Source organism: Anomaloglossus baeobatrachus, chromosome 8 (assembly GCF_048569485.1).
Source record: "Anomaloglossus baeobatrachus isolate aAnoBae1 chromosome 8, aAnoBae1.hap1, whole genome shotgun sequence".
NCBI classification, from domain to species: Eukaryota; Metazoa; Chordata; class Amphibia; order Anura; family Aromobatidae; genus Anomaloglossus; species Anomaloglossus baeobatrachus.
This window is the reverse complement of record NC_134360.1, coordinates 181625855-181697943: the sequence shown is the minus strand read 5'-3', so window position 1 is coordinate 181697943 and position 72089 is coordinate 181625855.

Here is a 72089-nt window from a genome sequence, read left to right as displayed (position 1 = left end):
GATCAGGCGAAGGAAGCACCGGCGATCTTGGCGATTCGCCAGAGCATGGTGTCGCATCCGGTGGTTGTTGTTGGCAGCCCACAGCCGTCCCATCCAGCTACCCCATCACCCCCGCCGGGGGCTGAGGGGGCCAAAACCGGAGGCCGGAGAAACAGAGCTGCAGCCAAATTATGAACCGTTTCAAAGGCTGCGCCGCTTATCAGGCCAATCCCTCTCCGAGTATGTGAGGGCCCAGCGGGCTGAATGGCTGCACGCCTACCACCCCGCGTGAGATAACAGTAACCAGAGGTGACGGACATGGATGTTTTCAAGAACCGGTACTGTTGAAAGCCGGTGAATGTTTTCAGTTGCAGCAATGTTTAAGGTACTGAGCCCGGGAGGAGCCTGACGCCGGACTGTGCAGGGACTCCCTCTGTGACTGTTAAGAAAATTATTGCTTGTTGTTTCCTGCCCACGTAAGACCGGGAGCGCTGGGATAGCCTCCGGGCAGAAGGTCAGCTAAGACCGGGAGCGCCTGCGGAGGGGCTCCGGGCAAAGATGCTACTAAGACCGGGAGCTCCCTTGGAGGGGACTCCGGGCACTGAACTTGGGTGCCTTTTGATGTGTTGTGAAGATTGAGCTCTATAGTTTGGTTTTAAAGTTTTATGCGATAAAGTGAGAAGATTGCTTTACACCCGTGTGTATGTGTTTTTGCCAGATGTTGTCTTACAGGTCCGAACCTTGCCGGGAGGCTGAGGTAAAAGAGGGGAGGAATGTAAGGGGTGGACGGACCCCTGGTAACAAAGAAGCAGTTTCCCCCCTGAAGATGCCCCACGCTGGGGTAGCCAGAGATGCTGATGTGATGTTATCTGTGTTTATAGCAGTAACTGGTGTCCCCACTAGGTGTCAGGGTGAACAGTGGTCCCTATGGGAACAGTGACAGGAAAAGGAGGGGCAGGGCAGCCTAGGGGGAGGGATAGAGGGCTCTGTAGCAGAGTGAGAGTTGTAGTTAGAACAGAAGTGTGTGTTGAGACTGAGAGAAGCAACGGGGCAGAGTGTGGGAGCGACACGTGGCAGATAGCCAAAGGAAGAGAAAGTGCCTCAATACGCAGACAGAGATACTCGGGTAAGACCCGTACGAGCCTAGACAAGAGAAACAGGAGTGTGTGGGTAAAGCCCATAGGAGTGGAATACGTGTATAGCTAAAGAGACAGAAGTAGATGGGTAATGCCCCGCTGAAGAGAAAAGGAAAGTAGTCCCCCGGCAAGAATTGTACTTTGAACCTGAAAGGTTTGTGTGCCGAAACTGTACAGCAAGATGTTCAATAAAGTGTCTTTTGGTTTATCAACTGAATGTCTGCAGCGAGTTACTGAGCCTGAAGAAGAGTCCCTGCCATCCACACTCTGCCCCACAAACGGAACCCATCCTTTAATAGTGACGGCCGGGCCGGGGGTCAGCCTGATGCATAAAGTGGCCATCACAGCAACCCTCAAGGCACCCCCTGCCCCCGTTACAGCCCCTGAGCTCCTCATCCTTTCAGTCAGCTTCATTTTACACAGCAGAATCAAAAAGTCCTTCTGGTCACCCCCTCGTCCCACCCACAGGGATTTAACTGGAAGCTGTTGATGGGGCCTTCTGTGACAGCACTACTCTGTTTTGTCAGGACCTACTGCTTGCTTCAAAGCTCACTGACCTTATGCTGACTGAGGGGGTTCTTTGGGTATCCGCCAGGGAACGGCCACCTCCCGGGCTGCACGGACTCGACTCACACCTTGGGAAACAGTTCGGACAGTGCTCTCCTCATTAGGACCCTGCCTGTCCATGACCTGGATTCGACTCGAAGGTCACACCAAATTAAAGTTAACAGGGTTCTCCTCTCACCATGTCTCCCACACACACAGTCTGTTACTCTCCCTTAGGGACTCTCTGGCTATTTCTTGTCTACCTAACCTTTTTACTACCTAAACTCCTCCTTGCTATTAACTCTCCCTAGCCTAAGAGTGCCAGGGAAGCAGTTAATACATTGTGGCCATCTATTGGCCTTTGAACACATTAAACCATAACAACAAATTCAAACATTACACTTTACACAGTGGATTTGCAGGTCTTGGCCGCCGAGCCTTACACCCCTTACACTCACACTCTTGGTATTTTACCCCGGACTTATTGACTGCCCTGCCTCACAGCTTATCCTAGAGAAGTGATGATAGCCAGTCTTAGTTTCTATACGTCTATATTATTACTTTATTATTTTATTACTAATATTAGTAGTATTATTGTGAAATAGATGTATGCTTGTTTCGATCTATAGCATCAGCATATTATGGAATGATGTACAATGGACTAATTACTATTACTCCTGCACTCAAGTTATGCTAATTACTCTGCCAATAATGCACAATAATAATGACAAGGTCAATCATCAGAGAACCACACCACAAATTTGAACCAATTGTGACCAGTACACAGTGGGCATTAGGTATGCCTATAACTTTATATAACCACAAAAGACCATATGGGATGGTGTATAACCTTATAATCTCAATTTTATTCTATCAAATATAAAAAAGTCATTTAACAACCATATGTGTCAACGATGGAGTCATCAGAAATATCACACTGGACATATCATTATGCCAAAATTAACACAGTAATAACTAGCTGCCTGATCACATAACTAATATCTAGCCCAATAACAATTATAGTCATTCTATGTAATTTATACACTTATATAGGTATTGTGGTGTTGGCAAAATTTTCCCCCACTGGGTGCTCCCGCTAGAGCAATATTTAAGTCCCCCAGCAATGTCTATTGCACTTCTATATTTAGTGTTATGGGCCCAGAGTTTAACAAAAGGGTGCTCCCCCTGTACCGATCGCTGAATCACCTATTATTAACAATCTAAATGCAGCGTTTTACTGACCTGAATGCTGTAATGGTTGGCCTGAGTGTCCTTTATCCCGACGCGCATTTCCCACTTCTTCAGGGGACGTGTGTAGGCATCTTTGAAAAGTACAACTTTTTATAGCGATACATGTGACTCAGGATTGATATCACGTGTGTAATGACGTGTATATGGTCATTCCCTGTTGTTGACGCGAGAACGCCTAGACTTCCGGGTGCAACCAGGCCTCCTCCAAGTTCCGGTGGTTGGAACGCACGCCGTGTATCAGCCGCCTCGGTACTGTTACCATGGCGACTGAACTCACTTGTGCGCTACAAGGTTACCATAATAATGGAGTTGGTGCCCGGTTAGCCAGGTGAACCCGCGTACAAGGGGGTCATTTGTTTGTATATATTAAAGTCAAAAAACCGTCGGAAAATCGGGTAATAATCCCCTAATTTGAGTTATGACAAGATTGCTTGGGGACTTAAAGATAATGCCACTGAATAGTTTATAATCATAAAGTTATAAAATTATAATTATTATATAATTTTTGTATCATATAATAAATTGGAATTACTGTACAAGGGCTATTGAGGATGGAATGGAGAAGGGAAGAAGGGGAGAAGGGGAGAAGGGGAGAAGGGGAGAAATTGAATAGGAAAAGGGGAGAGGGAGGGAAGGGGGAGGGGGAAGGGGAAGATGGGAGGGAGAGGAAGGAAAGGAATTTTATGGGAGGGGTGGGGATGGGGGTGGGACACTAACTTCTATACTATGTGTTAATCCAGTAAGAATTTTACCCTATTTATCCTTCAGGCTTTTACTGTCCCCCTATTATTATACCTCATAACCTATATTCATTCATAATTGTACCCCTATCTAAACTTTTTATAACAGCATCATATTTAAGATCCACAATAACAACATCATATGTGTAGATCGACCCAGTGTTGATGTCCTTATTTTTTCTTTTTTTCTTTTTGGTGATTGTAGTCTCCCCTTCTTCCCTTCTCCATTCCATCCTCAATAGCCCTTGTACAGTAATTCCAATTTATTATATGATACAAAAATTATATAATAATTATAATTTTGCAACTTTATGATTATAAACTATTCAGTGGAATTATCTTTGAGTCCCCAAGCAATCTTGTCATAACTCCAATTAGGGGATTATTACCCGATTTTCCGACGTTTTTTTTTACTTTAATATATACAAACAAATGACTCCCTTGTACGCGGGTTCACCTGGCTAACCGGGCGCCAACTCCATTATTACGGTAACCTTGTAGCGCGTGAGTGGGTTCAGTCGCCACAGTAACAGTACCGAGGCGGCTGATACACGGCGTGCGTTCCAACCACCGGAACTTGGGGGAGGCCAGGTTGCACCCGGAAGTCTAGGCGTTCTCGCGTCAACAACAGGGAATGACCATATACACGTCATTACACACGTGATATCAATCCTGAGTCACATGTATCGCTATAAAAAGTTGTATTTTTCAAAGATGCCTACACACGTCCCCTGAAGAAGTGGGAAATGCGCGTCGGGATAAAGGACACTCAGGCCAACCATTACAACATTCAGGTCAGTAAAACGCTGCATTTAGATTGTTAATAATAGGTGATTCAGCGATTGGTACAGGGGGGAGCACCCTTTTGTTAAACTATGGGCCAATAACACTAAATATAGAAGTGCAATAGACATTGCTGGGGGACTTAAATATTGCTCTAGCGGGAGCACCTAGTGGGGGAAAATTTTGCCAACACCACATATCCTATATAAGTGTATAAATTACATAGAATGACTATAATTGTTATTGGGCTACATATTAGTTATGTGATCAGGCAGCTAGATATTACTGTGTTAATTTTGGCATAATGATATGTCCAGTTTGATATTTCTGATGACTCCATCGTTGACACATATGGTTGTTAAATGACTTTTTTATATTTGATAGAATAAAATTGAGATTTTAAGGTTATACACCGTCCCATATGGTCTTTTGTGGTTATATAGAATTATTGGTGTGACCCCTTGATACAGGGGCTATGGTCTAAGGACAAATGATGCAAATGCCTATAACTTTGTTTCCACTTCAACTAATATTTTTTCCACAAATTTGCAGACAAAACCTGAAATAAAAACAATCAGCAAAGACCCTGCAGTAAAGAAATAGTAATAGTACATATAAATAACATAGGGTACTTAGTTGACACTATCTTTCTTGATCAGAAAAGCCTAAAAACAATCCCACCATGACAAAGTGTACCCAAACAGAATGGTTCTATCTTTAAATTATTCACTTCTCCAAGTACTAATAGGCCTCAATAGATAGAGCAGAGCAGGACCCATGCCTGACCGTTGGTCAACTGTCGATAAAAGGCTATGTAAACACAATGCAGACACCGAAAAGGGGAGCCGGACCCCCATATATGCAGAGTGCAAAAAACTAAAGCAAATGTGAAAAAATGGACCTGCACACTTGTTGCTATTAGTGCGAGGTACATTCACATTGTGGCTATTAACACACAAAATCTAGTATAAAAACAATGAGCAAATTCCCTGCAGTAAGTAAGCAAATAAATGGTAATAGTACATATAAATAACATAGAGTATGTTATGCGGGAGGACACTTAGAGCCGAAAAGAAGGGAAGCTCTAACGTCTCCCAAGGTCCACTGGGCAGGTGGTAAAGCCACAGACGGAGAAGTGGCCGGTAGGCCCAGCTTCAGAAGAACAAGAAAACAAAAAACACAATTGGCAGTGTTGACTACACACACGCCGAGAGCTGGACCTCTCCTGTTGGCAGCACAGAGAGTCCAGAGGAGAACTGTCCGTGCACGTATGGACAAACCAGGACAGCAGGTGAAGCTCTGTTAACACCACTGAGCTGCTACAGAAGGACTGGAGTGGTATAGCAGAAGCGTGAATACTGGTCCTGTGTGTACCTCACCACAAATCTTGGCGTGACGGGTACCGGACGCCTAACCCTGCCTACCGCTTCCAGTATAACAGTCAGCACAGTCACACACTCTACAGTTCTGTATTAATGCTGAGGCCGCAATATGGCTGCACTGCTCTGCTTTAGCCAAAGAACCAAATGACGCACGAGCAGCCATGTGCGTCTTCCAGGGTCTTTTAAAGACTAAGCCCTGCCCCAAGCCAAGCACCAGATGGCAATGGCGCCAACATCGGCCGCTCAGGGACCGTCACATCACCAATCAGCGGCTGCCGCATCACCACTGATATCATCAACTGCTAATCAGTGGCTGCCGCGTTACTGGTGAAATCATGCACATTTTCAGTAGTGCGAATCCTGCACTTAGAGCCAGGAAAGGCAGCAGGAACCCGCACTTATCCGGTAGGGCAAAACAGGGACTTAGCCTCAGAACGTACAAAGACCCTGGACACCTGACGCCTAGCAGCCAAGCGCCTGGAGCGGAGGACTGGTGGCGCAGGAGTCAGCTGATACCACCACAGCGGATGAGGGGCAGGAGCGTCTTGAGGCTCAGGTGAACCCCGAACCGTAACAGGGTGCTTAGTTGACACTATTTTGATCAGAAAACTGTAAAAACCACCTCACCATTACAAGGCACGTGTACGATGTACCTACTCATGATGGTGCCTCAGTAGATGGTGGCAGAGCAAGACCTAAGCCTGACCATTTTGAACCTGTGAGTTGCAATATATATATATATATATATATATGCACTGTATATATGTATACATATATATATACAGACCCCAAAAGGGGGAAAGCACTTTTATATATATATATACAGAGTACACCTAAGTTCACCCTATGCTATTTACGTGTACTTTTACTATTCATTTACTTATTTATTGCAGGGTATTTGCTCACTGTTTTTTTTAACCTAGGATGTGCCTGGTAATGGCCACATTGTGATCATGTACCTACACATAGCACTAATACCAACAATTGTGCTGGCCAATTTTTTTAGATTTGCTTTAATTTGCAATCTGAATTTATATATACTGTGTGTGTGTGTGTGTATATATATATATATCTATATATATAATTGCCTTATTCTGTCTGTCTGTCTGTCTGTCTGTCTATCTGTCTGTCTATCTGTCTGTCTATCTGTCTGTCTGTCATGCTCCGAAATTGTGTCCTTACGGTGACACAAAGCTGATTGGCCGCTGGGCTCGCCATGGCCCCGCCCCCCCACACGGATTGGCCTCTCGCCCCGGCTCTCTGCAGGCCCCGCCCCCCTCACGCAATGCACGCTCGCTCTGGCCCAACTGACACGGAGCCGCGACTCCCAGGTGAGTACACACACACACACATCACACTCACTCTCACACTCACTCTCACACATCACATCCACACACTCACAAGATCCTGGGATATCGCTTGCTTCTACACCGGCTCCGTCAGGATCCCAGCAGCGCCACACATAACCTTGCGATGCTGGGATCTTCACGGAGGCCGTGAAAGCTGGTAACCATTATACACATCGGGTAACTAAGGTCCCTTAGTTACCCGATGTGTATCATAGTTACCAGTGTACACCGGCTCACACTCACTCTCATACACACCTCACACACACATCACATCGCATCCACACATCAAGGTCCTGCAGCGGCGGAAAATACAGACATATAACAGCACACACATAACAGCACACACATAACAGCACACACATAACAGCACACACATAACAGCACACACATAACAGCACACACATACACACACACAAATCAGATCACACTCACTCACACACACATCACATCGCATCCACATACTCACAACATCCTGGGATATCGCTTGCTTCTCGGCGGCGATACTGTGCTGTTGTGATCTTCCAGGACCTGCCGGAGGATCACATGGCCAGAAGCATGTGATACCTCCGGATGTTGTGAGTATAAGCGCGTATGTGCGATATCGTCAGTGTCTGTGTGTGTGAGTGGATGCGATCGGGTGTGTGTGAGTGGATGCGATCGGGTGTGTGTGAGTGGATGCGATCGGGTGTGTGTGAGTGGATGCGATCGGGTGTGTGTGAGTGGGTGCGATCGGGTGTGTGTGAGTGGATGCGATCGGGTGTGTGTGAGTGGATGCGATCGGGTGTGTGAGTGTCGGCAGAGGAGCACGGCGTGCTGGAGGAGGCTGGGAGCAGAGAGGCTGATCATGGGGAAGGCTGGGAGGAGAGAGGCTGATGCTGGGGGAGGCTGGGAGGGGGAGGCTGGGACGAGGGAGGCTGATGCTTGGGGAGGCTGATGCTGGGGGAGGCTGGAAGGAGAGAGGCTAATGCTGGTGGAGGCTGATGCTTGGGGAGGCTGATGCTGGGGGAGACTGGGAGGGGAAGGCTGATGCTGAGGGAGGCTGGGAGGAAGGAGGCTGGGAGGAGAGAGGCTGATCCTGGGGAAGGCTGGGAACGGGAGGCTGATGCTGAGGGAGGCTGGAAGGAGAGAGGCTGATGCTGGGGGAGGCTGGAAGGAGAGAGGCTGATGCTTGGGGAGGCTGATGCTGGGGGAGACTGGGAGCGGAAGGCTGATGCTGAGGGAGGCTGGGAGAGGGAGGCTGGGAGGAAGGAGGCTGGGAGGAGAGAGGCTGATCCTGGGGAAGGCTGGGAAGGGGAGGCTGATGCTGGGGGAGGCTGGAAGGAGAGAGGCTGATGCTGGTGGAGGCTGATGCATGGGGAGGCTGATGCTGGGGGAGACTGGGAGCAGAAGGCTGATGCTGAGGGAGGCTGGGAGGGGGAGACTGGGAGGAAGGAGGCTGGGAGGAGAGAGGCTGATCCTGGGGAAGGCTGGGAAGGGGAGGCTGATGCTGAGGGAAGCTGGAAGGAGAGAGGCTGATGCTGGGGGAGGCTGGAAGGAGAGAGGCTGAGGCTGGGAGGAGAGAGGCTGATGCTGGGGAAGGCTGATGCTGAGGGAGGCTGGGAGGGGAAAGCTGATGCTGGGGAAGGCTGGGAGGACGGAGGCTGGGAGGAGAGAGGCTGATCCTGGGGAAGGCTGGGAGAGGGAGGCTGATGCTGGAGGAGGCTGGAAGGAGAGAGGCTGATGCTGGGGGAGACTGGGAGGGGAAGGCTGATGCTGAGGGAGGCTGGGAGGAAGGAGGCTGGGAGGAGAGAGGCTGATCCTGGGGAAGGCTGGGAACGGGAGGCTGATGCTGAGGGAGGCTGGAAGGAGAGAGGCTGATGCTGGGGGAGGCTGGAAGGAGAGAGGCTGATGCTTGGGGAGGCTGATGCTGGGGGAGACTGGGAGCGGAAGGCTGATGCTGAGGGAGGCTGGGAGAGGGAGGCTGGGAGGAAGGAGGCTGGGAGGATAGAGGCTGATCCTGGGGAAGGCTGGGAAGGGGAGGCTGATGCTGGGGGAGGCTGGAAGGAGAGAGGCTGATGCTGGTGGAGGCTGATGCATGGGGAGGCTGATGCTGGGGGAGACTGGGAGCAGAAGGCTGATGCTGAGGGAGGCTGGGAGGGGGAGGCTGGGAGGAAGGAGGCTGGGAAGAGAGAGGCTGATCCTGGGGAAGGCTGGGAAGGGGAGGCTGATGCTGAGGGAAGCTGGAAGGAGAGAGGCTGATGCTGGGGGAGGCTGGAAGGAGAGAGGCTGAGGCTGGGAGGAGAGAGGCTGATGCTGGGGAAGGCTGATGCTGAGGGAGGCTGGGAGGGGAAAGCTGATGCTGGGGAAGGCTGGGAGGACGGAGGCTGGGAGGAGAGAGGCTGATCCTGGGGAAGGCTGGGAGAGGGAGGCTGATGCTGGAGGAGGCTGGAAGGAGAGAGGCTGATGCTGGCGGAGGCTGATGCTGGGGAGGCTGGGAGAGGGAGGCTGATGCTGAGGGAGGCTGGGAGGAGGGAGGCTGGGAGAGGTAGGCTGAGAGAAGAGAGGCTGATGCACACACACACACACACACGCGCGCGCGCACTGCACAACACACCACACACACACACACACACACTGGGAACCACAAACAACTGCCCTACACAGACACCTACACACACAGACAACGCTGCACACACACAACACCCAACACACAAACACCGCGGCACACACAAATATACGCACATACCGCACAACACACACATTGCACAAAACATACCTCCCCCCAAAACACACCACACACACACAAACCGCGCAACACACACACAACGCTACAGACACACAGCGCTCCACAAACAACGCAACACACGCAACACACATACAACACCGCTCTCACCCCCCGTCACACCCAGACAACACCCAGAACATGTACAGCGCCTACACAAACACTTGGTAACTACAGACAACAACATCTCTCTCTCTATATATATATATATAACAAAAATCATACATGAACTACACAATACGTAAATTCTAGAATACCCGATGCGTAGAATCGGGCCACCTTCTAGTATATATATATATATATATGTATATATATATATATACAGTGCCTACAAGTAGTATTCAACCCCCTGCAGATTTAACAGGTTTACACATTCAGAATTAACTTGGCATTGTGACATTTGGACTGTAGATCAGCCTGGAAGTGTGAAATGCACTGCAGCAAAAAAGAATGTTATTTCTTTTTTTATTTTTTTTTTAAATTGTGAAAAGTTTATTCAGAGGGTCATTTATTATTCAACCCCTCAAACCACAAGAATTCTGTTTGGTTCCCCTAAAGTATTAAGAAGTATTTCAGGCACAAAGAACAATGAGCTTCACATGTTTGGATTAATTATCTCTTTTTCCAGCCTTTTCTGACTAATTAAGACCCTCCCCAAACTTGTGAACAACACTCATACTTGGTCAACATGGGAAAGACAAAGGAGCATTCCAAGGCCATCAGAGACAAGATCGTGGAGGGTCACAAGGCTGGCAAGGGGTACAAAACCCTTTCCAAGGAGTTGGGCCTACCTGTCTCCACTGTTGGGAGCATCATCCGGAAGTGGAAGGCTTATGGAACTACTGTTAGCCTTCCACGGCCTGGACAGCCTTTGAAAGTTTCCACCCGTGCCGAGGCCATGCTTGTCCGAAGAGTCAAGGCTAACCCAAGGACAACAAGGAAGGAGCTCCGGGAAGATCTCATGGCAGTGGGGACATTGGTTTCAGTCAATACATTAAGTAACGTACTCCACCGCAATGGTCTCCGTTCCAGATGAGCCCGTAAGGTACCTTTACTTTCAAAGCGTCATGTCAAGGCTCGTCAACAGTTTGCTCAAGATCACTTGGAGGACTCTGAGACAGACTGGTTCAAGGTTCTCTGGTCTGATGAGACCAAGATCGAGATCTTTGGTGCCAACCACACACGTGACGTTTGGAGACTGGATGGCACTGCATACGACCCCAAGAATACCATCCCTACAGTCAAGCATGGTGGTGGCAGCATCATACTCTGGGGCTGTTTCTCAGCCAAGGGGCCTGGCCATCTGGTCCGCATCCATGGGAAGATGGATAGCACGGCCTACCTGGAGATTTTAGCCAAGAACCTCCGCTCCTCCATCAAGGATCTTAAGATGGGTCGTCATTTGATCTTCCAACAAGACAATGACCCAAAGCACACAGCCAAGAAAACCAAGGCCTGGTTCAAGAGGGAAAAAATCAAGGTGTTGCAGTGGCCTAGTCAGTCTCCTGACCTTAACCCAATTGAAAACTTGTGGAAGGAGCTCAAGATTAAAGTCCACATGAGACACCCAAAGAACCTAGATAACTTGGAGAAGATCTGCATGGAGGAGTGGGCCAAGATAACTCCAGAGACCTGTGCCGGCCTGATCAGGTCTTATAAAAGACGATTATTAGCTGTAATTGCAAACAAGGGTTATTCCACAAAATGTTAAACCTAGGGGTTGAATAATAATTGACCCACACTTTTATGTTGAAAATTTATTAAAATTTAACTGAGCAACATAACTTGTTGGTTTGTAAGATTTATGCATCTGTTAATAAATCCTGCTCTTGTTTGAAGTTTGCAGGCTCTAACTTATTTACATCTTATCAAACCTGCTAAATCTGCAGGGGGTTGAAGACTACTTGTAGGCACTGTATATATATATAAACAGAAAGGCTGATTCGTTCTTAGGTGTTAGGGACAAGTCTTTTTTTGTTTGAAACCGCTTAATAAATAATACCTACAAATATTCTAAGATCCAGTTTAAACAAAATGACATAATTGATGTACAGCTTTGATGTGGCATTCACTGGGTAGCTGAAAGATTAAACAGAGAAAGGCAATATTTTGACACACTGAGGGGCACTGCAGCCAAATTTGAGATGCTGCCCCCTGACTGCTGGCCCCCTATGCTAGATTAGGAGGTGTCCCCCCCTGGAAAGACACTGTTCAGCTACCCCCGCTTCTGTGGTATGACCTGCTCTTGCCCCGCCTCCCGGATATAGGTCACCGCACTGGCCAGCTTCCGGTCTCTCTGATCAAGGACCCGGACCTGTTTGGACGGCCGGTGTCGTGTACCCGCTTCGGGAGGCGGTGAGAGAGGTATCAGCAGGGAGGGAAGCGTTCTGCCCACGGCGCTTTAGCTGTGAGCGGCTCCCTCCCTGCTGAGGTACAAGTGACGTGTGCCGGCGAGCGGTGTTCTGAGGGAACTACCCGCCCGCCGGTCAGCTTGTGCTCGCTGTCTTTCACTAACCCCCTCCCCTCCCCTCCCCTCCCCTAGAATCAGCAGGGAGGGAAGTGTTCTGCCCACGGCGCTGTTAGCTGTGAGCGATTTCCCTCCCTGCTGAGGCACAAGCGACATGTGCCGGCGAGCGGGGTTCTCTGGGAATTACCCGCCCGCCGGTCAGCTTGTGCTCGCCGTCCATCACAAAACCCCCATCAGCAGGGAGGGAAGCATCCTGCTCGCGACGCTGTTAGTTGTGAGCTGCTCCCTCCCTGCTGAGGCTCAGGCTGGTGCCGGCGGGCGGCGTTCTGAGGGAACTGCCCGCCCGCCGGTCGGCTTGAGCCCGCCGCTAAGTTTAACCCCTTAACGACCCATCCATGACATGACGTAGTGGGTACGTCATGGATCGTGTGCCGTTAAGCCTCGCCTCCTGCCGCGGGCAGGAGGCGATCCGCGCACATATCAGCTGTTTTTAACAGCTGACATGTGTGTCTGCTAGCCGCGGGTGGAATCGCTTCCACCCGCGGCTATTAACCCCTTACATCTCGCTGCCAAAATCTGGCAGCAAGATGTATATGTGCGCCGCCATGACAGTTACTTACCCAGCCCCCACCGGAAGTCACGTGACATGACCACGTGACTTTCGGCGGTTGCCATGGTAGCACAGGGTCATGTGATGACGCCTGTAGCTAACATGACTCACTTCCTCTCAATGCCGGAATATAGCCGGCATTGAAAGTAAAGCACCAAATCTGCAGTTCTCAGCTCTGTAGCTGTGATCTGCAGATAGTGCAGAGCGATCGGATTGCTGATCGCTATAGCCCCCTAGGGGGACTAGTAAAATATAAAAAAAAAAAAAAAAAAAAAAGTTCAAATCACCCCCCTTTCACCCCATTGAAAATTAAAGGGTTATAAAAAAAAAAAAAAAAAAAATATACACATATTTGGTATCGCCGCGTTCAAAAATGCCCGATCTATCAAAATATAAAATCAATTGATCTGATCAGTAAATGGCGTAGCAGCAAAAAAATTCCAAACGCCAAAATTACGGGGTGTTTTTTGGTCGCCGCAAACTTTGCGCAAAATGCAATAACAGGCGATCAAAACGTAGTATCTCTGCAAAAAATGGTACCGTTAAAAACGTCAGGTCAAGACGCAAAAAATAAGCAGTCACTGAGCCATAGATCCAAAAACGAAAAATGAGAACGCTATGGGTTTTGGAAAATGGCGCAAAACGTGCGCCACTTTTTTTTTGGACCATCACATAGATACATCAGTTTTACCATATAGTGAACACCGTGAATAAAATATCCCAAAAAGTATTGAATTTTTTTTTTTTTGCCGTTTTCCAGTAAACTATATGGTAAAACCTATGGTTTCATTTAAAAGTACAACTCGTCCGGGCGTCGTGACCGTCATAGTAGCAGGGTCACATGTGTAGAGCTAGATCCCCCTTTTCTTCAGACTAAGCTCCGGTGCGGTCCCGCGGCGGGATGAAGCGCATCTTGGCGTACATTGGCCTGGACAGCGGAGTTGCTGTTGGAATTGGGCAAGGAACATCCAGAGTCGGGCCACCTTTTTCCTGCATAATCTGGCAAGTACCATTATGGGGAAGTGTGGGGTGGAATAAGTGCCCCGGGGGAGGGGTCACGTGATGTCACCAGGCAACAGGTTTTCCTCCCAATTCAACATTCTGTAACTAAGTTAGGTATAACCAACACCGTGGGTGTACTGAGGAAATCATACACTCGTTGTAAAAGCTGCTATAGTATCTGCCATTAATACCTCTTGCGGTCGGGCATTCCACAGTCTGACTGCTCTAACTGTAAAGAACCCTTTCCTATTTAGCTGCGGAGGAGGAAGTCATGTTCCAGTCCTTTATATTGACCACACATGTATTTATTCATATAAATGAGATCTCCTCCTCCTTTCCTTACAATAATCTAGTTGCCAATTATGTCCACCTAAATATTCTCATGAAAAAAAAAAAAAAAAATATACACAATTTTAGTTTTTGATCTTGGGTACGTATAACTGGCAAGTGCTCTCCAATGTTTTATCAGACAGCAATCATTCTAATACTATAGAGGGTGCCAAGTAGCTTCATTATTTGAAGCACCTATTATGAATTAAAAAAAAAGCCCCCCACCCTTTGGGTTTGTCTTTCGTTTTGGAAGGTTTTGCCGCATGGAAATATGCTTTATCTGCTATTACTCATTGTATGGAGGTTTATCAGCTTTCGGCCCTGTGGATCCACAGGTATGAACCTCAACTTTGCGTGTAAGGTCATTTCCATTGCGGTCATTTTTTCCCAAGGCGCATTTGCTAGGCTGCCCAGTGCATGACTAAGCGGCAGTGTCACGTTACCCGGAATTGGCACACTGGTCCAACCCTAGGTGGGGAAAGATTAAACGTTATTTTTCCGCTACATGGAATTAGGCACCTGAAAAGGAGGACCTGATGGTGTAGCTGAATTTTACTTTAAGTTTCAATGGCTACATTCACTTCAAGTGCAGGAACGGACAAATTGGTGTGTGGAGTATTTAACAGCAGCAGGTCCAGCTGTTTCGGGATGATTTTCAATACAACAGGGTTTTCACACACACAAAAAAAAACAAACAAAGTAGGCTTGGCCTAGGGGCCATGTTTCGAGAAACCTACCCCCTGGCTGCAACTTTCCCCCAAGTATGTTGCAGTTGGAAAAGGGGGTGGTTGAAGACTCCAAAAAAGTGGTGTGACCAGTTGGTTTACCAAGCCTGGGGGAAAAACCATCTAACCACCTGTCTACAACTTCCCTCATCAGTAAGTGGGCTGATTAGGCTTTTTGGTGTTTAGAATGCACATCAGTCAACGAAAGGTTAAAGTCATAACAGGTATCCGGTTGTCGTGATATCATTGTTTTACACCTTATTGCATTTCCAATCCCAGGTATTCCCGTTAACTCCATCTGCTGGCAGGATCAAGGGTTTGATTTCTTAAATTCGTAGTGGGATGCCCAGTAAAAGGAGGCCGATGACCCGGCCTCCCGTTACAACACAGACATGACGGGCCTATGGTAAGGTATGCAGCGAGTGGGGTTTACCAGGTGAGTGAAGAGCACGATGATTTTCAAGCAATCCCTTGTTAATATACAACCGGCAGTATTTAGAGATTCTACATCACCAACGGGCACCGTTTTTTCCTGTTGCGAGCAAACTGGTACTGGGTTTTGCATTGCCATTTTTTCAATTGCGGAACTGGACTTGCGTGACCAAGGCTTAGTGGGACCCACGGTATGGAAGGGTTAGAGGATTAGCGGCAAGTGGGTGGATGTTAGGAGGCCTAATACTTCCTAGCTGTTTGCCGACCTAATAAAAGGTACCGGGCTGGGGGGTTATGCCCATTGCAGACTTACTCTTAAAGCATAGTCACATAGGTTGAAGAAAGACTTCGGTCTATCTAGTCAAGCGTTTTCTTCCCTCGCAGTTTTGGGGACCTTTTTCCCCAACCCCTGGTGGGTATGCTCGAGGGTGTTAGTGATGGCCCTTAGACGAGGGGCGACGGGGAGCATTTTTTAACCACAAAGATTTTTTCCCATATTTAGCGGACATTTTTGGCGGTAATTCGGTGGTGGCTGTTTATTTTGGGTTCTCCAGCTGCAGGATCTGGGTTGTTATCCCCACCCCCACCCCCCCAGAACCAGGGAGCTCCTGAGGCGTTGGGTGGAAGTGTGTATGAGCGTGGTTTCAATGGGATGGGGGTTGGCAATGCAAATGCATTTTTGAGGGACGTTTGTACAGAGTTTGTTTTAAAAACAGTCCACCAGTAGACGCGCAAGAGGCTACTGACTGTCATATAGGCTTGCGTAACATTACATATGTTCCAGATTTGTGTATTTTATTAATAATAATAAAAATAAAAAAAAAAAAAGTACGTGGGGTTTTGCCAAATCCACCCCAGAGAGAAGAGGGTCTGCTGGTTATGAGAATTTTGCTGGTTACGAGAATTTTCCTTTCTGACAATGTTTTTCTTTTCAGATGTAAGTTGGCCTAGTGTCCGAGCTTAGGTCATGCCCATACTTCTCGGGCAGCGTTAAAAGGTGATCCTCACCCTGGCGGTCGGTGCTTTGTTTCCATTGACCTGGATGGTAATTGGAGAAGTTGCCGGGGGCTGGTTTAGCTGAGGGCGCTACCTGAGGTGTTCAGGATTGGTGAGCCGCCTTCCACAGTTGACTTGGTGACCCAAGTAAGCGTCACAGATCTGGTCTCCTGCCATCTAGCAGCACTCCACCCCGTACCCTCATGCGGTCAGAGATGTACAATTTTCCCTTTTATTTTCCAAAGTTAAGATGGGCCAGCCAGAGGTGATTTTCAGCTCATATGCGAACGTATCTTAAGGAAGGATGTGTTATGGAGCTGTCCTTGGCACACGGGCAACCAGTGCCTACCTAAGTTGATTCTGTAAAATATTAAAAAAAAAAAAAGTTGTTGGTGGGGTACCGCCAGCTGGAAGGTATTAACTTGGCCTTCCTTATGAGGAAGCGGGTACATCTTAAATGATGCTGTTTCGGATATGTTGGTAGTGGGAATGTGCGAGGAGATAGCTCAGGTACGGTGTTTTTTGGGGGGGGGTCGCACCTTGCTAGCGCTGTGCTGCTCCTTGGCGGAAGGGGTAGGAAAAGTGGTGGTGAAATACCCGCGCCGGACGGCCGGTGGCGGAAAATTTCCCAAAACCCCGTGGTGTTGGCTGGTAATGCCTAATTTAAAAGCTGCGACCAAAAATTTATGCCAAAGGAAAAGATGAGAGTGTTTTCTCCCTATGCCTCTCCAAAATTGAATAAATGAAAATAAAAGCAATTTAACTTATAAAGAACAGTGTGGTGTCTTTCTAGGGGGGAAAAAGTGGTGTTTGGGTCTTGGCAGTCAGGCCCCTAATGAAAGCACTGTGCTATTTCTCTGTTTTAATGGATAAAATGATTTCCTCATTTTCTTAATTAGAACTTTCAGGTGTCAAATCAACAAAAAAATACATGTTTACTTTACCTTTATATAAATAGATCAACTGCCACAATTGGGACACACAGCATTAAGATCTCAGAAGTCACAGCCCATCTGGTGACCTTCACAAAGTGTCACATCTAGAATTAGTGTAAAGTAGAAATCTGCAATATTTATATGCATTTGCGGATGTGTATATGTAGGTTTGATATTTGTATACACATCGATATATACTAAATGTATGTAGATATTTGTCCTCATGTCCTTGGCATCAACTTTTCACCGCACCTGGAAGATGTTAGTTTAGTTCTTGCTTGTCCACCACACGTCAGTGAATGCCAATGACAATCCTACATTTTCCCCAGGAGGAAGGTTAGTCAGGTAATACTGGTATCAGGTGTTTATATATAGGGACATTAATCCAACAACATAACCATAAAATAATCAGATACGTATTATGTCGGGATAGGTATGCATGTATGTTTATACTGTATATACAGTATTGTCAGGAAACAGCCGAGGAAGTCACACAGATTTCCAACTGCTGTCACCAATTTATCGCAATCAGCACTTCGCTATCTTCAGTCATCAGGACAATACGCAATTGACTGACAATTGATGAACGAGTCGACAGCTGCTTTTGATACTAGGCCGATTATTGGGCACTTTCACAGTGCATGTATTACAAATCCAAATACAATGCTTGGAGTATATATATATATATATATATATATTGATCACTGGAAAGTTCAGCAATAATCCAAGAAAAATGCCATCACTAATCATTTACACTGGCCAACTGGACACCCATTACTGATAACGTTTGGCCTCAATAGACTTCAAGGATGCAGTTTGTAGGGCAAGAGGAACAAAGCTGTTCAATTTTACAGTTGAAACCAGAAGTTTGCATACACTATCTAAAAAGACACATCTGCATGGTTTTCTCATTATCTGACATGAAATCAGAACCTTTCCCATTTTAGGGCAATTAGGAACCAAAATTATTTATATTTACCATTTCCCAGAATAATGAGAGAGAGAGAGAATATGGTGTTACGATCCGGCGCTGCTGATGCCAGAGACAGCCTGCTGTGGCTTTTAATTCGCCTGGGCGCCGCCTTTGGATTTTGGTAGTGCCTCAGGTGGTTCAGCTGGCTGCTCTGGCCTCTGCCTCTAAAGGCCACTTTACACGCTACGATTTGTCTCTTAAACAATGTGACACGCCCAGATCGTAGTTACGATTTGCCAAGATCGCACATAGGTCGTTTATTTGCGGTCACACTTAATGATCTCACAAACAACGCAACAGCGATCAGCGATACATTGTTTGACCAAGCTGGTCGTTTGGATGTTGTTCGTCGTTGGCAGGGTGTCAAACGTAGCAATATGCCTGTTGCGATCCAAACAAAGAACAATATTTTTAAACTGAACGATGTGTCAACGATCAACAATTTTCAACCTATTTGCGATAGTTCGGAGTCGCACGTAGGTGTCACACACAACGACGTCGCTAACGATGCCGGATGTGCGTCACGGAAACCGTGACCCCCGACGACATATCGTCAGATAAATTGTAGCGTGTAACGCCGCCTTAAGTGTGGAGTTCCAGTTACTGAGCAGGCACAGCTTGAATCTCCACTCACCAGATTCTAAGACCCGAGAGTACCCCATGGCGCAGATGCAGGCTGTATCACTATTACTGGGTGCTAAGTCCTGAGATGCCTCTACAGAGCATGCTCAGGTTGTTTGTGACCAGCCAGAGGCTAAGTGTGGACATCTGCTCACTGAGCATGTGCAGGCAGCTTCCATGCTTTCTGAGGCTAAGTCCAGAAAGGACTCTACTGGGCATGTCCGAGACGTGGTAGGTCCCGATTGGCTCTCCTTCGTCAGCTGCCCTGTCGTTTGCTGATTTGCCGCCGGACACTTTTCCTGATGACTATGCCTATGGGAATTGGTCGTCTGACGATGACTGATGCCCTTGATTGAGGTGGTGCTGTGATTGTTTGGGGAGGAGCTAAGTTTATGTAAGGCTTTCACCAGTGCACAAGGATGCGCACTTATCAAATGCTATTACCTCGTGTGTGGATGTCGGGCTGGACTCCATTGCTGTGAGCTTGGTCTGTGAGAGTTACTCTACGCTTTGAACAGGTAACTTAAGCAGATACTGTTCATACTGTACATCCGGTGGCCCGGATATACTGTGAGAGGTTTATTCCACGTTTTGTGCAGGTCACATGGGCAAGTACTGCTCGTGTCGTGGCCTGGTACTGCAAGAGATTCTCCGCACCTTATGTGGGCCACTTAGATAGGTTAGCTTTGGTCATGATGTGTTGTAAGCACAGCGTGTTCAAGGTTGTTCACGGATGTTCCCTTTGTGTGCATGGGCATGTCACACTCCACTTCCCCTTTAAGGCCCAGTCACACTAAACAACTTACCAGCGATCCCAACAACAATACAACATGATAGGGATCGCTGGTAAGTTGCTAGGAGGTCGCTGGTGAGATGTCACACTAAGCGACGCTCCAGCGATCTCACCAGCAACCTGACCTGGCAGGGATCGCTGGAGCGTCGCTACATGGGTTGCTGGTGAGCTTGTCACACAGGCAGATCTCACCAGCAACTCGTGAGCAGCCCCCAGTGCTGCGTGGAAGCGATGCTGCGCTTGGTAACTAAGGTAAATATCGGGTAACCAACCCGATATTTGCCTTGGTTACCAGCGCACACCGCTTAGCGCTGGCTCCCTGCACACCTAGCCACAGTACACATCGGGTTAATTACCCCATGTGTACTCTGCTACGTGTGAAGGCAGCAGGAGCCGGCTTCTGTGGACGCTGGTAACCACGGTAAACATCGGGTAACCAAGAAGCCCTTCTCTTGGTTACCCGATGTTTACCTTCGTTACCAGCGTCCGCCGCTCTCAGCTGTCAGTGCCGGCTCCCTGCTCTTTGCACACGTAGCCACAGTACACATCGGGTAATTAACCCGATGTGTACTGTGGCTAGGAGTGCAGAGAACAGGAGCCGGCACTGACAGCTGAGAGCGGCGGACGCTGGTAACGAAGGTAAATATCGGGTAACCAAGAGAATGGCTTCTTGGTTACCCGATGTTTACCGTGGTTACCAGCGTCCGCAGAAGCCGGCTTCTGCTGCCTGCACATTTAGTTGTTGCTCTGTCGCTGTCACACACAGCGATGTGTGCTTCACAGCGGGAGAGTAACAACTAAAAATTGGCCCAGGACATTCAGCAACAACCGGCGACCTCACAGCAGGGGCCAGGTTGTTGCTGGATGTCACACACAGCAACATCGCTAGCAACATCGCTGCTACGTCACAAAAGTTGTTCCTTAGCAGCGATGTTGCTAGCGATGTTGCTTAGTGTGATGTGGCCTTTAGAGTCGCTGGTTAGGCATGTGTTCTGAGTGTGGGAGTGTGCATGAGGTTTTACTTTGAGTTGTTGAGTTGCGTAGCTTAACATTAGTTAAAGTGACTATCTTCCTTTAATTTGCATAGCTCCTGTGACGTGAACACAGGTTATTGCGACCCACTATATATTACTGTGTGCTATCAACACAGCCTATTGGGTTTATATTTATTTTTACCTACTACAGTATAAGCTGTTTGTCCGGTTTGCCCTCTGGACTTCTAGCAGCAGTATACCATCTCTACACAGTGGACCCAGAGTTGCGATTGAAGCCATTATATTTCCCTTCAATCCGTCAGTCCCGTAACAAATAGTTTAAGGCATTTTTATTACTTTTATTTTCTGCAAAGTCAAAAGTTTACATACATTTCATTAGTATTTGGTACCATTGCAACTAAACTGTATGACTTAGGTCAAATATTTTGGATATCCTTTCACAATCTTCTTACAATAGTTGGTAAGAATTTGGGCCCATTCCTGCTGACAGAACTGTTGTAACTGAGCCATGTTTGTAGGTCGCCTCACTTGCACCTGACTTTTCAGCTTTGCCCATAAATTTTCAATAGTATTGAGATCAGGGCTTTGTGAAGGCTACTCCAAAACATTGACTTTGCTATCCTTAAGCCACTTTGTAACCATTTGGCAATATGTAATGATGGTCATTATGGCCAAACAGTTCAATTTTAGTTTCATCAGACTACAGGACATGTCTCCAAAAATTAAGGTCTTTGTTCCTGTGTGCATTTACAAACATTAATCTGGCTTTTTTATGTTTCTTTTGAAGTAATGGCTTCTTCCTGACAGAGTGGCCTTTCAGCCCACTCTGTACTCAGTACTCGTTTCACTGTGGATAATGACACAATCTTACCAGCTTCCTCCAGCATCTTCACAAGGTCTTTTGCTTTTGTTCTTGGATTAATATGCACATGTCTGACTAAAACACATTCATCTCTGATACACAGAACCCATCTCCTTCCTGAGCGGTATGATCCCATTTGTTTGTACTTGCATATTTTTGTTTGTACAGATGAGCGAGGCACCTTCAGGTATCTGCAAATTGCACCCAAAGATGAACCAGACTTGTTCAAGTCGATAATTCTCTTCCTGAAATTTTGGCTGATTTCATTTGACTTTCTATGCTACATGCTACACAAAGAAACATGGTGTGTTTCAGGTGTGCATTAAAATACATCCACCCGTGTGTCTCTAATTAACTTGTTGACAATAAATATATCTAAATAGTCAGAAGCTTTCAAAGACATGATATCGTCATATGGACAATGACATATTGTTAAAAGGCATAATACTTTAAGTATATGTAAACTTTTGACTTTGCGAAAAGTAATAAAAATGCCTTAAAACATTCTCTGTCTCATTATTCTGGCATTTGGCAAATATAAATAATTTTGGCAATTCTAATTGACCTTAAACAGGAAAGGTTTATTCTGATTTCATGTCCGATAGTGAGAAAAAAATGCATATCTGTCTTTTTAGATAGTAGATTTCATCTGTATATATTTAATTTGAAAAGTAGGCAGTGTTGATAAAAATATACAAACGATATTACAAAGGGGATAAAACAATACAATTGCATAAGATAAAATGGATAAATAAAAGAAAAGTAATAGACCTGTGCTCGCAGTAATCTTTTATAGAGAAAAGGTTTTTGTTTGAAAATGGAACAATATTGCAGAAAACTGTTCTTCCAGCATTGAAAAATGATCATATTTAGGAATCTATGTTTATCAGCTAAAAGCCACACATACATTCCTCCCCTTAGTGCCCTCAAATGAGGGTTGGTCAATGGGATGTGACTCAGGCTCAAAATTTAGGAGATCCACAATCTTAAAGATATACAGTCAGGGCCAGAAATATTTGGACAGTGACACAAGTTTTGTTATTTTAGCTGTTTACAAAAACATGTTCAGAAATACAATTATATATATAATATGGGCTGAAAGTGCACACTCCCAGCTGCAATATGAGAGTTTTCACATCCAAATCGGAGAAAGGGTTTAGGAATCATAGCTCTGTAATGCATAGCCTCCTCTTTTTCAAGGGACCAAAAGTAATTGGACAAGGGACTCTAAGGGCTGCAATTAACTCTGAAGGCGTCTCCCTTGTTAACCTGTAATCAATGAAGTAGTTAAAAGGTCTGGGGTTGATTACAGGTGTGTGGTTTTGCATTTGGAAGCTGTTACTGTGACCAGACAACATGCGGTCTAAGGAACTCTCAATTGAGGTGAAGCAGAACATCCTGAGGCTGAAAAAAAAGAAAAAATCCATCAGAGAGATAGCAGACATGCTTGGAGTAGCAAAATCAACAGTCGGGTACATTCTGAGGAAAAAGGAATTGACTGGTGAGCTTGGGAACTCAAAAAGGCCTGGGCGTCCACGGATGACAACGGTGGTGGATGATCGCCGCATACTTTCTTTGGTGAAGAAGAACCCGTTCACAACATCAACTGAAGTCCAGAACACTCTCAGTGAAGTAGGTGTATCTGTCTCTAAGTCAACAGTAAAGAGAAGACTCCATGAAAGTAAATACAAAGGGTTCACATCTAGATGCAAACCATTCATCAATTCCAAAAATAGACAGGCCAGAGTTAAATTTGCTGAAAAACACCTCATGAAGCCAGCTCAGTTCTGGAAAAGTATTCTATGGACAGATGAGACAAAGATCAACCTGTACCAGAATGATGGGAAGAAAAAAGTTTGGAGAAGAAAGGGAACGGCACATGATCCAAGGCACACCACATCCTCTGTAAAACATGGTGGAGGCAACGTGATGGCATGGGCATGCATGGCTTTCAATGGCACTGGGTCACTTGTGTTTATTGATGACATAACAGCAGACAAGAGTAGCCGGATGAATTCTGAAGTGTACAGGGATATACTTTCAGCCCAGATTCAGCCAAATGCCGCAAAGTTGATCGGACGGCACTTCATAGTACAGATGGACAATGACCCCAAGCATACAGCCAAAGCTACCCAGGAGTTCATGAGTGCAAAAAAGTGTAACATTCTGCAATGGCCAAGTCAATCACCAGATCTTAACCCAATTGAGCATGCATTTGACTTGCTCAAATCCAGACTTAAGACGGAAAGACCCACAAACAAGCAAGACCTGAAGGCTGCGGCTGTAAAGGCCTGGCAAAGCATTAAGAAGGAGGAAACCCAGCGTTTTGTGATGTCCATGGGTTCCAGACTTAAGGCAGTGATTGCCTCCAAAGGATTCGCAACAAAATATTGAAAATAAAAATATTTTGCTTGGGTTTGGTTTATTTGTCCAATTACTTTTGACCTCCTAAAATGTGGAGTGTTTGTAAAGAAATGTGTACAATTCCTACAATTTCTATCAGATATTTTTGTTCAAACCTTCAAATTAAACGTTACAATCTGCACTTGAATTCTGTTGTAGAGGTTTCATTTCAAATCCAATGTGGTGGCATGCAGAGCCCAACTCGCGAAAATTGTGTCACTGTCCAAATATTTCTGGACCTAACTGTATGCCCCCTGGTGGTTTAAGGTGGAATACATTAATGCCATGTTTCCTATTATGATTTTTGCTTTCCATAGATGTGAAACATGGCATATGCAAACTCATCCATCTGGTTGATATTAATTTAGGGCTGATCAGCAGACCACACCACAATGCAAGAACATGCATTTCATTTGTCCCAGGGTTACAATGTCAAAAATGTATCTCCCATTACTACAGGACCTAAAAAAGTCAGAAAAACAATATTCCAATATTCATAATTTGAATCTAGTGCCATCCTGTCTGACTTAGTTGTTTTAAAGACAAGAAGAATTATTCACACAAGGGGGAAATTTTTCATAGTTTGCAAAAACAGATATTTTGTGCACCTGGATCATACCTGGTGATAGTGGCTTGGGGACATTCATAAATGCCAGAATACAATGATGACATATTACAACTTTCCAATAAGTGAAGGGCACTTTATAGTCAATGACTGAAATGTAGATAAAAGAATAGTATAAGAGAGCTCAAGAACACACACAGAAAGAAGAGAATACACCAGAACCACCACCTGAACCATAGATGGTCATTAGTAGCAAACCCAACTCCTTTGCATTATTTTTCTCCATACCCTAACCCTTTTTTATATTTTTAACCGCCTTTATTTTAAATCCCCCTAACAGCATTGTCAAATAAGCAACTACTGGGGACCTGAATAAAGTAGAATATATTATTAAAATATGATTAATCCAGCCCCCCTAGAGCAACATTAACATATAAAAATATTCTGTAGTGTATTATTTTTTGGGATAACAGAAATTAATAAACCTTGGATCTAAAAAGTGATCAAAGGGTAAAGAATATTACATTTATAACTAGACTACATTCTGTACTGTATGATAAATGACAAGACCTTCTGTAGTGGATTATTATTTAGACACATGATTACAAAGCAGCAAAGTTCTATATTTTCAATAAATTTTTAATCCTCTAATAAAGGGACTGTCTGAGAATAAGCAATTGACCTATCCAGAAGATAGTTCATTAATAAGATGGATGGATTACTGAAATATGTCACTCCCACCAGTCAGATAAATTCTGCCCCGGTGGGTACTGGATATAAGCAATGTATGTAGTGGAGAACAGCAGCCATGTGCATTGTTTAGTGGCCACAGCGGGTACTGCACCTTATCTCCTCTACTTCAATAAGGGTCTCCGATGCTACTTTATGCTGCCAATGGGGCAGCAAAAACCTATTGAAATATTCTCTTTAACATGACAAGTACTGTCTATTATTAGTTAAGGCATCATTCACAAAAAAATATTTTTTTTCCATCTTGCAATAAGCACCATGCAAACTAATTTTCATGTGTCCTTTAACGTATAGGGAATTCTATAGGGGAACACATAAATTACATTAAAAAATGTTTTACCAACCTACATCCATCCTGTGAATTGGCTCCAAATTGCCCCATCTTTGATGATTCTCCAAGCCTCCTTCATTATCTTTGAGATTGGCTGAAAGGGCCCTTTAGTCCCCTCTGAAAATGACTATATAATCCAATTTGTGCTGATTGATTGGGATCCTTTATGGAGGATCTCATGTTTGGAAAATATTTATAATTTATTAAAAATAAAGATTAAAATGTCATCAACGTGTCTGGAAAGTATAAAACTGTTTATAAGTATACTGGATACTGATAAGCCATGAAAGCCCAATGTGGGGGGCGACATAAGATTGGTTTGCACATAAAGGTGTAACAAAAGGGATGAGTACGTTCTGCTCTTTACTCCCAGTTAAAGCATATAATGTAAACTACTAATGATATACAAAGGTTTCTATTTTTTTTGGTGCTGAGGAACTGGTCCAGGGGAGAGGATTTTATGTTAAGTCCTTCTTATATAAGTATATATCCAATTCAAACAGTATTGGATTTGGCAATGCACATGCTTCTAAAACAATTGTACTGATCGCCATCAATCATCAGACATCAGGGGTCAGAAAAAGAGCGTAACTTGCAAAAAACATATTGATGGTGCTGGGTGATGGATGTAGAAATGGGGCATGCTCTGTAAAAGTCTAGAATATTCCCTTCTGGATCCTACAGACGAAGACTGGCTGCAATGGACATTTTCCTTAATAATAAACCAATTGAAAAAAACATCGTTGTTATGCAGTGTATGCCTAGCAATTAGATTTGGCACTCTCTACAAGGAAAACATTTACCCGTTAGAACCCTATCAGAGGCCTCTCACCCAGCCAAATCAGCTCACCTACTTTGCACTAAAGAGAAGCAAAGACCATGAAACAATTCTGCAAACAGAGATTCTAGTTTGGCCTCTAATCCAAAATCATGTTGCAAAGCCCATTAAAGGGTTAATGTTGATTTTGAGGATTGCTATTTCCAAGAGATGGCACTAGAGCTACTTGTTATTTGATAAGCTTTCGTAAACCATAAATAAGGCTTAGCCGAAACGCGTTGGTTTTCTGCTCTGTGAGAATACAATATATTTTTCTATATGCTTTTCTACTTTGAGAATACAATATATTATTTTATATGCTTTTTATAACCAAACTTTCTTTTGTATATGAGTAACAAGATGAAGTCTGACGATGATGTCTAATACAAGGGAACAGAATGAAAATGTTGATCATGATGACTGCCTACATCTGAGGAAGTTTGGATCTGTCCCTAGTGGGCTATGTGATAAGGACTTTGTGAGCTATGGCTGGAGAGGAAATTACAAATGTGGTCAAACGTCACAGGCTTTCTGTATATGCTTTTAATATAACCAATGGTATACTTAGGAATTTTACTAAAAGATTAACCCATTACGGTTCTATAAAAAGGCTTGTAATAATAAAGCATGACAGATATGTGCACCTTACTGGGAAAGGTATTTATACCAGCTATATTGTGTGGTCTGAATTTCTCTGCCAATTCTCAGTGACCTGCAATCTGAGATTACAGCAAACATTCACTATTAAGAAGGAGACTTCCCGAAAACTATGGAATTTCTCCTTAACAGCTCCAGTTGTTTTTATTTTTTGCTGTGTCTGACTGCACAACTATTTTTAAAGAAGAAATAAACATGAAATATTATTCCATTCCTCATCTATTGTGGTCTGCTTCTTGCATCGCTGGATGTTCCTTATTTGTCAACACTAGAATTACTGTCACGCGGTGTCTGGCTCAAAACTCACCAGGTGTCTGGGCTACTTCTGATGCTGTTCACACACAGTAGAGTCAGACACTCCACATGATACATCTTTTGAGTTGTACAGACAGGCTTGGGTGTCGATCAGCTGTGCTCTTGTTAGTAATCAGGCTTGCAGGAGTTAATTTCTGCTAGTCTGTGGATTGCTGCTTGAGTGACGTGTTGCAGAAGACCTATTACAGTCACCGCCACCCTTTTTAAGATGGTGGAGCCTGGTTTCCCATGCCGATGATAGCTTTTGTGATCCTGGTCCTTCTGTTTTGATATCCTGTTGCTGGTGAACTTCTGAGTGCTGTTTGGTTTGTTGCGGAAATACTCTTGTTGCTGGATTATTTCCTCCCTTCCTTTAGTTTCCTTGTGATCTCATTTTGTCTATACCTCTGTGAGTGATTGCTAGAAGTTTGAGTTTTGTTTTTTCCCTATTCTGTTTGTTTGTGTGGGATTAATCACTTCTGTCCCTGCCCTCTCCTGGGTGGAGGTAAGGGGGCCACTAGCCCAGGGTTGTTCAGGAGTGTCACGTGGTCTTCTCCGATATCACAAAATCAACAGAGCGAGAGATAAGTGAGCAATCAAAAGAACCTTTATTCCATGCAATCCAGGAGGTTCCTAAAAATAATCCACCACATAGAGGGTAAAATAGTCCAGGAACACAGATACAGTCCAGTAAGGGATAAATGTCCAGGTCTCTCTGGGGAGCCTCAGCTTCTCCCACAGAGGATAAATCAGTCACAGTCCTCCAGCAGTCCTTTTCCAGGGAAATCGGGGTTTCTCAATGGCTCTCTGGAGTGTCACCCTTAACTGTAGCTTCTCCCCCAGAGGATGAATCTTCCTGCGTCTCTCTTGAAGTTCTCAGACAGACTGAATAATCGTCCAGGTAAACAGAGAGGTTAAGTGGATTCCTGGCCCCCCTCCCACAGAATTAGGGACAAAAGCCCAGCAGGGGATGATTAACCTGCAGAAAGGACAGATAATTCATAGAATGGACAGAGCACCACATCTAAAATACTAACCTACACAAAATGATACACAACCCATGATATCGCACCATTACAAGGAGCTAGGCTAAGGGAAGCGGCTCAAACATTGCCACCTTAAGGCATATCTTTTGGATCAGGATCAGACAGAGGGTCCATTAGCCTGAGGGTCAGTGTACTCTCCCCTGTTCCTAGTGATCCCATCACACCCTGTGACACTATTCTCTTCCTTTCTAAAGAGGCAATCAGGAACTAAACTGTAATGTATAACTTTTTAGAAACCATAGAGCAGTGTTTGGACAGTCTGACCAGATTACATATGTAAGTGCCTGAATTGGAATGAGAGCCTGAAAAGTAAGTAAAATTGTAGTTGAATTGCCTATGTTGTAGCCTTGAGTCAATGCATTTGCTCCTGGTAGAGAAAAGGTCCCCTAATTATTTGTAACAACTGGGGGGATAATGTTTGTTGTTTGTCCTCTAATGTTTGCTTTCTGCAAGATGCAGATATGGCTTTTCATAGTCTTGTAAAGGTCATGAATCAATTAATTATAAAAAATACAACTAGAAGCCTCACCGTGAGATACGCCTTCAACAACTATTTTCCAGTTTGAATGTTATGATATGCCAGGGGACAATTAAAGAATTTTCCCTGTTAGCCTATTCACTTAAGCTTATTCGAGTCAATTCTGATTATGCAGCTACAGTGATAAGTTTGAAAGTCAAGAACTTATTATTCAGGATTTCAGAAAATTCCATAGCATTTGAATATAATTTGACTGGAGGTATAAATGTGGAAAAGTAATGCAGAAATGCAAGTTGCTCATTTGTGGCCATGTAATCTGGTGGCAGGGACTATATTCTTGACGGAACAGCCGCGATTAGTGATGTGAGTATTATAATGCATCTACAAGGACTTAAAAGGGATTATGTTGTGTCAAAAAATGCTATTAACCTGCAGATATGGGGTTAAGGGTGCTTTACACGCTGTGACATCCCTAACAATATATCCTCGGGGTCACGGTGTTTGTGACGCACATCCAGCGTCACTAGCGACATCGTAGCATGTGACAGGAGCGACGATCAACGATCCCAAAAACATAAAAAATCGTTGACACGTCGCTCCTTTACATAATATCGTTGGTGGTGCATGCCGCTGGTTGTTCGTCGTTCCTGCGGATCACACATCACTATGTATGACACCGCAGGAACGACGAACATCTCCTTACCTGCGCCCACCGGCAATGAGGAAGGAAGGAGGTGGGCGGGATATTCCGCCTGCTCATCTCCGCCCCTCCGCTTCTTTTGGACGGCTGCCGTGTGACGTCGCTGTGACTCCGCACGAACTGCCCCCTTAGAAAGGAGGCGCTTCGCCAGCCACAGCGACGTCGCAGGGAAGGTAAGTCCGTGTGACGGGTGTAAGCGATGTTGTGCGCCATGGGCAGCGCTTTGCCCGTGACGCACAACCGATGGGGGCGGGTACGCTCGCTAGCGATATCGCTAGCGATCCCGAAAGCGATATCGCAGCATGTAAAGTGCTCTTTAATCTGCAGGTTAATAGTATTTTAAAGCTGCCTGGCTGCCGCACTGAAAGCCTGGCTACCAGAAAGAAGTGATTTTTATTCCTCCATGCAGCCTTCAACTTTCAATTACAGAGGAGCAGTTTCAGTCACCACTCAGTGTCCAGTCCACCAGTACAGATCTGGCTGTCAGTCAGTGCTGAGACGTGGCTCTACCTGCCGCTCACAATGTAATAGCCAATGACAGAAACTGCTCTGGCCGCGCCTCTATGACTGAAAGGTCCTGATGAAGCATTGTTGAAACGCGCATTCAGTGTTTTGGTGGATGAGATTTTATATCCCCTTTATTATATACAATATTCGTACTTTATATTTTTTATTGTATGGGAGTGTACGATTGTTGGCACCCCAATCTTTATTATTAAATCCACTTTGGACTTGAAGTAACCATGCTTTCTATCTTTTGAGTATACCATATTTATGCATGTCATTCTTAAATGTGGCTTATTTTTCCTTACTGGTGATGAGTGAACCCAAACTGTAAAGCCCGGGGTCCGTACTGGATACCTAGTGTCTGTGCACAGACCCCAAACACGGACTTCTCAGGAAACTGATACTGTTCGGACTCCCGGATAATTAAACAAATAAATATACTGTATATATAAAGGAAAAAAAAAGAAAATAAGGAGAAAAGCTGAAGAGTAAGGCTGGAAACACATCTATGAGAGTAAAATCGGTCCGACTGGGCTGAAAAAAACTCGGCTGATTTTAGTTCACGTTAGGTCCGAGTGCAACGCAACTGCGATCCTTTTTTGAATAAATTAATGATTTTGCTCACGTGTGTGTCGCGATTGCGATGCTAGTTTCCTGCAACATCTTAACTACATTAAATTGATTACACGTGTCATTTATTTTACCTTTGGGAATGTGCTGTCACATTCATCTGTTGAATATTTAATGAGTGTAGTTCCTGCCACACTCGCAAATGTGAACGCTGGTGCGCGTGTGTGATCCTACTTTTAATCCCCTTCCATAGGAAATCATTGGGACAAATGGTACGAGAAACTCGCAAAAAAGCAGCATGCTGCGATTTTTTTCTCGGTCCGATTTGGACTGAGAAAAAAATTGCAAATGCAAGCTGAATCATTGACTAACATGTGTCCGATTCCAATGCGAGATTTTCTCACATTGCTCTACTGCGAGAAACTCGCAAGTAAGAAGCAGCCCTTAGGCTATGTGTCCACGCTGCGGAAAATGCGCGGATTTTGCCGCGGATTTCTCGCGGAAAAGCCACGGATTTTCCAGAAATCTGCAGCACAGCTACTCCCCAGCCATTTCTATGGCATTTGGGAAATGCTGTGCCCACGCTGCGGATTTTTCCGTAGCAGAAATCGTGCGGATTTCCGTGCGGAAAAATCTGCAGCATGTCAATTATTGTTGCGGATTTCTCCGCTGGGTCCCATATACTTACCTGCCTCACCAGAGTCACTTTCTCCGTCCGGTGTAAAGGAGCGCGGTGAATCCAGGTACAGGAAGGAAGAGGTGGGCGGAGCCTGCACGATCTCCGGTCATGTGACAGCCGGAGCTAGTTCAGGCCCGCCCACCTTCTCCTGCAGACGCTGAGAGAGTGACCCGGCTGCCGGAAAGCGAGGTGCTGCATGATGGAGGTAAGTATGAACTCCCCCGATCACTGCAGCATTTGTTCTGTATTGAGGATGCAGTGCCGAAGCCATGGTACTGTATCCTCAATGCAGAATGCCCGCACCATATCCGCAGGACATTCCGCAGCATGGAAACAGACAAAAGTTGTGGTGCTGTTTCCTGGGAGCACCTGCGGAATGTCCTGCGGATATATCTGCAGGACACTGTCCCTGTGGGCACATAGCCTTATACTTAATGAGTCTCCCATGCGGCTGTAACACTACTTCCAGGTCCGCTCATTAACCCTCATACGTATTCACTGCTTCCTCTGCCCACAGTCAGTGTGTATGTCCTGATGAAGGGAGCAGAGCTCCTGAAACGCATAGCCACAAGCTATAATAAAGGAACATTGATCATCTCTCTGTCCTCCTTCCTGATGAACAGCACGGCATAAACCCCTTCTCTATTGTTCTCTGTCACCGTCAGTCCCGGCATTTGAGAATGGTTGCAGTCATACCGCAGGCCCACCCATCTGTGATTGGTTGGAATCACACATGCTGTCATGATGTAAAAATAAATTGGCATAAGATCCCACATATTGTGATACCCAGCACAGATAAAGCCGACGGCTATAGTCTGTAGCTCCCAGCCCTGTGCTTATCTTGGCTGTGTATCAAAATAAGAGGGACCCTAAGCGGCTTTTTTTTTTAATTATTTAAATAAATAATTAAAAAAAAAACAGCCCCCCAATTTTGATACCCAGCCATGGAAAAGCGAACTGGGCTGATATTTGCAGGCTGGGGAGGCCCATGGTTATTGCCCCTCCATCATAAAAACAGCAGCCTGCAGCCACCCAGAATTGTCACGACCATCAGATGTGACAATTCTGGCACTTTATCCGGCTCATCCTGATTGCCCTGGTGCAGTAGTAATCAAAGTAATATAAGGGGCTAATGACAGCTCACAGCTGCCACTAAGCCCTAGATTAGTAGTGAAAAGTATTTGAGACCCCCATTACTAATACTGTAAGTGAAAAGAAATAAACACAAATACCAAAAAAATCCTTTATTTGAAATAATATACAAAAACCCACCCTCTTTCTCCAATTTACTAACGCCAAACACCCAGTTCTGACATTATCTACATAAGGTCCCACGACAATCCGTGCCCCGCTACATACTGAATGGGAGCATGGTCTGACTGCAACCAATCACACACGGAGGGCAGGGAAAGCAGTGAATATGTATGAGGGTTAATGAGAGGACCCAGAAGTAGTGTTACAGATGCACAGGAATTAGGTAAGTATAACGCTCCTGCTCTAATCCCCTTAACCCTTTCTACCACAATTTTACTGCGCAATGTTGGGGTTTCCATAGACTTATATGAGATTTGGCATCTGGGCAGATGTTCGGGTTCAGGTTTTGGTAAATATGCCCCAATGTGTCCTCATTCATATTCTAGGTGCAAAATTCTATCAGCTTCAAGCAAGCCCCCACATATTAAAGTCATCCAAACCATCTAGTGTGTATGATGGCCTCTAACTCAAGATGTAGGGAGAGACAAGAAGGGAGAGCAGTCTGAAGTCAACTTCAAAATATGCTCTGTTATTAGAAAAACAAGAAAAAATGACAGTAGATAAAATAAGACTTTTCTCAGATATATCATTAGTAAGCCAGATCCATCTTAGATCCTTTCTTACTTAACAACATGCTGTGTTGTGAATACATTTTTCAGTTTGGGGCTCCCTCTTTTGGTCAGTGCTGGCGGTGCAGTTGATGTGTGGAATGAAAGCCACATACCTGTGGAGGACTGTCAATCAGGGTCAGATTGGGCTATTTAACTGAGCAGTTTTCTCTTGTTACTTTCCGGTGCTCCATGGTCTCCTGTGTGTTAAGGACATTCTGTAACCAGCTCTGCTCACTACCAGAACTCCTCTCAGATAAGTGGACTTTGTACCTCTGCTGTTTGTTTAACACTTTCTTGTTGTTTTTTCTGCTTTGATACTAATGCTTGATTCCTATTTTGTCTGTGTGGAGTTTTTGGTGGAATGGGATCATTCCCTGCTGGGAGTGTCTGTATATGTAGCTCCATGATTTTGCAAGCTATTGTGTTTGTTATGCTTGGTATTAATTCAGTCCCTCATCTGTATTAGTGTTTTTGGATCCCAGTAACATCAGAATGCTGATACAGTGGGGGAGAGGTTGTGTGACCTCAGGATTTTTCCATATCAGAAGTGCTGGTATATATTAGGGTTTTTTACGGTTGCAGACAGTTGCTCCTTCCTATCCTTTCCCATTAAGATAGTAAGGGCCTCACCTTTGCTGAATCTGTTTTTCTAGCTTTGTATTGTGTTTTTCTATATCACCGTAGCCTTTACATGTGGGGGGCTATCTATCTATCTTTGGGGACTGCTCCAAAGCAGATTAGCTTTCTTATATCTCTATCTGTGAGAATATTTAGTTTACCAGCTCTGTCGAGACGACCAGGTCATCTTAGCCTTGTCCCATGGCTACTTCTAGTTGTGTGTCAGGATTCTTGATCCTCCTCAGTCCCTGAATCATAACAATGCAGTATGAAGATAACACTACCTTCCCTGGGTATGAAGATAACAGTACCTTCCCTGGACCCTGGGTATGAAGATAACAGTACCTTCCCTTGGTATGAAGATAACAGTACCTCCCCTGGATATGAGGATAATATTATCTCCCCGGGTATGAAGATAACAGTACCTCTCTGCATATGAAGATAACAGTACCTCCCCGGGTATGAAGATAACAGTACCTTCCCTTGGTATGGAGATAACAGTACCTCCCTGGGTATAAAAATGACAGTACAACCCCTGGGTATGAAGATAACAGTACCTTCCCTGGGTATGAAGATAACAGTACCTCCCCTGAGTATAAAAACAATAGTACCTCCTCTGGGTATGAAGAAAACAGTACCTCCCCAGGTATGAAGATAAAGTATCTCCCTTGGTTATAAAAATAACAGTACCTCCACTGTATATGAAGATAACAGTACCTTCCTGGGTATGAAGATAACCTAGGGGAGGTATGAAGGTACTGATTCTTAGATCTAGTGCAAACTTTGACTAGGCAGTTTTAATCTGCTCCAAATTCATCACAGTGGTTCATGCTATTTGATAAATATGAATAAATGTAAGACTGCGTAGTCTAAGTTCACATCATCTATAATTTGTCTTACTTACAATTTTAGCACCTTTTTTGGCCCACTGTTTCGCATGTAAGGTTAAGACCCATTCCAGATAAACTACACCACTTTCGGTGAGGTTATGCCTCCGCCTTGGACAAGTGATAAAAATAGTCCAAAAATTCTAATAAATATCATAACGACAAATTTGGTGCAAATAAACCCAGAATTTTGGTACATTTTGCCCCAATAATGGAAGGTGGGCCCGAGCTTGTAGGAGAGGGATGATAAATGTATAAAACATAATCTTTATAATGCATCAGATGACGGCATATATTCCATAAGGCAGACTGTCATATATTTTATTTATAAGTACAATCAATATCCTCTCTAAAATTGCATATCTAATATCTCTGTGTCTAGTTTTATCTTTGTTTGTTGCCCCCATTATGATTACATGGTAATATACGTATAATTTTCTGTTCATTATCCATAAAATGTGATTTGTTTAATTACTCTGCGTAGTATCCATGGCTTTACTACACCAGCTGCTGAAATGCTTCATATACTGGTGTAGTCGTTCTTTAATGAACAATATATATCAACAGCAGCAAATTCCAACTTCTGCTACCGACGGCGATGTATCAGGGGCACAATCACCTGTGTGAATAGCTCTGCTTTGACTGTATAAGCTTTGAATTAATAGGCCTCACTAGGTACCATCATCTTTATATAGAAGTCCAATTACAACATCATCATATCACTGTTCATGGATGTATACATGCTGAAGTTTTTTTTTATAGTAACTCTTCCAAAAGAAATACTTTTATAAACTATATACAGTGGAATCTTGGTTTAAGAGTAACTTTGTTTGAGAGCGTTTTGCAAGACAAGTAAAGCTTTCTACAAATTTGTAACTTGGTTTAAGAGCAATGCTTTGCAATAAGAGCAAATACTCACCATGCACACGCCCGGTTCTGTCCTTTCACCGCATTCTGACCCGCTCTGGAGGTAACTTTCTATACATATATACTGTATACAGTATATCATTGTACAGTATATACAATATAGCATATCTATCAATTTGCATTTGTGGATACAGTATATAGTATTCTACTTTCTTATTGATAAACAGTGCAGCACATTGCTTGTATTGTACCTCCCGCACACCAACAATTCTATTGTAAGCTAGCGTATAGTTTAATTTGTTTTTACTGTACAGTATTTTGTATTAGTCTACTGTAATAATTTTATATGAATACAGGACATTATTTTGTATTACTGAAATAAGTTTGTATAAATACAGTAAATATTTTTGGGTTGGGGAACGAATTGCCTGAGTTTCAATTATTTCCTATGGGAAAATTCGCTTTGATATAAGAGTAACTTGGTTTAAGAGCACACTCCCGGAACCAATTATGCTCATAATCCAAGGTTCCACTATACTAGAAATGAGTCAATTTTGTTTGAAATTAAAAAGCGAGAGATAAAGAGAAAAAGATAGAGACTAGGGATGAGCGAACCTGAAAGGTAAAGTTTGGGATTAGTACCAGACACCAGGTGTCCAGGGCTCAAATTTGAACACAGACTTTGAAAAAAAAGTGAAAAGTAAAAATTGAATTCAGCCTGTCCCTTAGTTTGTCCACAGCTTCACTGATACATGGCCTAAAAACAAAGATCAAAAAACTTGTCTTTATTTCTTAACTAGCTATAGTGCCCGGGCGTTGCCTGGGATAGGAACTGTCTCTCTGTCTCTCTCACAGTCTCTGTCTGTGTGTCGCTGTCTTGCTGTCTGTCTCTTTCCTTGTCTGTCTGTTTCTATCTCTCTGTCTGTATTTGCATCAGTCTATCTGTCTCAATCTCTGTATCTGTCTGTCTTTGTCTCTCTCTCTGTCTATTTGCCTGTTTGTCTCTTTGCCCGGCTGTCTCTTTGCCCAGCTGTCTTTTTGCCGGCTGACTCTTTCCCGATCTGTCTCTTTCCCGGTCTGTCTCTTTCCCGTTCTGTATCTTTCCCGTTCTGTATCTTTCCCGGTCTGTCTCTTTCCCAGGCTGTCTCTTTCCGGGGCTGTCTCTTTGCTGGGCTGTCTCTTTGCTGGGTTGTCTCTTTCTAGGGCTGTCTCTTTGCTCGTCTGTCTCTTTGCAGGGCTGTCTTTCCAGGGCTGTCTCTTTCCCCATCTGTCTCTTTCCCCATCTGTCTCTTTCCCCATCTGTCTCTTTCCCGCTCTGTCTCTTTCCCGCTCTGTCTCTTTCCCGGTCTGTCTCTTTGCCCGTCTGTCTCTTTGTCCGTCTGTCTCTTTGCCCGTCTGTCTCTTTGCCCTTCTGTCTCTTTGCCCTTCTGTCTCTTTGCCGGCTGTCTCTTTGCCTGGCTGTCTGTTTGCCCGGCTGTCTCTTTGCCCAGTCTGTCTCTTTCCAGGGCTGTCTCTCTCCAGGTCTGTCTCTTTCCCACTCTGTCTCTTTCCCGCTCTGTCTCTTTCCAGGTCTGTCTCTTTGCCCGACTATCTCTTTGCCCAGCTGTCTCTTTGCCCGGCTGTCTCTTTGCCCGGCTGTCTCTTTGCCTGGCTGTCTCTTTGCCTGGCTGTCTCTTTGCCCATCTGTTTCTTTCCCCGTTTGTCTCTTTCCCGGTCTGTCTCTGTCTGTGTCTCTGTCTCTCTTTATCTGTTTCCCCACCGACATCTTATTACCTCACACATAAGCTTCTTATACTAACAGTTTATTTTGTTCCTATAGCAACCACTGACAGTTGCTATTTATAGCCTGGAGCTCCCAGCTCCATTCAGTGTAATGGCTGCAGGATTTTTGTAGAGTAACTGGAAAGGACGGAGTTAAATTTTCCCGCCCAAACATAGTCTATGACGTTCCCTGAGTCACATGGAGTGTCTGTGCAAAATGTCATGATCGTACATGCGACGGTGCGGATTCCTTTAGCGGACATACACAGGTACACACACATACACACAGATACACTGAGCTTTATATATTAGATTTTAAAAAAGAGTGTGCAAAACTGGAATAAAAAATATGGCGTACCTTTACATGTTTCAGACCTAACTCTAAAATTGACGATAAATCTATATCGGGTTTGTCCAGACATTTTAGAGATGAACATAATGGTAATTTACAAGCTTTATCCATTGTAGTTATTGAAAAACGTCACAAACCTGTCAGAGGCGGTGATTGGAAAATAAGTCTCCTTTCAAGGGAAGCCAAGTGGATACTTGACCTTAATTCACGCAGTCCTTGCGGTTTAAACTATCAAAATGACCTAATGTACATATTTTGAATATGGCATCGGGGTTTATCCCTAACTATACGTAGACAATAATATATTTGCAGTGAAGGGATTTTTTTTTTCTGAATTTTTTTTTGGCATTGTTTTTTGGATGAGAATGTATTCAATATTAATGAATGTTGTGTGTTTTCACATCGTTTAATGATAAATTCTATCAATTTGTTTATATACAATAAAATGATTATAAAGAGAGAAAAAGAGAACACAGGAAAAAAAAGAGAAAAGAAGGGAGAAGGAAAGAAAAAATAAAAAAATAAAATAATTTTTTCCATACTTGAAGGGTTGAGTTATTGATTGAATTTAATTACTATTATCAACTATTACCTTCTTCTTATGTATACTTTTTACGATTGGAAAACACACCGTATGTATTTAGATCAAGATCCATATTGTATTGATTTATATATTTTTGATACATGTACAGTATTTGTCCTGCATGCTCTGATCTCTGTATGGTAATTTTACCCACTGGTATTGCATTAGTAATCCCCATGTGGGGTAACGCCCTAAATCTTTCCCTGTTTCCTGTTTTGTATATATGTGTATATCATTTCTGAATCTGTAGCCTATGACTAAGGACCCTGTGAGGTCTGAAACATAGAAGGGTACGCCATGTTTTTTATTCCACTTTTGCACACTCTTTTTTTAAAATGAAGAAATAAAAAAAAGTTTTTTATTTTTGAGAATTTTGGTGCTGGCTGTTTTTCCTTTTTTCTTGCCTTAGAAAAAAAAGTCCTTGTCTGAGTTCAGAGCTCAGGTAGTGTTCGTATACTAATAAAGTTTGTTGAAAGGCTGCAGCGCAGCCAATCAACAAGCTGTATTGCTTGTTGAAAGTGCCTGTATGCTGCTGTGAACAAGAAAGATTTTTTAAAAAATGACGTGAGCTCCCTCCTCTTTTTGATGAGCAGTGGTGGTAAAGTAGACAGCTGTGGGCTGCAATTCTCAGCTCTCAGCTTTACCTTGACTAGTTATCAAAAATAGAAGGAATCATACACCATTTTTTTTTTAATTATTTAGTTAAATAATTTTTTAAAAAAAGAGCGTTGGGTTGTCCTAATTTTTTTAAACCAATGCTGTTAAATCAGACAGCTGAGGGTTGGTATTATCACGTTGGAAAGGTCCATGGCTATTGGGCCCTTCCAAGCCTAGAAATTGCAGCTCCAAGCTGCCCCAAAAGTGGTACATCCATTATATGCACTACTTCTGGCACTTTGCGAGGCCTTCTCAATTGGCCTGGTGCAGTAGCAATAAGGGTAATACCTGAGGGGTTGATGTCAGCTGTGAATTGACAGCTGACATCAAGCCCAGGACCAGAGGTTAGTAATGGACAGGCATCTATCAGACACTTCCATCATTAACCTGGCAAGTATAAAGTTAGAAAACACACAGACACTGGAAAAAAAAGTTTATCTAAATAAAGACTCCCCTATAGACCCTTGATCACCAATTTATTAATTCAAAATAAATCCTTGAAGTTCCGACATAATCCAAACTGTAATGTCCCGCGATGTACATCGATTCCTATGACGCTTCGTTCTGCAAAATTTCTCAGAACGTTACTCCATAGGTCACTGCCGGTCAACAGCAGCCCGGAGTGTCTCACGCTGGACAGCAGGTAAAACAGATAGCTATGGGTTGCAGCCCCCAGCTGTCTGCTTTACCTGTGCAGGTTATCAAAAATAAGCTGGACATCAAGCCATTTTTTTGTTCAATATTCCCATGATAGCGAGAGGGGGAGGAAAGACAGGCAGGCAGACAGGGGCGGCAATAGAAGCAAAACTCAACCCACATATTGCTACCCCTGTTGCACCTGTCAATCAAATAACAGTACATTGCTGGAACTTTACTTGCACATTTTTCTGAAATAAAACATCCAATCTGAACAAAAGCTATGCTTACATTCAGCATCCTAGCCCCAGTATAGCACTGGCTTTACTTTATATATGAAAATCCTGCTGGATGGTTCTCTTTAAACCCAGTCTAAGCTGATTTCAAAAAATGTCTTGATGGATCAGCAAAACTCATTTTGGCCTGGGAGTAAGGATCTTTCTGGCAAATGATAGAGTTGACTGATGACTTATTAAAACATCAGGGTTCATTTTACTGCTCCTAAAATGCAGATCTGCTAATTATAATGCAGTTATTTATCAAAGGAATAACTAATTCAATTGTATGGGGTTTTTATTTTTTTCAGAAATGGTTAAACACAATCCGGGCAGACAGGCAGCGCCACGGAAATGATCAAGGTGCTATAAACTTCACTTTAATAAACCAAGAGTTCTCAGCTCAAGCGTGCATCATCACTGCAAGCAACAAACTAATGGTGCTGACATAAATACACTATTAAATAGAGATAAAGACTTAACCAGCCTCAGAAACCCGCTCCAGAATGTGTCAGTCCTCGTTAAAATGCAGCTGTAATATTTGCCTAACAGAACTATTTGGAGATTCATCACATGGAATTTTACATACTTTTTAGGAAAATCCACAGAAACCAATGTTAACAACTGTTTTACTTTTGTTCCATTAATTTTGAAAAGTTTATAAAATCTAATGAGACTCATGTATCACCAGTGTTTGTTTAGCGGGCATGGCCTTTTTGTTACTTTTTGGTGAAAGTTGTGTATTTTGTGATGTATCTGTATAACTGCACCAAGTCATTTTTTAAATTGATGTAACTGCATGAATCTAAAGGCCCCGTTACACGCTATGATTTATCTGACGATATGTCGTCGGGGTCACGGTTTTCGTGACGCACTTCCGTCATCGTTACAGACGTCGTTGTAAGTGACACCTACGTGTGACTCCGAACGATTGCAAATAGGGTGAAAATCGTTGATCGTTGACACATCGTTCAGTTTCAAAATATTGTTCGTCGTTTGGATCGCAGCAACATATTGCTACATTTGACACCCTGCCAACGACGAAAAACATCCACACGACCGCCTTGGTCAAACAATATCTCGCTGAACGATGTAGCGTCATTTGTGAGATGTGTGCGTGTGACCGCTACTAAATGGCCTATGTGCGATCTCGGCAAATCATTGCAACGATCTGGGCGTGTCACATCGTTAACGAGAACGCTAGCGATGTCGCTGCGTGTAACGGGGCCTTTAGCATAGATGGAGCATCTAAGGGCCGTTTCACATCTCCGGTATTTTGCCGAAAGCTGGATCCGGCACACATGCAGTACAGTTACATTCATTTACAGTGGAAGCGCGACACCATGTGGTTGTGTGCTTCATACACAACCGCATGTGTCCGCATGGTGTCACGCTTCCATTGTAAATGAATGTAACTGTACTGCATGTGTGCTGGATCCGGCTTCCGGCAAAATACCGGAGATGTGAAACGGCCCAAAGTGGCACTGCAGCACATGTTTTTCCACATGTAATACTTATCCACTTCGCGATATTGTGCTTGTATACATTTTTTTTCATCACAGCTAAGTTTCATCAATACTTACTGTGTACAGTGGATCCTGTATTATCAGCTATGTATGAAGGATTTATGTCATGCGCTGACCAGATCCACACACGCTGATTACTACTACGGCATCGAAGTCTGTGCACATTGCAGAGTCTGACAGGCAACCTGGTCTCTCTTAAGTGCTCAGCTCAGCTGGGCGTTGGCTGAGTTGTTTCATTGCTGCCAGCCATGCAGGAGTCAATCCTTTTTTGGAGCAGTGTGCAACTCTTCTGAGAGCCAGGATGCTGATTGCCTTTCACAGCTGGTCTCTACATATTGAAGGCTGGGGAATGTACAAGGTGGGCCATAAGTATGGATACACCCTGGGTGGGCCAATAGTATGGATACACCCTGATAAAATGGAAGTGGTTGCTGATATCACCTTACCGTTTGTGGCATATTAGTACATGGGAGGGGCAAAACATTTCAGAATGGGTGACGCCCATGTAATGACCAGAGGTCCTATTAAGATCCAGTGAGTCACATTTGGGACCCTGAACAAATTTACCTACACGTTAAACTTATCAAACTGGAAAGACGATGTAAATTAGGTGAGGGTGGTCTGATGGAACCTCTGAGATGGCGCACTGAGTATAACTTATCACAGATAATAATACAATACACTAAATTAATGATGACTATACACTTATCACAGGGATACCCGGGTATCTCACAACCTATGGTACCATTAAACTCCAATGTAACTTTACACCGGTGTGTTTCCGCGTGGGCTGCAGCAAGTCCAGAAAAATAAAAATAAAAATAAAACTTTGGTGCCAAAAAAAAGTACTTATTGCAAAAAACAAACAAACAAAGTTTGGCAGCTATCAGCCAATGCCAGAGTCACCTGTCAAGCACTTTAATTCTGTAGCCTCAGGATGCAGTCTGGGGATCACTCCTTTCCAGGGCTTGTCAGAATCCTTCCAATGGGGATGACACCGGACGCCGTCTCTCTTATCGCAGTCACTCACGGCCTTACTGGACATCAATCACTTGCTCTGTCAGGGAGGGAAACATCTCCTCAGCTTCTCCTCAGATGCTCTTTCAGTTGGACCCAGGTCCGCACAACTGGATCGCTTATCACACAGTGATGTGGTATTGTCTTCGCAATTTCTGTTTCCCTTCACTCTCCTCAGATGCTGTCACTGGCTCTGTTCACCAACAAGTCTCTTGGTCACCAACCGGGGCTTACAACCAACTTTTTTTAAGGCCCATATTGCTTCACCTACTACGTTTTCAAAACCCGTTGCCATGAACACCAAACTCCCTCTCCGCATTTCCTGGATCTCCACAACTACTTCCTGTTTATCGCTCAGACAGATAGGCAGACTCTGCAGGGTCCTAATGCTCGCCCTGTATTGTCATAGTTCACTCTCTTACACCCATGACAGCCATCTTTTTTTATCAGGGTCTATCCATACTTATGGCTCACCCTGTAGCAGGAGGCCGCCAAAGATAGCACCAGCGATCCTGGTCTCAGTGGTTGTCAGTTCATGGTGAACAACAGTTGCTTTTCCCCTGTTGTGAGTTTATTCCCTCCCCTTTTCTTTGTTTCCCTGTTCCCTTATTGTCTCTCCTTTGTTTTTGAGTGCAGAGTGTACGAAGTTTTGTTCTCCCCTTATCTGTGTCTCTTTTATGAGGTTTTGTTTCTGGGTTTCCGTCCCACTCCCAAGATACGGGGAGTAAGATTAGGGCTCAGACAGGAGATAGGGTCATGTTGGAGACTCAGACCTGGCTACCATCAAGCTTACCTTCGAGCAGAGAGACAGCGCGGGGTCTTGAGTTTAAGGGCCAGTTTAGGAACCCCTAGTCCGTCTTTTCAATTCTCAGTGACAATTTAATTGTGATTGCAATCTTACATGCAATGTTAATGAGACTTCTGAAAACTCTTCCTGAAAAAAATAGAAAATATGATTGTAATATAGCTCCAGTGGCTAGTGTGAATACTCCAAGATTTCAAATTTAGGGTGGGGGGGGTTTACTATAGATCATGGTCTAAAAATTTTTGTTTAAAAAATTACAAAATATATACGTTTGACACAAGAATCTAATTTAAGCAATAGGTAATTTTTTGATGATGCATTCAGTTTAATTATGATGATGTACAGCTGCACTATGGAATGCCTTTATTTATGAAATGATGAAAACACAGGTTTAGAAGCTGTGTCTATGGGTGCACCTCAAGAGCCGTGATTGACAGCTTATGTGACAGGAGAAATGAAGGAAACCTCTGAATTCAGCTATTTAAAGAGGTCCTGTCACCAGATCAAAAGTGGTCCGTTTTTGCTCGTATTTTATTCCAGCTACAACCCTGAATATGCCTTTTTTTTATTTATTTATTTATTTATTTATTTTTTTAAATATATCATATAGTTCCAGAGTTATGTTTTTTTTTTCTTTAGTGCTAAATTTTAATAGAGGATTTTGTGGGCGTGTCTTCAGGCGGCGCTGCATAATTACCATTTGAGCAACTCCCCCTTGGTAATGTAAATTGCGCTGATTAAACAAAGCCTATTTTTTTTATTTGCGAACTAGAATCAAATATCAAAATGTTAGAATTTACATGAAACTGAAAATGTTTGGAATCTTATTTTACATTATAGAAATGTGCCTTACTCACACTAATGGATGATTTCTTTTCCCAATCATCCAATCCAAGATTGGCTGGTGAAGTAAGATACAATTGCGGTAAATCACGTGAAATCACAGTAATTTAGAGTCACGTCACCATTTTGTTAGGATTCTAGCCTTTTGACTTAATGAGAGCTTCTACTGTGTTTTAATACAACCACGTGGTGCTTTTGATAAATGTAGACACTAATTATCTACGCAAGTGCTTCTATATAAGAATAAAAGGGAGAGGTATAAAAATCACCCAAGATAGTAACAAAATAAGTCCTCGTATCAGAAATCATACCCATAGTTTGTGATATTAAATAATTCTGAAGATTCAGCCATTACAAAAGAAAATGTCAGAGTCTCACTGCTCTTACAGTAAAGAACACCAGTCTATGTTGATATAATAACTTTACTATAGACCTAGATGATTTCCTTTTATAATTGTTACATTTTATATGTTTGAACATAATGATAAGATCACCTCTAGCTGAATTTTTTATTTTTTTTTTGCAATCTTTTCTTTTAACTTTGGGTAAACCACTCCTCGGGAACCTTTACCAGTTGAAAAGCAATCTGGGAGGCCACCATGACATAAATAAAAGGTTTGTACAAATTTTCGATCTCCCATATAATCTATATCCAGTTAATTAGCTTAAATTTTTTGATATAATTTCACAAAATAATCAAACATAGCCAAATTCATTTCACACAATGGTGATCTGTGATTGGCCTGCTAAAATTTGTTATGTTTTACTAAATGAATGATCTCTATGGATGAAGTCATCCATTTGGGTTTCTGCCACATATAAGGGAACTCCTGGTGAGTGCTGCAACACACAGGGTACACCAGGAACATGATACCACGGTAGGCCTTGGTGCTATGGAGAGGGGCATAGGTTACCTCCTAACACTTACCTGAGGATGATCCCTGTGCTCCCTAACGTCCCTATATGGGTCCTTCCTCCCATTGCTGATCACGTGTCTAGGCTCTCACGTCCCTATACGGGTCTTTCCTCCTGTTGCTGATCACGTGACTAGGCTTTCACGTCCCTATATGAGGCTCTCACGTCCCTATATGGATTCTTCCTCCCGTTGCCCATCACGTGTTAAGGCCCTCACGCCCCTATACAGGTCCATCCTCCCGTTGACGATCACGTGCCTAGGCTCTCACGTCCCTATAAGCGTCCTTCCTCCCATTGCCGATCACATGTCTAGGTCCTCACGTCCCTATACGAGTCTTCCTCCTGTTGCCGATCACGTGTCTAGGCCCTCACGTCCCTATATGGGTGCTTCCTGCTGTTGCCGAATACGTGTCTAAGCCCTCACATCTCCTACGGGTCCTTCCCACCTTTGCCGATCACGTGTCTAGGCCCTCACTGGCCCTGAACTTCACCCTGACTAGTGCAAGCCAGCAAGATGCTAGTTTTGCTACTGACATAAGACAACAAGAGGTAGGAAAGACCAACAGGGGAGAAAGACACAAGAAATAAAACTCCAGCAGGAACTTTGAAGCTGCAACTGAAGCAACGTCTAAGCTTTCTCCAGAGACTGGTTCCTTCCAAGTGCACATCTTAGGAATGAGCTATTGCCCACATAGGAAGGAGTGAGGAGATTATACTCATAGCAGAAGGGAGTGTCTGCTGCTGAGGTTACAACTACCTGAACTGAAACCTTAACCCCTTCAGTATTGGATGGAATTAAATATGCCCCAACTCAGGGTAGATGGCAAGTGGACACAAAAGTGGATCCGATCCCAAATCCCCCAAGACCATATCACGGTGTGACACACTCGTGATATATTCATTATCTAAAGTCAAGTGTCTAAGGCTACTTTCACACTTGCGTTGAACGGTATCCGTTGCATTGCGTTGTGTAACGGATGCAACGGATGTGTTGCATATAGTGACACAACGGATGCAACGGATGCTGCAAAACAACGCAATTCGTTTTGATTTTTTTTTTTTTTTTTCCCGGTTTTACCAGCGGCAGACTATAGTGAACGATCAGCTGATCGTTCCCTGCAGCCGGCCGCTGGGTGATCAGCTGATTGCTCCCAGTAGCCGGCCGCCGGGTGATCAGCTGATCGCTCCCGGCTGCCGGGTGATCAGCTGATCGCTCCCTGCAGCCGGCTGCCGGGTGATCAGCTGATCGCTCCCGGCCGCCGGGTGATCAGCTGATCGCTCCCGGCCGCCGGGTGATCAGCTGATCGCTCCCTGCAGCCGGCCGCCGGGTGATCAGCTGATCGCTCCCTGTAGCCGGCCGCCGGGTGATCAGCTGATCGCTCCCGGCCGCCGGGTGATCAGCTGATCGCTCCCTGCAGCCGGCCGCCGGGTGATCAGCTGATCGCTCCCTGCAGCCGGCCGCCGGGTGATCAGCTGATCGCTCCCTGCAGCCGGCCGCCGGGTGATCAGCTGATCGCTCCCTGCAGCCGGCCGCCGGGTGATCAGCTGATCGCTCCCTGCAGCCGGCCGCCGGGTGATCAGCTGATCGCTCCCTGCAGCCGGCCGCCGGGTGATCAGCTGATCGCTGTCACTTGCCGGCGCCCGGGCATGCCGGCGGGCGGGCGCTCAGCTGAGCGCTGTGACTTGCCGGCGGCCGGGCATGCTGGTGGCCGGTCATTCAGCTGAGCGCTGTCGCTTGCCGGCAGCCGGGCGCTCAGCTGAACGTTCGGCCACCGCGAGCCAAAATAAAGTTTGATTTAAAAAAAAAAAAAAAAAAAGAGCATGCGCAGTGAAATCCAGAGGATTCCGCTGCTCAAAATAACGTTACATGCTGCGTTGCTCCCGCTGGGCGGAAGCAACGGAGCGTCGCCCAGCGGAAGCAACGCAGCTCCTTTTGGTACAATCCGTCACCCATACAAGTCTATGGGAAACAGCGGAATCCGTTAACGGATTCCGCTGTTTCCCAAAAGGGCGGATTGTAACGGAAGGAAAATAACGCAAGTGTGAAAGTACCCTAAGGGCACAACGGATTGGCTGAAATATTATGTTTTATCTCTAGGTTTAGGAAACAAAATCTGCTATTTTCTGTTCATTTCTGACCTCCCCAAAATTCTTTCAACATAAAAGTCTGCTTCAAAACTGCCTGATCTAGCACTTAGCAGCCATATGCCCTTGTGTTATGGAGATTCAGCTTGTAACAGCTTCATACAGAATAGCTTGGTGTGAACTTTAAACTTTTAGAATCCTTAAGGAAGCTTTGGACTCGAGCACCAAAAAGAAATAGCTGAAGTCATTAATCATCTGCTAAAAAATTTGCTAATTAGCGCTTCTGACTCGCTGCTCCTCTACAGCTCAGTTTAAGAATGTCTGGGTGAAAAAATCCATTCTCTGTATATTTACAATAGTAAAACACATATATTTTTTTTTTCTCGCAGAAACTGAGATATAAAGTAGGCGACGTCAAGACCAAAAATGCAGAGGAAAGAGGTGCGGTAACTTAAACTTCACTTCATGTTTGCTGAGCCTGATATGTAAATTTCAACCTATTTTTAAGGGCTGTTAAGTTTCACTCCTATCTTCAACCCAGCGAAATTTATCAAGGAAGTCGGGTTATTTTTATAGCACCCAGCGCCTGCCGATTGCCATGGTAACATGAATTGTTCAGTGTAATAAACTACCTCCCTCTGTTCTCATAAACACGAGGGGTTTGGGGGGGTATTGGAGTATGTAAAAGAAACAATTATTAGAGAGAATATAAGTCAGCCTGAAGAACTCGTGTGCATCCTTCCCCGGCAAAAGAATATGCCTCCTCGAAGTCTGAGACTCTACGACTCGCACGTCGGGGGGGGGGAGAGAAAACTATTTATGATTGCTGCATAGGTACAAAGGCAGAGCTAACAATGTGACGCTGCCTACAAAAAATGCTTTGATGCTGCATTAATTCAGAAAATATCACGTTTTTTATAGGATTCTGCCTTTTTTTGGAGCCAACGCGCTCTATAATTTACTTGTAAAATGGTATTGTAAAGAGAAATTTTATAGAAATGAATTATATTCCAGACTGAAGGACATCACTTATTCCAAAGTTTGCGATAAGAATGGAGAGAGTTGTGTGTCGCTAAAATGTTCAATGCAGAAAACTCCACTGTGGAGATAAATAAAGGGGTTATATGTTATCATAATGTTCCAATCTTACCAATTTAGGTATAAAAGGTGGAACGCTTTTGGACAATTTAAAACTGATAAATGTACTGTAAAGCCAAAGAAATTAAGGGGTTATCCTATAAATAATGTTTATCAGCAATCCGAAAGATAGATGTATGGTCACAGGGGTCCCACCCTAAGAACTCCAATGATCACTAAAAAAGGGGTCACAAGTCGTTTGTGTGATGTCACACTAGGAACAGGGAAGTAACAAGCAAACATTGAAAGGGAAAAGAAAGGAAACTCTGTGTCTAGGAAAAGGGAAGATGGTGACCCCTAACCAAATCTACTGCTGGTCCATGAGGTCCCTCACCACCCTAGATAGGTTCTGCACCTATATACTGAGGTATCCCTAGTGCTGGGCCCTAAATAGGGAACGGATTGGATCAGCTCTTCGTCAACCCCACTATACACTATAGACGACACAAGGAGAACACACAAGGGGAAAATGCATGAACGTATCTACAGATGACTAAGGTAGAAGTTCAGCAAAGTTTTCAGCAATGATACCACAGAGGAGTACAAGCCACCTGCTTGCAACCAAGGCTTAAATGAAATGAAAAATATCACCAGCACCAATCCAAGGAAGAAAGGGATATTTAAGCACCAACAGATTACTGATCATTAGCAGCTCGGTAGAAAGCGAACTCCTGCTGGGTTCAAAAGGGGGAGAGATGAATCTAGCAGAAAAGCTACTTATATCAATGAATACTGACTGCAATAACAATGGAAAGTCAGGGAGCATTCTGCGCAGCGAAACACGGTGACCTTCTATGGCCAGAAACCACATGACTGTCTGTCACCCAGGGCCGTGGACATGCATGCATATTTCTGTTCTACTCACATCAGGAAATTTGGGGCTGCTATTCCTGTGACTGGTAGAGTCCCAGTGGATAACCCCAAATAATCATACATTCATCACTTATACAATGGATAGGTGGTAGATTGAGATGAGATGATCAGGCACAATTTGAATTACGATATTCACACTTATTTTTAATGGAAATTTTATTTGCAGAGAAGCTGTTCTCTTGGAATTTATTGTCCCTTATTATGCCCTGGAGTATCCCTAGACTTAAGCATATAATAAACGCAATATGTAAAATTTAAAAAATCCTTACACTTACCTCACCACTCACCTCTCCGGCCCCTCCACTCCTCACCGCCATCTGCCCGGTCCTCGTTGCATATTTGGATTGCTGTTATATATATTTGTCTCATGCTTGGCTAGATTCTAAATTACCTAAGATTACATTGAATATTAGGGCCTTAATCTGGAAGTTGAAAGAACATCATTTCACCATAAACCGGTAATGAACAGGTGCTCCCCGGAAGATTTCAAGCATGTTCAAAAGAGTTTAAAGTTTGCGCAACAACAGTTTGACAAAAATATTAAATACTGGGAAAATATAGTCTGAAGATTAAACAGAAAAGGATCAGACATGGATAAATAATGATATGTAAAGGGCCACTCAGGATAAAGTTTTGCAAGAAAGAAAGGAATCTGAGTTTTGAAGGGCCATACATAATCAATAAGTAATGAGTGCAACAATATTATGCAAAATATTTATTTTAGAAAAATATGACATGAAGCACTTACATTTACATATACATGGGCATAGCTCCTCCCCACTTGGGATTTTTCTGGGTCTTCTGTTTGGAGATCTGGATGCATGATTTGATTATGTTCATATGGAGGGGGACTTGAGCTATGCCCATGTATATATGTATATATTTTTCTGCTATTGAGGTCTGTTCTTAGGGATATCTGACTCTGTAACTCATCACCTATCTTTGTATTAATATGGTCTTATGTAAAATGTAAGTGCTTCATGTCATATTTTTCTAAAATAAATATTTTGCATAATATTGTTGCACTCATTACTTATTGATTATGTATGGCCCTTCAAAACTCAGATTCCTTTCTTTCTTGCGAAAATATAGTCTGGTACAATGAGACCAAAATTGAACTCTTTCGATGCCATAATACATACTATGTTTGAAAGTAAAAAGGCACTGCATATCACCCAAAAACACCATACCAACAGTGAAGTTTAGAGGTGGCAACATCATGGTGTGGGAATGTTTTTCAGCATACGGCACTGGCAAAGTTCATTTAATTGATGACAGGATGAATGGAAAAATGTACAGAGACATTCTTGATAAAATTCTGCTGTCATCTATCAGGATGACAAAGACAAAACGAGGGTGGACATTTCAGTAAGACAATGATCCCAAACACAGCCCCACAGCTAGGTCAATCAATGTGTGGATGACGGACCACCACATCAAAACTCTATCATGGCCAGCCCAATCTCCAGACCTAAACCCCATAGAAAACCTCTGGAATGTAATCAAGAAGAAGATGGATAGTCACAAGCCATCAAATAAAGAAGAACTGCTTAAATTTTGCACCAGGAGTGGCATAAGGTCACCCAAAAGCAGTGTGAAAGGCTAGTGGAACCACGGGGAAGACTATTCTCCTTACGGAGACCTGACAAACCAGTCTGGCTGACAGTGAGGGGACATATAGCTGCAAAGCCCCTCTGGGAAATATTCAAGTTGTCCCTCCAGTGAGGAAGGAGACAAACTCTAGAGTTTGTCTCCTTCCTCACTGGAGGGACAATTTGAAGACTGGTGGAAAGTATGCCAAGAGCATGAAAGCTGTGATTAAACATCATGGTTATTCCACAAAATATTGATTTCTGAACTCTTCCTGAGCTAAAACATTATTAGTATTGTTGTTTCTAAATGATTATGACCTTGATTTCTTTGCATTATTTGAAGTCTGAAAGCAATGCATTGTTTTGTTATTTTTATTATTGGTAATTCGGAGACGTTGTCAGTAGTTTATAGAATAACAGAACAATTTACATTTTACTCAGAAATATACCTATAAAGAGGAAAATCAGAAAAACTGCCAATTTTGTAGTGGTCTCTTAATTTTCGCCAGAGCTGTATGTCCCCTGTTCTGCATTAAAAAATTAAATCATATACTCACCTGCTTCAGCAGGTCTTGAGTGGTGCATCAAGGGCAGAACATCGCATGCACAAGACACCAAAGTCCCAGCGCTTTGCGATGACGTCACCACGCTGGGACGCTGAAGTCTTATATGTGCTTTGTCATCAGCAGCAGTGCAGGGAGATTGTGTCTCCAAGCACTGGCGCAGAGGTTAACTATATCGGCACGCTGTGCACAGTGCATTAACATTAGCGCTGCTTTGGGTGGTGGGCTGGTGCGCCCCTGTCCCTCCCCTCCCGAAGCACAGGGCCCTAGTTGGCCACACCCTTTCGCCCTCCCCCCGGTAGTTACGCTACTGTGCACAGCATTTTTAATTTAGTTTAAAATGCCTAAAGCTGCACATTAACCTTAAAGCTGACCTGTCATCTCACACAAAATATGTAGGAAAGGATTTTTAGGATGCCCTCATCCTCTACAAGTTAAAACTTCATCTGGTGGACATTCCAGACCATGGACTGATGTGATTTTTCTTCTTTGTAACTTAATATTCACCTTTTGTGAGTGGCTGATTTATCATCAGCATTCTGCCAGCACTATAGGAGCTGGAACTTCCATTCCCTCACTTCACCGGATACCCTTGTTCCATGACTTGCCTACTCTAAACAGAAAGTCCACCTCTCTGTTATCCCTGTATGTAGTTTGCAAGCAGCAGGAGCCGAGAAGGTGCAGGCCACACTTTCTGTAATCTGTCTATGGGGTTTCTGCTACAGATTACATTTGATAACAGGCAGAGAACAGCAAGTTAGACAGAAGGATGACACCTAGCGACCATAAGAAAACAAATTTTCAATAAAGTGATTTGTAGATTGCCTATTTAGCACCTAATCTATCAGATGAGATCAGGTTGTATGATAGTACAGTGACATTTTTACAGTGAGCTATAAAGACAGCTCCATTCAGTGTCCATGCTACACGTGTATTTTATGAAATGTCACAAATCAGCCACTTTGGAGAGATAACTAGCAGGATACAGCTTCTGTTATATATATACCGTAAGAATAATTTGAGATTATAACTCTAAATCTGTGCAGCAATGTGGGGATAGAAATAGGACAGCAAATAGCCGGAGATGGTAAAAATGATGAGGTCTCTCAAAGATTATGCTCTGAAGAAACGTTTCCATCTGGACATAAAAGTCTTTACTTCTAGGCAAATACATTATGGAAAAACACAGAGAAGATGTATTAGACTAGTTCAGAACTGCTGAAATCTGTCCCTGCACGTTGTCCCGAAGATATTCATCATTGCATAAGAAAAGTTTCTGCCGTGTCATCACATTGCGTCGGGTCTTACGGGGCTTTTTGAAAGGTCTACTCATTGATCAATAGGCCAACAGCTGGTGTTTCCAGAACATGAATAAAGCTCGTTCACCAAACATCTGAAGATACCAAAAGTAGCTTGGAGGAAAGGTCAACTACGATTGTTATCAAGTCAATGAGCATTGTCTCGGCTCTACTGTCCTCATCAGGACCTCTTTGATTGGAATTCAAAAAGCCCAAACATCAGAATTAGAAATGCTTAGATATGTAGTGTGGTGCATTTACTGCTAAGAAAAGAAAGTGCTGAATAATATACTTTAGAACCACAGATGTTCATTATTGAATACAAATTTATTAAATAGTATTGTATATCAGTAATAAGGAAAACAAAGGATGTCCTTAAAAATTACATAGGATATCTTAAAGGGGTGGTCCACTACTAGAGTTGAGCGAGTACCTAACTATTCGTACTCGCTATACGCATAACGAGTACTGTCTAATACTCGCGTATTCCAAATAGTGTGTGCAATGCAAGTCAGTGAGGAAAAATTCACAAAGTAATGAGTAACCTAAATGCTGCACTATTCGTGCAAGTAGCATTGACTTGCATTGCTTGCTATTGAGAACAAATATGCGAGTATTAGACAGTATTCGTTATGAATATAGCGAGTACTCACTCAACTTTATCCACTACTCAGCATTAGTGGCCTCATCGATTTAAAGCTCATAGAGAAGGCTTTTCTCAAATACCTTGAGTAGTAAATTCTGACTATTGTGGGCTGCTCATCCCATCACGTGACCCCGAGGCTCCGTGACCTCTGAGATCCAGTGATGTCACATCAACTTCCAGTTGACCCAACATCACTGAGGCGGCCCCAGTCTTCCTGGGTGACTGGGCTGTAGACGAGGATTCACCGCTCATCACAGCCCAGCATCTTGCGCATGCTCTCCTTCACTGCAGAGCGCCACAAACAGGGAGATGCTGTGCTGTGATGAGCGGTGAAACACCGCCCACAGCCCAGTCACTCAGGGAGACTGGGGCCGGCCTCGGTGATGTCGGATCAACTGGAAGTTGACGTGACATCCCTGGATCTCAGAAGTCACGGAGCCCGATGGGGGGGTCACTTCATGGGGATGAATGGACCGCAATAGCGCCACTCAGAGGCAAAATGTACTACACAAGGTATTTGAGAAAAGCCTTCTCTATGAGCTTTACATCAATGTGGCCACTAATGCTGTGTAGTCGACCACCTCTTTAATATTATTTTTAAAGCTGAACTAACTAGCATAACTAGTAGATTAAAGTCAGGTGAAAGTTGTAATTTTGACTATCTGTGAAGACCATCATTGTAAATGGTTGCATTTATGAAGTGATAAACTTCTACGTCCCTACAAAATGAAGACATATTTGCACCAAGGTACATTAAAACATTGATTTTCAGGTAAATAAATATAGGTCTAACTGGACTCGCCTCACATGGGGGACTTATTATTTTTTAAGCTGGAAATCAATGTTATAGTTCACCTTGGTGGAGACTCTATGATGAAACACTCTCCTGGTATACATTTTTTAATTTATTCCTAATTCTGCTCAATGATGAGTTGATTTGGGGACCAGCCATGAGTAATGTATAATTTTATACTAAATTGCAAAACATGGGGTACGACTGTCACTGAAAAAGACTTGGGTGTATGGGTGCACGCCAAACTCACATTTACTGACCAGTGTCAGTAAGCTGCTGCCAAGGCTACAAATAAAATAATGGGATGCATTTAAAGAGGCATAGATGGTCATGACGGGAACATAGTTTTGCCTCTGTGCAATTCACTACTGTGACCACACTTTGAATACTATGTACAGATTTGGTCTCCGGTGTATAGGAAGGACATGGCTGAACTAGAGCGGGTGCAGAGAAGAGCAACCAAGGTTATTAAAGGAATGGGTGGGCTGCAATATGAGGACAAGTTATTAGACTTGGGGTTATTCAGTTTGGAAAAACAAATTACTATCAGGCAACAATGTTTTAATATACTGAGTATATTTAAGCATTATATCAGTCATTATTAAGTTGCGATGTGAAGCCCCTTAAAGAATGAAATAAAGTTTATCAAAAACTTAAGTCCTTAAGGGGTTAAGATAGAAGATAAATTAGGCTACTTATATTCTGCGACAACTTTTGGAAAAGAAAATATATGAAGAAGCAGCAATTGTTGTTTTTCAATGTATTCTATTTTTAATCTGTGATTTACTCCAATTTTGCCCTCATTTTATACCTTTTCTTTAATGCATCTTAAAGATTTCTCCGATAATAGATAGAATCTAGTACAATTATCTTTACTTTGACAGTGTGACATGGAATTATTGTGCCTGCCACAAAGAACAACTATTATCAGGAAAAAAGAAAAAACTCAGAAAATTGATTTCACTAGAAATATTGCGTAGTTGTAGATTCTTTTACTTGGCCATTATGGTCTGCTTTTTTGGTTGGGAGTCCTTTTATTGGTAGCTACGATAAATTTTCTTCAATCTCCTGCTGGTAAGTCCATGGAGACCTTTCTGGACCTGACCAACTCTATTAATAATTTATAGTGTACTAATCTTTAAAGAGAATGAGTCACCTTCACATAATTGCCCATAAAACTGATATCCAAGCTAATAGCATATCCCCACCGATCCTTGATATAACCCTTGGTACCGTTGAAACTTCAACAACAACACCTCTGCTATCAAATAAATCATATTAACAGATAAGCATAATATATACCGTACAGACCAAAAGTTTGGACACACCTCATTCAAAGAATTTTCTATATTTTCATGACTCTCAAAATTGTAGATTCACATTTTTGGTTTTTTTCACCAAGACAAGGTGGTTCTCCGTCTGACTCCGGGCCTTCTCCCTAAGGTGGTGTCTCCTTTCCACCTTAACCAGGACATTTCATTGTCTTCCCTTTGTTCGGCCCCTGTGCATCGCTTTGAGAAAGCATCAATACTATGAATAAACACATGTGGAATGAAATACTTAACAAAAAAGTGTGAAACAACTGAAAATATGTCTTATATTCTAGGTTCTTCAAAGTAGCCACCTTTTGCTTTGATTACTGCTTTGCACACTCTTGGCATTCTCTTGATGAGCTTCAAGAGGTAGTCACTGGAAATGGTCTTCCAACAGTCTTGAAGGAGTTCCCAGAGATGCATAGCACTTGTTGGCCCTTTTGTCTTCACTCTGCGGTCCAGCTCACCCCAAACCATTTCAATTGGGTTCAGGTCTGGAGACTGTGGAGGCCAGGTCATCTGTCGTAGCACCCCATCACTCTCCTTCTTAGTCAAATAGCCCTTACACAGCCTGGAGGTGTGTTTGGGGTCATTGTCCTGTTGAAAAATAAATGATGGTTGAACTAAACGCAAACCGGATGCAATAGCATGCGCTGCAAGATGTTGTGGTAGCCATGCTGGTTCAGTATGCCTTCAATTTTGAATAAATCCCCAAGAATGTCACCAGCAAAGCATCCCCACACCATCACACCTCCTCCTTCATGCTTCACGGTGGAAACCAGGCACGTACAGTCCATCCGTTCACCTTTTCTGCGTTGCACAAAGACACGGTGGTTGGATCCAAAGATCTCAAATTTGGACTCATAAGACTAAAGCACAGATTTCCACTGATCTAATGTCCATTCCTTGTGTTCTTTAGCCCAAACAAGTCTCTTCTGCATGTTGTCTGTCCTTAGCAGTGGTTTCCTAGCAGCTATTTTACCATGAAGGCCTGCTGCACAAAGTCTCCTCTTAACTGTTGTTCTAGAGATGTGTCTGCTGCTAGAGCTCTGTGTAGCATTGACCTGGTCTCTAATCTGAGCTGCTGTTAACCTGCGATTTCTGAGGTTGGTGATTTGGATAAACATATCCTCTGCAGCAGAGGTGACTCTTGGTCTTCCTTTCCTGGGGCGGTCCTCATGTTAGCCAGTTTCTTTGTAGCATTTGATGGTTTTTGCCACTGCACTTGGGGACACTTTCAAAGCTTTCCCAATTTTTTGGACTGAGCTTTATTTCTTAATGTAACGATGGCCACTTGTTTTCCTTTACTTAGCTGCTTTTTTCTTGCCACAATACTAATTCTAACAGTCTATTCAGTAGGATTATCAGCTGTGTATCCACCAGACTTCTGCACAACACAACTGATGGTCCCAACCCCATTTATGAGGCAAGAAATCCCACTTATTAAACTTGACAGGGCATACCTGTGAAGTGAAAACCATTTCCGGTGACTACCTCTTGAAGCTCATCAAGAGAATGCCAAGAGTGTTCAAAGCAGTAATCAAAGCAAAAGGTGGATACTTTGAAGACCCTAAAATATAAGACATATTTTCAGTTGTTTCACACTTTTTTGTTAAGTATTTCATTCCACATGTGTTAATTCATAGTTTTGATGCCTTCAATGTGAATCTACAATTTTCAGAGTCCTAAAAATATATTATACAGAACATATTGTCTTCCTTCAGTCTTGGAAAAGGAAAAGGTAGGACCATATTCACCTAATATTCAATCAACCTGGTTGACAAAGTTTCATAACAAACTGAATCCTCAACATGGCTGATCATGAGTATGGATTAAATGGTCATGTAATATTTAGTCCTTGAGTTCACCCATAGGATAGTTAGCTATTACATAGTTCTCAGCCTGTGCCTGGTTCATGATCTTTACCTTTGTGACTTGGTCTACGTTCAGTTCATCATAGATTAAGCCTAAGCTGTCAAAAAAGATGTCAACCAATGAGCATTCTGGGGTTTGTGGGGACAAAGAAAATACTTAAGTCTGAGAACCCCTCGCAGTAGGGACTTCATTATTCCCACCCGCTGGAACTCATTTCCTGTTGACCGGGGTCGCAGGGTAAAAAATAACTCTCCCTGAACACCCAATACACCTCAATAATATCTTGAAGATCAGAAGTACCATCAAATTGTTTAAAAAAGAAAGAGTGTAAGGAATTATTGATCCTCCAGGCAGTTGGAAGTTGCAACTTAACGGTCCAAGCATTTCAAATTTTATAAGGACCTAGGAATATAGGAGCAAACTTCCTAGACAAGACCTTTAAGTGTACTTTTTTTAAGACAGCCACACAAAATTCTCCACTCTAAAGGCAGGAGTTTTTCTACTTTTGCTGTTAGCACCTCTCTTGGCCCGGTTACTAGCTATCAAAAGATCCTTTTCGACCTCCTTTCAGACTCTAATTATTCAGGAAGAAAATCTCTCTTCCACTTTCATGGAGGATTGTAATGGTCTGTAAGTGGCTCTGTCAATGTGACATGGCATCTTCAATCCCTTCCAACTAAAATGCCAATATGACACTCTTTTTTTTCTGAGCTTTGCATTGTTACTCAAAAGTTGTTTTTGACCACATATGTGGTTTTGGCAAAATCAGGGGAAATTGTGTATCAAATTGTACAGTCCATTTTCTCCTATTACCCTTTTTTGAAAATTAAAACTTTGGGGCTAAAGCAACATTTTAGTTGAAAAAAAATGTATTTTTTTATTTCCACAGCCCAATGTTTTACAATTCTGTGAATCACGTGACAGTTAACATTGCTTAGTACACCACTAGATGAATTACTTGAGAGGGGTAGTTTCCAGAATGGGTTCACTTGTGGGGAATTTCTACTGTTTTGGCATGTCAGGGACTCTTCAAATGTGACATAGCGTCTGTGTCGCGGGCGGAGGAGGGGACGCCGCGCTCTCCCTTCGCTCGGGTCTGGCCACTACACTCTGTGGTGGCTCGAGCGGTGGGCCAGATGCCGGGGCCTCAAGCGGCGCTCCTTGCCCGTGAGTGAAAGGGGTTTTGATTTGTTGGTGGGGGATTTGGTTAATGTCCGTGACGCCACCCACTGTTGTGGTGATTTTGGTGACACCACCACTGCTCTGTATGGGGATCCCGGGAGCGGTGACAGGGAGCAGCTGAGTTGGTGATTCTCCCCTCCGTGGGTAGGGGGTTGGTTGTCCCGGGGCCCGGTGATGGGATTGGGATGGATATCAGACGGGCTATGGGGCCTGGCGAGGTGCAGGGACGCGGGGGCAGCGCTGTGCCGCACGGCACGGTGGTACTCACTCAGCCTGAGACGTTGACACAGTTCACGGTAAAACACTCGGCTGGAAAGACGGTTCTCACGGACGGCTGCTGTTGCTTATTCCCCGGTAGTTAACGGTGACTGTCTCTTTCCTGCACCTAGCACTACGGTTGGTTCCAATGGGTTCCCACCGGTAACCCGCTCCCCGGCTTGGATATGGGCCGGAGGAGCCCCTCTTTGCCCGCAGGCGCTGGCCCTGAGAAACTGGTGCCTTGGCGGTGGCAGTGTCTCTCTCATACGGTTGGACTGTTGCCTTCAATCGGGACTTAGTTGTTTGGAGACCCAGGAGGTCCCCTTCACTGACGGATTTGGCAAATTGTACGACGACTCCAAGCCTTGCCGGGATCCGAAAGGCCCCTGCCAATGGTGCTGACTTCTCTTCGTGTACCGGTCCGGTACCGCCGGGCCACCGCCCGTCCACGGTCCTTTCGACAACTCCAATAAGCCACTCCTGCAGACGGTCACCGCCGTCTGCTAACCTTGCTGTCTCTGTCCGGGTCACACACCCGGACGCAGTCAGATAGTTGCTCTACTGCCACTTTGCTCCTCTCACTTCCACTGTCAAAACTAATCTGTCTACTTTTCCCACCTCCAGGACTGTGAACTCCTCGGTGGGCGGAGACCAACTGCCTGGCTCCGCCCCCTGGTGTGATCATCAGCCCCTGGAGGAAGGCAACAAGGGTTTCTGGTCTAGCTTTGGTGTACCTAGCCGGGGTGTAGGGTGTGGAGATGTAGTTACCTGTGACCCCTGGCTTGCCCAGGGCGTCACATTCCCCCTTAGCAAAATGCAGACCGTCCGCGAGCTGCCCGTCCAACACCGGTTTTATTTTTCTGTAAAAAAAAGATAAGAAAAACGGTAACACATACAATTATACTAACTTCATCCCACAACGGGAGGCACTTTTCTTAAAATGTTGCAAACGGTTAACGGTTACGGCTTCCGCTCTCACCCACCCAAGTAACCTGGCCCTGATGCTGCCCCTAAGAAAACAGGCAGCACCCCTTGACCCCAGTCCTGCACCAAGTCACCCGAGCGGGATCTGTCCTTTCCAGGGGACCCACGTCCATGGGGAGCCCCTGGAACCCCCAGAGGAATGCCACCGGTTCCGGTGGTGGCTGGGCCCCAGCCTGCTCCACTGCAGGCCCTTCCTCCAATCTGCCTCTCTGGAGGCGGCAACAGTGGAAGCGGTAACGGTAACTTATTTACATCCCACTAAGTTTGTGGTTGCCCTGCAAGTTCTCAGGCTTGTCCATATGAGTTCCTATGCAAAAACCTTTTTTGAACGGTCCCTACGGGGACAACGGTGCCGGTAACGACCGGTTGCAAATCAGCGGTAGACAATCAGGTTACTTTCATGGTTTCATTACACTTATCATTCTTTTTCAAAAACTTTCAAAACTTTTTCAAACTTTGCTGGTCCCAACGGGGACGGTGACAACGGGGTTCCGCTGCCCTTACTCAGAGTCCTCTGCATCACCTGAGGGAGGGGGTGCGGCGCTCACACGGGCCTCCTGGCTGCCCCTCAGCTTGGCATCCAGCGCAAACCACCCCCTCTCTCCACAGTGCCGGGTGTACTGCACCAAGTCGCTCGGCATCAGGTTGCGGCCTGGGTGCTCTTCTGGCAGGTGAGCATTTACATCCCGCCGGGCTATAAAAACTTCGGCCTCCAGGCCCGGTTCGTAAATGAATCCATAGCCCCGGCGGACATCAAACCGCCTCACCTGCCCCTCATACAGCGGGCCCCGGACACGGAAGGTTGCCTGGCGGAGACTCTCTTTCTCCCGGATCGCACGGGCCACCAACTCCGCCTTCTTCCTTTCCCTCTCCTCGATTTCTGGGCCCAGCGGTACCGGCTCCCTATCCCAATACAGTGCTGCTGCGAGCTCCGGCGCACGGGTCGGGCCCCGCGAGACCTGTTGGACACTGCCCACTGATAGTGGTCTGGGCAGAAGGTCCCGCGGTGACTTGGCCTTGGATGCTGCCTTGCAGCGACAACCCGGCGCAACCTCAGCCGAGGTGTGGGGGATGGGCACAGGGGCTTTCCTCTGCTGGGCCTTCTTCCCGGAGTGGTCTATCAGCTCCGGCTCGGGGGAACTCTCGGGGGGTGCCTCCGGTTTAGGCTTCGGGGCTTTCCATGGGAGCACCTCCGGTTGACCACGGGCTCCGGCTACAGGTCGGCCCACCTGGGCGGGCATGCAGGGTATCGCTACCGGTTGCGGTGGCAGCGGGCCTAGTGGCGGGGTCACGGCTTCCAGGATGGGTGGCGAGGGAGGTAGCAGGGCGAGAGGGTTTAGACCGGGTCCCGCAGCCGCGATGACCGGCCCTTTAAGGGCATCGGGGCGTGGGTCACTCACCCTCCCTTCCGCAGCTTCCTCCTCGCGTCTCCACACGGTTGCTATGACCTCCGCCATGTCGGTCTCCCACTCCTCCAAGAGGAGCTGCATCTTGACCTGCAGCCTCTGGTAGAGCTGCACGGTCCGGATTTCCACCCACGCCGCTGTTCCAGGCGCGGGGGCCACGGTGCTTCGGGACGGCATAAACATCTTGCAGGCGGCCTCTCCCATGCACAAGATGGGTGCAGGGTCCTGGCGTCCCTGCTTTTATAGCCGCGCTCACATGCGACCAGCCGCCATTTCGTCCCCCTTAGCCTCTTTCCGGCTCCTCCTCTATCGGGGCGGGGTTTTGGCCTTCGCGCCTCCACTACTCGAGAAGACGCTCGAGCGGGACTTTTTCGCGCCAAAGATGGCGGCTTTTCAAATTTTCCGGCCGGACACCTCCGGCAGTAACAAGGCGCACCTCTACCAGACGGCAGAGCGGTAGGATCCTGTTTGTGTCGCCAAGTTGTCGCGGGCGGAAGAGGGGACGCCGTGCTCTCCCTTCGCTCGGGTCTGGCCGCTACCCTCTGTGGTGGCTCGAGCGGTGGGCCAGATCCCGGGGCCTCAAGCGGCGCTCCTCGCCCGTGAGTGAAAGGGGTTTTGATTTGTTGGTGGGGGATTTGGTTAATGTCCGTGATGCCACCCACGGTTGTGGTGATTTTGGTGACACCACCACTGCTCTGTATGGGGATCCCGGGAGCGGGGACAGGGAGCAGCTGAGTTGGTGATTCTCCCCTCCGTGTGTAGGGGGTTGGTTGTCCCGGGGCCCAGTGATGGGATTGGGATGGATGTCAGGCGGGCTACGGGGCCTGGCGAGGTGCAGGGACGCGGGGGCAGCGCTGTGCCGCACGGCACGGTGGTACTCACTCAGCCTGAGACGTTGACACAGTTCACGGTAAAACACTCGGCTGGAAAGACGGTTCCCACGGACGGCTGCTGTTGCTTTTTCCCTGGTAGTTAACGGTGACTGTCTCTTTCCTGCACCTAGCACTACGGTTGGTTCCAATGGGTTCCCACCGGTAACCCGCTCCCCGGCTTGGATATGGGCCGGAGGAGCCCCTCTTTGCCCGCAGGCGCTGGCCCTGAGAAACTGGTGCCTTGGCGGTGGCGGTGTCTCTCTCATACGGTTGGACTGTTGCCTTCAATCGGAACTTAGTTGTTTGGAGACCCAGGAGGTCCCCTTCACTGATGGATTTGGCAAATTGTACGGCGACTCCAAGCCTTGCCGGGATCCGAAAGGCCCCTGCCAATGGTGCTGACTTCTCTTCGTGTACCGGTCCGGTACCGCCGGGCCACCGCCCGTCCACGGTCCTTTCGGCAACTCCAATAAGCCACTCCTGCAGACGGTCACCGCCGTCTGCTAACCTTGCTGTCTCTGTCCGGGGCACACACCCGGACGCAGTCAGGTAGTTGCTCTACTGCCACTTTGCTCCTCTCACTTCCACTGTCAAAACTAATCTGTCTACTTTTCCCGCCTCCAGGACTGTGAACTCCTCGGTGGGCGGAGACCAACCGCCTGGCTTTGCCCCCTGGTGTGATCATCAGCCCCTGGAGGAAGGCAACAAGGGTTTCTGGTCTAGCTTTGGTGTACCTAGCCGGGGTGTAGGGTGTGGCGATGTAGTTACCTGTGACCCCTGGCTTGCCCAGGGCGTCACATCTGCAGTCTATTCCAGCCAAATTAGCACTCCAAAACTCAAATATGCTCTTTCCCTTCTGAGCCATGTCGCTCATCCAACAGTAGTTTTTCACTACACATGGGGTATCTGTGTATTCAGGAGAAATTTCACAACTAATCTTATATACATTTTTTCCTTCTGAAAATGAAAAATGTGGCGTTAAAGCAACATTTTTGTGGTAAAAATATATTTTGGCGGATTAACATTATAACATTTTGTGAAACATATTCGGGTTAAAGGTGTTCACCACACCACTACATAAATTAATTGAGGGTGTAGTTTCAAAACTGGGGTCACTTGTCGGGGGTTTCTATTATTTAGGGGCTCTGCAAATATGATATGGTGTCTGCTTTCTATTTCAGGAAAAAGTGCACTCCAAAATTCAAGTAGTATACTTTTGAGCCCTCCTGTCCACTCAAACAGTAGTTTTCCACCACATATGAAGTATCCCTGTAGCCAGGATAAATTAAACAACAAATTGTATAGTTCACCATCTTAGGTTACGCTTGTGAAAAAAACTGAGGTCCTGCGCAGGCGCACTACAATACTTGATTCTGCCCTGAGCAGGGCAGAACAAAGTGTGCCTGCGCAGGACCTCAGTGCCGGCGAGTGTGTATGACATGGACGCGTCATGCACACAGGCTTCAGAAGACGGAGGAGCAAGATGGCCGAGAGAGGAGGCACCGGTCCCGGAGAACAGCGCCGGCCACGGGGCCAACCAGCACCGCAGCGACCGGTTTAGGTAAGTAGTATAAAGTGTTTTTTATGTTCTCACAGCGACCTGCGCTCTTATATACAGCATGTTAGAATGCTTTATATAAGAGCCCACTGGTGGTGGCCGCAGCTTATAGGCCATAAAACTGGTGACAGGTTCCCTTTAATGTTGATGATTATGGCTTACAGCCAATGAAAACTCAAAAGTCATTATCTCAAAAAATTAGAATATTATATGAGACCAGCTGAAAAAATTATTTTAAACTCAGAACTGTCGGCCTATTGAAAAGGGACGGGAATAGATAGCAAGACCTGACCCGCATATTTGTTTCCTGTTGCACCTGTCAATCAAATAGCAGTGCATTGCTGGAACGTTACTTGCACATATTTCTGAACTATAACATCCAATCTCAGAACAAAAGCTATACTTACATTCAGCATCCTAGCCTGTACAGTGCAGGTTTTACTTTATATATGAAATTCCTGCTGGTTGGTTCCCTTTTAAGGAGGAGAATGTAATCCATTACAATTTACAGAAGTCTCAGGAAAAAAAGGGTTAGTGGTATTAACAGGTCAGTTGTTGTTATGTTATGTTCCTATATACAATGACATTTTTTGTTACTGACATAGAAAGTAATGGACAAAACACTAAAAAAAAACTTAAAGGGAACCTGTCATCAGAAATTTTGCTTTAAACCTAAAAGTTTCCCCCTCTGCAGCTCCTGGGCTGCATTCTAGCAAGGTTCCTGTACTTTTTGTGGCCCCTATTAAACCAAATTAAATACTTTATAAACTTTTACATTTTGCTATGTAAATTTTGTAAATCGTCCATGGGGGCGGGCTCTCTGCTGACCGTTGCTGTTCCTCCAGCAGATTTACGCCGCCCCCCAACGCTGAATTTCATATCTCAGGACGCCGCCCTGGGCACCCGTGGTCACGCGCATGTGCTGTGCGACTGTAGCGGGACTGTGCACTTTGTGCACGTGTGACCGCTGGTGACATTTTGCGCAGGCATGAGGTTATGGGCGACGCTGTGAGTGTCATCATCAAGTGCCACCCATAACCTCGTGACCGTACTTTCGCCTCTTCCTCCAGCGTTCTGCGCAAGCGCTTGCTGGCCAGATGACCCGACGTCACCTCTTTCCCATCTTGCCCTGCTGCAGGGTAAGATGGGAAGGAGGTGACGTCGGGTCATTTGGCCGGCGAGCGCTTGCGCAGAACGCTGGAGGCAGTGGGGGAAAGCGCGTCCACGAGATTATGGGCGGCACTTGCGATGCAATCACAGCGCCGCCCATAATCTCGTGCTTGTGACACATGTCACCAGCGATCCTGGCGTGGGCGGCACCTCGTGCGCAGTGGGCGGCGTCCTGATGGATGAAATGGAGCATGGGGGGACGGCGTCAATGTGCTGGAGGAACAGCAACGGTCAGCAGAGAGCCCGCCCCCATGGACGATTTACAAAATTTACATAGCAAAAGGTACAAGTTTATAAAGTATTTAATTTGGTTTAAAAGGGGCCACAAAAAGTACAGGAACCTTGCTAGCATGCAGCCCACGAGCTGCAGAGGAGGAAACTTTTAGGTTTCAAGCTAAATTTCTGATGACAGGTTCCCTTTAATAGCCAATTGTGTGTTGCTTTCCATACTTATAGTCCACAGCCATAATGAAAAGAAGAGCTTTGCATTTCAATTTCATCGGAATTTAAAAACATCTTGAGCGGTTGGAGCAAAATAGGAAGTAGAAAAGAACTTGTCAAATTCACTATCACCTTCAAGGTCATATTTTTGGGAGAGTAATTTGGCTACTGATGCAAAATTCATGACTTCAGCAGTTATCTCATGGCTTTGGAATGTTCAAAATATAAAATCTGTCCAGAAATGTGCAGCTTTCCTTAGTATAATGTATGCTTGATCAATTATGTAAATGCAACATTTAAAAGAGATGAAAAGAGAGAAATATTAGGGATTATTCTCTATGCTTGTTATTACAGAATAAAGTTTATTAAGGTTTTTTGTTCATTTTTTTGTTGTTGGCTGTAGTGAGTTTTCTTGCAATTCAGTTGAGCTCTTATTGTCTCTCAGAACAGATTTCTAGAAATGAAATTATATATTCATGACATCTCCCATATGATAACGATTATTTACTTTATCAAATAAAATAAAATATGCAATTTCCTTATACACATTTTCCCACAATGCATCACTTCCATGTCACATATAAACCTGATTGCAGAGTTATGTTCATTCATAAAAGCATCTCTATTGTCAATGCCAATGTCGACATAGAAGAGGAACCATTAAAGGAAATGACCATTAAAGGATATAAACAACTTCGGATGCATTTTTCTTTACTTAGATACATATATTTTGGGCTAAATATTAGTGGTGAGCAAAACAGAACAGTGCACGGCACATTTGAATTTGGTTTGATCGCATAGGACTTCTACGTCCACTTGGGCATGTTTTTGTGTACTGTCAGAAATGAAATATGCTGTCAGTTGGCAGAGTATAATCTTTAAAGAGGACTCCCCTGAAGAGTTATAAATATGAGACGTGTCGGGAGCGTTTTTGATTTCTGCAGTGTGTGAATACCAGGCAAAATGAAGTGAGACAGCATCCAATTATCACTAAAGCGTGTGTGAATATCCATGGTGGAATCTTCATCCTGGATGAAGTGTGAGCCCATTCATGGCCGGTGAGACCATTCCTTTTTTTGATTAGGATTCACTTTGGAGTAAAATAAAAGTTGAATCTGAGGGGATGAAGTATAAAAAGTAGGTTTGGCTCCTGGTATTTGTTCCCATTTTGATTATTCCCAACATTCCTCTATAGGGCGGTTCCCTTGTGGGGTGGAAATATTGGGATTAAGTCCTATCAAAAAACAATTGTAATATGGCGGTTTAGTGAGTATTTGTGAATTTATTGTGTTTCTGTTTGAGCTTTGTGACAAAGCAAAATATGTGGTATTTTTTTATATCACGTTTTTACAAGTGAATATATATCACTTTTTAAGAAGCACCTATTAAATGTAACTTTTAGGTCTTATTGTTATCTACTTTTGCCCCCCAAAATAGAACTGTAAAGTTCGGACGTTCGTATCGGATAACTAGTGTCCGGGGTTCAAACTCAGACACAGATGCAGAATAAAGCTTGTTGAAAGGCTACAACACAGAGAATTAACAAGCTTTTCAGCTGTGGGCACTTCCAGAGCCATCACAGCCGTGCCATGTATTGGCTTGCCTAATTGAGCCTGGTGCAGGGTGCCTTAACGGAACCTGGTGCACAGTACCGTAGTAGTGCCTAATGCAGGGTGCCTTAACAGAAACTTGTGCACAGTATTGTAGTGGTGCCTACTGCAGGGTGCCTTAACAGAACCTTGTGCACAGTACCGTAGTAGAGCCTTGTGCAGGGTGCCCTAACAGAGTCTGGTGCACAGTACCCTATATGAGCCTGGTGCACAGTATTGTAATTGAGCCCGGAGCACAGTATTCTAATTGAAGAAAAAAACAAAAAAAAACCAGTACTAAATGTGCACTACAGCACTAAAATTCCAAACTGTACTTATTATAAAAATTTGAGATTTTTGGCAAAAAATTACAATTTCTTGAGCTACCCCACCACGTCACGGCAAATCTCTTTGGGGCAGTCCTGTACTAAAATATTTTTTATAAAATGTGCCAAACTGCCTCACATATGAAATAGTAGAACTGTTCTTAGCAGCACTTACTTGGTCTTTTTCAATCCCGTACCCATGACTGAGTCATGGCTGTGGGCGGGAAAGGTCCAAACAAATGCTGCATGAAGTAAATAGCCTGTGGACTGGGCCTGATGACTGAATGTGAACAGCCACCAACCGCCAAATTCTAGACAGGTGGAACACATCCCAAATTAGGGTGCATAGCAAGGTGGATTTAATTGAGCCTGGTGCACAATACCTTAATAGAGCGTGGTGCAGGGTGCCCTAACAAAGCCTGGTGCACAGTACCATAATAGACCCTGGTGCAAGGTGCCCTAACAGAGCCTGGTATAGAGTACTTAAACAGTGCAATAATCTGTTCAGCATTCTCTCTCTCTCTCTCTCTCTCTCTCTCTCTCCTCTACTCTGAACTTTTTGGGGTGCAAAGAATGAGGAGTTCATCAAATAGTGGACGTGGATTTTTATTTGTGCTGGTAGTGGTGTACCTGCTGCAGGGAGAGGATGTGGTCAATCTGTGCCTACTACGCGCCTTCCTCTGGTGCACACAGGCGACAGGACATTCCGCGTGATCTTATAGGCCCAGTATTGCTGCTCAAATGGCCAAGTCAGAAGAAGTAGAGGCGATCTTAGATTGAATGGCTGAATGTGAACCATGTTCCTTCATCATGTATTCCACCATTAAATATAGGAATTCGGACATGCATTACTACTAAGGAAGTAAATGTAAAAGTTTAAACACTTACCTCATAAAAAGGCCAGTTTTCTGTGAGCCCACCAGCCAGCATCAAGGCGTATCTCTTATGCTTGGTCCCGACCTAATTGTTCTACTGAAGAGCCTACAATTTTTTGGGTGGTCAGGAACCTGCTAATAGGAAATTAAAAATCACCTTAACTTGGTGGGAAGGAGTGCTCAGTCAGAAAGCATGACCCTATAATCTAAAATGAAAAGAAAAACTGACAGCACATCCTAACAGACAAATGTGAACAGGTCCGAACTGAACATGAAATATACTCTGACAAATATACAGCTGCAATCTGAGATGCTAAGGCATGCAAACAATCAATATAGGAATTTGTACATGCACTCCTGCTAAGGAAATAAATTAAAAAATTGAGACACTTAGTGCATAACAAAGGCCAGTTTTATGTGAGCCCAGCAACAAGCATTAAGGCGTATCTCTTATGTTCAGTTTCTACCTAAATGCCTCTTCCCGGGTTGAACAGTCTACAATTTTATGGGTAGTCAGGATCCTGCTAATAGGAAATTAAAAATTGCCTTAAGGTGGTGGGAAGGAGTGCTCATTCAGAAGACAGCTGTATTTGTTAGAGCATGCTTCATGTTCAGTTTGCATCTATTCACATTTGTCTCTTTGGAAGTGCTGTCCGTTTTCTCATTTTAGATTATAGAGTTATGCCCTTCTGACTGAGCACTCCTTCCCACAGGCTTAAGGTGACTATTAATTTCCTATTAGCAGGTTACTGCCCACCCATAAAATTGTAGGAAGTGGCAACAATTTCTGCTGAAACTAATTTGTTTAGGTGACAAACAGCACACCACTGCAAAGTTGTGGAAAGCTCCAACAGACCAGACAGATCTGTGGCTCTTGCCGCTGAACCTACATCCAGGCATGATTGTTTGTGACAATCTCCATAACCTCCTGGTGACTCTGAAGCAGGGCTTGAAAGTGCCAGCTCACCAACTGTTGTGTGATGTGCCGACATGGTGAAACTCCAGATTACAAATGCTGGCAAGGTTTTGTGAGCAGCATAGAGAAGTAGTTGAATAGCAGCTAGAACATGCTGGTCAGTAATCCACTCAGCCTCAACATTAGAGTTGAGCGTGGTTCGTGGTTTGCGGTTCGAGTGATTTTGGGGGGTGTTCTAGATAGAACTAGAACTCGAGCTTTTTGCTAAAAGTTCGGCAACTCGAGTTACGTTCGAGAACGGTTCGATCACTATAAATGTGGCTTTTCACAGTAAGGCTATGTGCACATGTTGCTATCTACATGTGTCCTGCGTCCCCAGCACAATCCCTCTCCCTTTTCTGCTCACCGATCACGGGTGTCTCGCTGCACGGCTGTCACAAATCTGCGGCGTCTTTTCCTCTTTAGAAAATGGCTGCCGCTTGATTAGTCAATTAGTTATTCTGTGCTTTCCCCGCCCACTGGCACTTATGATTGGTTGCAAATAAGAATAACGTTTGGAACACCATTCTAAGTCCGAACTGGGTGCAAAAACCTAAAAAAACATCACTATGGGGAGATAAGGTATGCACACCAGTGACTATGTAAGGGGAATACATGAAATAGCAGAAACTGCTGTGTGAATACTGACTTGAAAAATCCAATAGCTATATGCAAGAGTGAAAATGTGAAAAATGGAATCTGCATTACTGCCATGAACATATGAATCAAGAGAAATTTAGCTACTGAATTGATCAATGCAATAGAGCCCCAACACCACGCCAAAGTATTTCTCTACGTTGGGGTCCCTAGCTTGTGTGTGTCCTCTCATGCAGTTAAAAAACTTACCGTGTATGGGAAGCTGAGACCCAGGCTATTTATGCGTATGGTATGAATTGGCAATAGGTGTGGTTGGGGAGGGTTCACAAACCTCACAAACCTGGTGTGCATACCTTATCTCCCCATAGTGATGTTTTTTTAGGTTTTTGCACCCAGTTCGGACTTAGAATGGTGTTCCAAACATTATTCCTATTTGTTAGTATTTTTTCGTTTGTGAACCCTCCCCAACCAAGGATAAAGCCGCATGTCTGGAGGCTGGTATTGTCAGGATGGAGAACACCACGGTATGGGGAGCCCACCACCCTAACAATATCACCCTGCAGCCGCCCAGAATTGTTGCATCCATTAGGTGCGACAGTCCTGCGGGACTATACCCAGCTCATCCCAAATTGCCCTGGTGCGGTGGCAATTGGGGTAATAATGAGTTTAATCATGGCAGGCGTCTCTCCCAGTGCTGCTCTCTCGGGATGTAGTGGCTCCGTAACAATGAAGTGACTCATGCAGTTAGCAGAGACTTCAGTCAGCACAGCTGGCTTCAAGATTAGAAAATCTGCCTATCTCTTTAATAAGAAGCAAGAGACTAGTGGATAAAGAGCCCACCTAAGAAGCATAACATTGGGAGTTCTAGTCCCGGTAAAGATTTTTTTTTTTTTTTATTTATAATTTCAAATTATAATTATTATCTATTTATAAAGGGAAAGTAAATAAACACACACCGTGAAAAATCCTTTATTTGGAATAAAAGACAAAAAAACACAGTTTCACCATTTTATTAAAATCCTCCAATACCCCTCCAGGTCCGACAAAATCCACACGACACTGTCATCTCTGCTACAGAACACGAGTGCTCTGCATGAGCTTCACATAGCAATGAAATGAATCACGTGGTCAGCTGAGACTTCAGCAATCCAGACTTCAAGACAACCAAATGTGCCTATCATTCACATTAGAAGCAATAGATGAGTGGCTAGAGTGCTCACCCAGGGAGCATAAGGTTGCGAGTTCTAAACCCGGTAAATTTATTTATTTCATTTTTTTATTTTTAATAAATTATATTTAGAATATATTTATAAATATAATTTAATTATGCACTGAGGGGAGGAGCCGGACATCAGCTGTGAGCTCTCTCTCTCTATCTCTCTCTCTCCTTTCTTTCTCTCCTTTCTCTCTCTCGCTCTCCTATCTCTCTCCTTTCTTTCTCTCCTTTTTCTCTCTCCTTTATTTCTCTTCTTTCTCTACTTTCTCTTCTTTCTCTTCTTTCTCTTCTCTCTCTTCTTTCTCTCTTTCTCTCTCTCTCTTCCTTTTCTCTTTCTCTTCTTTCTCTCTCTCTTTTCTTTCTCTCTCTCCTTTATTTCTCTCTCTCATTTCTCTCTCTCCTATCTCTCTCCTTTCTTTCTCTCCTTTCTCTCTCTCTCCTTTCTCTCTCTTTCTCTCTCTCCTTTCTTTCTCTTCTTTCTCTACTTTCTCTTCTTTCTCTTCTTTCTCTTCTTTCTCCTCTTTCTCTTCTCTCTCTTCTTTCTCTCTTTCTCTTTTTCTCCCTCTCTTCCTTCTCTCTTTCTCTTCTTTCTCTCTCTCCTTTCTTTCTCTCCTTTTTTTCTCTCTCTCCTTTCTTTCTCCCCTATTGCTCTCCTTTCTTTCTCTCCTTTCCCTCTCTCCTTTCTTTCTCTTCTTTCTCTACTTTCTCTTCTTTCTCTACTTTCTCTTCTTTCTCCTCTTTCTCTTCTCTCTCTTCTTTCTCTCTTTCTCTCTTTCTCTCTCTCTTCCTTCTCTCTTTCTCTTCTTTCTCTCGCTCCTTTCTTTCTCTCTCTCTCTCCTTTCTCTCTCTCCTTTCTCTCTCTCCTTTCTTTCTCTCTCTCTCTCCTTTCTCTCTCTCCTATCTCTCGCTCCTTTCTTTCTCTCCTTTCTCTCTCATTTCTTTCTCTTCTTTCTCTACTTTCTCTTCTTTCTCTACTTTCTCTTCTTTCTCCTCTTTTTCTTCTCTCTCTTCTTTCTCTCTCTTTCTTCTCTCTTTCTCTTCTTTCTCCTCTTTTGCTTCTTTCTCTCTCTTCTTTCTCTTTCTCTCTCTATCTTCTTTCTTCTCTCTCTTTCTCAGACCTGGCGATGATCAGCTGATGCGGTCACCTGATGGAATCAGCTGACACTATAAGTCGAGCGGTGAGGCCGGCTTTTTACCGCCCGGGCAGCTAAACTATCAGCTGATGCTGTCGGACAGGAGTCTGCACTGAAGTGTGTAGTTTGTTTGGTTTTTTTTTGCACTGATGCATCAGCTGATTGTATAAAAGCCGTTTATACAATCAGCTGCTGTGTCATGTGAATTAGGCCCTTGAACCTGACACATCATCTGATCGCTTTGCCTTCCAACAAACCGATCAGATGATATTGGATCCAG